The sequence below is a fragment of the Amblyraja radiata genome, chromosome 39 (genome assembly GCF_010909765.2).
Source record: "Amblyraja radiata isolate CabotCenter1 chromosome 39, sAmbRad1.1.pri, whole genome shotgun sequence".
Classification (NCBI taxonomy): Eukaryota; Metazoa; Chordata; class Chondrichthyes; order Rajiformes; family Rajidae; genus Amblyraja; species Amblyraja radiata.
In genome coordinates, this window is record NC_045994.1 from 9,669,625 (window position 1) to 9,739,548 (window position 69,924).

The 69,924-nt window shown below is 44.9% G+C and overlaps 1 protein-coding gene and 1 long non-coding RNA gene across 2 annotated transcripts; both read right to left on the reverse strand.

The window, feature by feature from the left end:
* Positions 1 to 30,899: 30,899 nt before the first annotated feature.
* On the reverse strand, positions 30,900 to 33,605 carry LOC116967277. The gene is made up of 3 exons (XR_004410191.1): positions 33,579 to 33,605; positions 32,682 to 32,768; positions 30,900 to 30,944 (listed from the first exon to the last, which is right to left on the reverse strand). It is a non-coding gene; the product is annotated as an uncharacterized LOC116967277 (long non-coding RNA).
* Positions 33,606 to 33,909: 304 nt separating this feature from the next.
* Positions 33,910 to 60,731, reverse strand: LOC116967316 (borealin-like). Its single transcript, XM_033013817.1, has 8 exons — positions 60,632 to 60,731; positions 57,876 to 58,004; positions 55,266 to 55,306; positions 50,823 to 50,910; positions 47,890 to 47,969; positions 43,486 to 43,573; positions 40,553 to 40,632; positions 33,910 to 33,951 (listed from the first exon to the last, which is right to left on the reverse strand). Exons 1-8 carry the CDS (start codon positions 60,729 to 60,731, stop codon positions 33,910 to 33,912), a joined length of 648 nt encoding a protein of 215 aa, XP_032869708.1.
* Between the last annotated feature and the right edge of the window lie 9,193 nt (positions 60,732 to 69,924).

The following is a 69,924-nucleotide window of genomic DNA, read 5'->3' on the forward strand; positions in this document are numbered from 1 at the left end:
GCAAATGCTCCACACACCGCTCCATCCGGCTCCAGCGCTCACGGTCGCTGGCCGCTCGCGGCTGCTCAAAGTCGGACTTATCTGAGTCCACGACTTTGTTGGTTTTTTGTTTTGCCTTACCGCCCGGCCGCGGAGTGGATCTGGCCGGTGCGGAGGCGACATCGGGCACAGCTGATCCCATTATAGGTGATTCAAGTGCCGCTGGCCGCTGCTGGCTGCCCGCTACTCCGCGGTCCTCCTCCACCAGCTTTGTCGCAGCCCTCGTTGCTTTCTTAGACTTGTCCATGCTCCCTACCTGTAATCAGTATGGGAAAACACAAAAAGACCGCAGAGTACTCTTACCTGCAGATTCCGGCTTTTAAACTGCCGCTGCGGGGGAACGTCGTTCCACCCCGCCTGACTGTTTCGCGATGCGTGTAGCGATATGACACGCAAGCGTCCTGGCGGGGTCCTTGACGTAGTCACTCACGTGACTCCGAAGTAAAATGTGAGGTTATCCACTTTTGTGGCAAAAACAGGAAAGTAGACTGTTATCTGAATGGTGGCCGATTAGGAAAAGGGGAGATGCAACGAGACCTGGGTGTCATGGTACACCAATCATTGAAAGTAGGCATTCAGGTGCAGCAGGCAGTGAAGAAAGCGAATGGTATGTTAGCATTCATAGCAGAAGGATTTGAGTATAGGAGCAGGAAGGTTCTACTGCAGTTGTACAGGGTCTTGGTGAGACCTCACCTGGAGTATTGCGTACAGTTTTGGTCTCCTTATCTGAGGAAAGACATTCTTGCCATAGAGGGAATACAGAGAAGGTTCACCAGACTGATTCCTGGGATGTCAGGACTCTCATATGAAGAAAGACTGGATAAACTCAGCTTGTACTTGCTAGAATTTAGAAGACTGAGGGGGGTTCTTATAGAAACTTACAAAATTCTTAAGGGGTTGGACAGGCTAGATGCAGGAAGATTGTTCCCGATGTTGCGGAAGTCCAGAACAAGGGGTTACAGTTTAAGGATAAGGGGCAAATCTTTTAGGACCGAGATGAGAAAAACTTTTTTCACACAGAGAGTGGTGAATCTCTGGAATTCTCTGCCACAGAAGGTAGTTGAGGCCAGTTCATTGGCTATATTTAAGAGGGAGTTAGATGTGGCCCTTGTGGCTAAAGGGATCAGGGGGTATGGAGAGAAGGCAGGTACAGGATACTGAGTTGGATGATCAGCCATGATCATATTGAATGGCGGTGCAGGCTCTAAGGGCCGAATGGCCTACTCCTGCACCTATTTTCTATGTTTCTATGTCCCTGAGCTCTGAATAACACTGAACACATGTCTACTCAACTATGAGTGCCCTTAATGTGGTTTGAAAATGAAAACATGGTTGGTTTGAAGTAAAAAGGCACTGCCTGCAAATGGTTGCTTGGGAGGATGGGGTTGAAGTGAAAAGGCACTGCCTGCAAATGGTTGTTTGGGGGGTTTGGGTTGAAGTGAAAAGGAACTGCCTGCAAATGGTTGTTTGTCAACTTGACAACTTCCTGTTTGCACTATATTGATTTTAGATGAAATGCTACCACTTACGGCTGTGATTTTTGGCCATCTTACTCAGTCCCCCTCTGCTCATGAGGTGCAGAGGATTCTTCCCATCAATGAAAAACAAAAGTGTTATTAGTGTTTAAAAAATGTTGCGAATCTCTCTCCTGTCAATCACGCCATGAAGGCCATACCTTTTCCGGTGGGAGGGGGAGGTATTATAAAACCCGGAAGTGTGGGTGTGGCTCAGTCTCTGCATGATGGGGGAGGGAGAGGTCACGACTCTGTCTGAGCTGTGAATCAACTGAACACACTGAATGTCTACCGAACTGTGAGTGTGGTGTTTTGTGTGGTTTTATGGTGGTTTTTATGGTGGTTTCACCCTGCTTGAAATAGTATGAAACTGCATTTGAATGTGGTGGCCTTGCACCCTGCATGAGATGGTATGAAACTGCATTTGAATGTGGTGTCGTTGCACCCTGCTTGAAGTGGTATGAAACTGCACTTGAATTTGGTGGCCTTGCACCCTGCCTGAAGTGGTTGGAAACTGCACTTGAATTCGGTGGCCTTGCACCCTGCTTGAAGTGGTAGGAAACTGAACCTGAATATGGTGGCCTTGCACCCTGCTTGAAGTGGTAGGAAACTGAACCTGAATTTGGTGGCCTTGCACCCTGCTTGAAGTGGGATGAAACTGCACTTGAATTTTGTGTCCTTGCACCTTGCTCGAAGAGTTATTAAACTGCACTTGAATTTGGTGGCCTTGCACCCTGCTTGAAATGGTAGGAAAATGGATTTGAATTTGGTGGCCTTGCACTCTGTTTGAAATGGAATTTCAAGGAATAGCCGTGAGTCAACTGCCAGCCCACCAGCCGTGAGTGAGCTGCCAGCACATCAGGCTTGAGATACTGAGCTGCCACCCCAAGAATCCATTTGGCCCACAATGTCCATACTAGCCCTCTGGAGTCCAGTAGTCCCTGCAGCCAACAACACCCATACTAGCGCTCCAGAAAGCCCCCCCCCCACTGGCCACCAATATTGGAATTGGTGGAGAGGTGGAATATTGCGTCGGGGGACCAGCCCTCCCATGTGAACATGAGACCCAACGGGTCCCACTTAGTCTAGTCATATATTAAAACTCTGACCTTGTACGTGTGTATATGTGTGTGTGTGGATATGTCTTCACAAAAACACTACGCGGTAACAATAACATTTTACATATACAGGCCTACATTTTTCCCATCGAGGCCGATCACCTAAACTGACCATTTGATGCTTTATTTCTCGACTTATTACTGATTAAAGTTTAAAAACGTCAAAAGACTTTGAATTTAAAACGACCAGTTTGCACTGATGACGTCACAATAGCTCGGCTCGCAGCCCATCTCACACACAGAATCTTCCACACGCTTTGAGTGAAGTCACTCCCATAACCCCCCCCCCCCCCGGGTTATTCACACCCCCCCCCCACAGTTTATTTACACTCGCCCCCCTGGTTTATTTACACTCACCCCCCCTGCTTATTTACACTACCCGCCCCCCCCCGTTTATTTACACCCCCCTGCTTATTTACACTCCCCCCTGGTTTATCTACACTCCCACCCATCCGGGTTATTCACACCCCCCCCCCACCAGGTTATTCACACTGTCCTCCCACAGTTATTCACACCCCGCACCCTCCCCCCTGCCAACTGCCTCTCTACCCCCTCACCAACCCTGTCTACCTCCTCCTCCCCCTATCTTCCCCTCTCTACCACCTTCCTCTCTTCCATCCCCATCTCTCACTAACCCTTCCCTCTCTACCCCCTCCCTCTCTACCTCCTCCCCCTACCTCTCTAACCCCCTCAACCCCCCCTCCCTTCCTCTCTACCCCCTTCTCTGCCCCGTCCCTCTATGCCCCCCTCACCCTCTCCCTCTCTACCCCCCTCGCTCTATGCCCCCCTCACCCTCTCCCTCTCTACCCCCCTCCCTCTATGCCCCCCTCACCCTCTCCCTCTCTACCCCCCTCCCTCTATGCCCCCCTCACCCTCTCCATCTCTACCCCCCTCCCTCTCTAGGGAGGGAGTGTCTCGAGGGTATGGGAAAGGAGAGGTGAGAGAGGGATTGGGGGGGGGGGGTTGGAAGAGGGGTGAAAGAAAAGGGAGGAAGTGAGGAGGGATAGTGGGGGGGGTGAAGTAAGGAGTGGGGAGGTGGGGGATTATGAGAATGAGGGGGGTAGGAGTTATGGGGGAAGGGATTGACTGAGGGTAGGGGAATGGAGAAGGAGGGAGAGGCGAGGGAGGGGTTGGCGAGGGGGGGGGGAGGAGAGGGGAAACAAGAGGGAGGGCAAAGAGGATGGGGAGAGAGTGTTGGGGATGAGGCGAAATGATTCGCGCCTGCGCAGTTGGGGGCTATGGGTAAGTGGTGGAATATTGCGTTGGGGGACCAGGCCTCCCATGTGACAGGAACCCAACAGGTCCCACTTAGTCTGGTATATATAAATATATAAATCCCCGAACTCTTGCATTAGTTACAAGCCTATAACCCCCACTCATGGAACTGGAATTCTATATACAAACTCCTCAGACCCCCTGTCCCAGACCCTTGGATGAGATCCCAGGCTGTGACTTACTCTACAGGGATCTGTTATTCTATATATATACCCCCCGGAGCCCTGGATGTGATCCCAGGCTCTAAATGAGAGTCATACAGACAAAAGAGTGATAGAATGATACAGCATGGAAAAAGGCCCTTCGGCCCAACTTGACCACATCGACCAACATGTCCCAGCTACTGCCCGTGTTTGGGCCATATACCACCAACCCCATCCTATCCATGTACTTGTCAAACTGTTTCTTATATGTTGTGATAGTCCCTACTCTGGGCAGGAATGTGTGCCTCTGTGACACTGGGACATTCCCCTGACGGCTGCACTATGGACCTGGATAATCACCGTTTTTGGTCACCCACCAGTCGATGATGTAGCAGGTATCCAGGAGTGATCGTCCGTCTCTGCCAGAGGCGTCAACACGGTCTCCAGGTTGGCGCTGAACCTGATGCGTGACTTGATCTGGAATCAATAGACAATAGACAATAGGTGCAGGAGTAGGCCATTCGGCTCTTCGAGCCAGCACCGCCATTCAATGTGATCATGGCTGATCATCCACAATCAGTGCCCCGTTCCTGCCTTCAGCCCATATCCCCTGACTCCGCTATCTTTAAGAGCCCTACCTAGCTCTCTCTTGAAAGTATCCAGAGAACCGGCCTCCAGAACGAGGCAGAGAATTCCACAGACTCACAACTGAAAAAGTGTTTCCTCATCTCCGTTCTAAATGGCTTACCCCTTATTCTTAAACTGTGGACCCTGGTTCCGGACTCTCCCAACAACGGGAGCACGTCTCCTTCCTCTAACGCGTCCAAACCCTTAATAATCTTATATGTTTCAATACGAACACCTCTCATCCTTCTAAATTCCAGATTATACAAGCCCAACCGCTCCATTCTCTCAGCATATGCCAGTCCCGCCATCTCGGGAATGAACCGTGTGAACCTACGCTGCACTCCCTCAATAAAAAGTCCTGGAAGGTGGTGGTGTTGAAGCCCGGGTGGCCCAGTATCTTGGACACTCTGTCTTTGTGCTTGAGGTTGTTGGTCCCCATCTCCAACGAGAGGCTGTTTGTGCTGTTCATGTGGGGGAGGGGGGGGGAGAAAACACAGACACACACTCTCATGCACACGCAAACAAATGCCTGCACACTCGCGCACACTCACACATGCACTCAAACGCAAACACATGCACATACCATCACACGCTTATGCACACACGCACATGTCCGTGCACACACTCACACACATGCACACTCGCACTCAATCACATACACACACATGCACACTCGCACTCACTCAGACACATATGCGTGCACACACTCACGCATGTACGCACACACTCTCACACACACACACACACGCGCACACACAGAGCCCTGGCAGGTTGGCACGATGGCACAGCGGTTGAGTTGCTGCCTCAGTGCCAGAGACGCGGGTTTGATCCTGACTTTGGGTGCTGTCTGTATGCGCTTGGGCAGCTTACAACACAGTGGTAGAATTTTCATTCCTCTAACTAAAAGTAAACCTTTCATCCCCATCTCTCCATCCCTCCCCCACACAAGTCGTACCAGTGAAATCATGAATTGCCTTTCTGTTGACAGGTTAGCACGTAACAAAAGCTTTTCCCTGTACCACAGTACACATGAAAAATGAACTAAACTGTAACTGAAGTCATCTTGTTGAGTCTCGTTGTTGGTAACTCATTTTCACTTAGGGCACAGCTGACAATGGCCTGTTGATCTGTGGTTTCTGCCGTCACAGAGGGACCTCTCCCCGTCATGGAAGCACAAACCCTGTTGGCAGCTCCAGTCTACAGGCCGCTCGGCCCTCCGTCTGCCTGCCAGCCCCTCCGACTCCCAGACTGAGACAAGGGGGTTGTTGGTTTGAGACCCACTCCAACCTTCTCGCGTCTGAGCTGTCACCTCTCCCTCCCTCACCTCTCTCTCTCTCACCTCTACCTTCCCTCCTCTCCCACACCTCTCTCACTCCCTCTCACCTCTCCCTCTCTGCCCCCTTATCTCCATCTACAACCTGCCTCTGCCAGTGTTGTGAGCAGAGCCTGTGTCGCCCTCCCCTGGTCTGCCGCGGTACTGTTGCTGAGACCGGTCGCTAGTTTCTACACACAGTTTGCTGAAATTATGAGACCAATGGGCAGCAGGAAAAGGAGATGTCAGCCCCTATACAAATACACTCCTTTAAATCTCCCTCCTTCTCTGTCTCTCTCTCCCTCACTGTCTCCTCGCACTACTCTCTCTGCCTTACTCACATTCTCTCATTCCCTCTCTTCCCTTCTCTCTCTCTCCACTTCCTTTTCTTCACCCTCCCCTCCCTATCTCTCTCACCTGCTGACCCCCACAACCTCCCCCTCTGAGAGGGAGTGGGATGTTCAAAGAAAACATTACTTAGTTTAGTTTATTTTAGAGATATTGTGTGGAAACAGGTCCTTCGGACAACTGAGTCCCGAGTCTGTGCTGCCCAGCGATCACCCCACACATTAACACATCCTACACACAGTAGTGACATTTTACAATCATTACCAAAGCCAATTAACTTACAAACCGGCACGTCTTTGGGGTGTGGGAGGAAACCGGAGCACCTGGAGAAAACCCATGTGGTCTCAGGGAGAACGTGTAAACTCCGTACAGACAGCACCCGTAGTCAGGATAGAACCTGGGTTTCTACCGCTGCATCACCGTGGTGAACTATACTCAGCATTCTGTATCCTCCCCTTTGCTCTATCTATTGTTCTTGAGTTTGACTTGAACATGGCCCAATACAGCAGCCGAAACAAAGTCTTAATACAGGCACATGGAACGCAACGACACGGCACGGTGGCGCAGCGGTAGAGCTACTGCCTTACTGCGCCACAGACACGGGTTCAATCCAAACATTCTCTAGTGTGCAGTCTACAAACTAAATAGTTATGTCTTAAAAGTAACGCAGCATTACTGTGTGTATTTGTGTTTGTGTGTGTGTGTGTGTGTGTGTCTGTGTGTGTGTGTGTTAGTATGTGAGTGTGTGTGTGTGTGTGTGTATGTGTTAGTATGTGAGCGTGTGTGTGTGTGTGTGTATGTGTTAGTATGTGAGTGTGTGTGTATGTGTGTGTGTGTGTGTGTGTCTGTGTGTGTATGTGTTAGTATGTGAGTGTGTGTGTGTATGTGTTAGTATGTGAGTGTGTGTGTGTGCGTGTGTGTGTGTGTGTGTGTGTGTGTGTGTGTTAGTATGTGAGTGTGTGTGACTGTGCGGGTAAGTGTCTGAAATATGTGTCGTATGTGTATATGTGTATGTAATGTATGTAGTTCTTCAGACCGAGAGTCAGGGGAGAAGGAAACGAGAGATATATACGGTGATGTAGAGAGATATAAAACAAACTAGACCAAGTGCAGACCCGTTAGGTCTGTGCCCCCAACGTGCTGTTGTGGGGGGGGAGGCGGCATGCAGCGTCACACACTAACTATCCCCCCCCCCCGCACTCACGCTAATTACCCCCCTTGATATTATATTAATATTATTAATTTGCTCCTTTTACCCCATAACCACCCTATCTACTAACGCATAGCCCCCAACTTGCAGTCACATCCAGAGAGGGGGGGGGCGGGCGGGTGTAGAGAGTGAGGGAAGAGAAGGGGCAGAGACAGAGAGAGAGACACGGAGACACAGAGAGAGGGGCAAGAGGGATAGGGGGGTGGAGAGGAGGATAAGAGGGAGGGTGGGTGAGGGGCGAAAGGTGGGGGAGGAGGGGAGGAGAGAGAGAGGGTGTGAGTGAGGGGGAGAGAGAGGGGGAGAGAGATGGGGTGCTGAGAGGTGGGGTGAGGAGGAGAGGTGGGAAGCAGGGAGGGGGAGAGGTGGGAAGCAGGGAGGGGTGGGTGGAGGGAAGAGGGGAGGGGGTTTAGGGGAGGAAGGGGATGGAGGGGAGAGAGAGGGGGGAGAGGGGGGGAGCAGGGAGGGGGAGGGAGGGTGGAGGGAAGGGGGTAGGGGTGTGTGGAGGGTTTTGGGGAGGGACGGTGGGGGAGGGGATGGAGGGGAGGAAAAAGAGGGGGGAGAGAGAGAGAGGGAAGGGGAAGGAGAGGGGGAGGGGGGAGAGTAGAGGGGGGGGGGCAGGAGAGGCGGGGACAGGAGAGGGGGGGAGAGGAGAGGGGGGGGGAGGAGAGGGGGGGAGAGGAGAGGAGAGGAGAGGAGCGGGAGAGGAGGGGGAGGGGAGAGGAGGGGGAGAGGAGGGGGAGGGGAGAGGGGAGGGGAGAGGAGAGGGGGGGAGAGGGGAGAGAGGAGAGGGGGGGAGAGAGGAGAGGGGGGAGAGAGGAGAGGGGGGGAGAGAGGAGAGGGGGGGAGAGAGGAGAGTGGGGGAGAGAGGAGAGTGGGGGGAGAGGAGAGGGGGGAGAGAGGGATAGGGAGAGAGAGAGGAGGGGAGAGTGAGAGAGAGTGCCTTTTTAATTCAACCCAAACAACCATTTGCAGGCAGTGCTTTTTTACTTCAAACTAACTATATTTTCATTTTCAAACCAAATTAAGGGTACTCACAGTGCTGTAGACATTTGTTCAGTGTCATTCAGAGTTCAGAGTGACAGAGACTAATTGACAGAGCTCCAGCATGCAGAGACTAATTGAGGCACACCACTTCCTGGTTTTATAGTCCCTTCCCCTGCCTCCAGCGGGGGCAGCAGAGAGAATGGGGAATTTTGTAAAAACATTAATATCTCTGTCACCTTTCATCGACGGGAAAAATCCTCGGCACACATACGGCGGAGGGGGGCTCTGAGCAAGGTGGCCAAAAATGACGGTCAAGAACAGCACAGATGGCCAAAACCGGTCAAGAACAAACTTTTAGTAATATAAGATGAATGAAAGATATGCAAAAGAGTAACAATGATGAAGGAAACCGGCCATTGTTAGCTGTTCGCTGGGGGAGGGGGAGAACGAAAAGCTGGTGCGACTTGGATGGGGGAGGGATGGAGAGAGTGGGAATGCAGAGGTTACTTCAAGTTAGAGAAATCAATATTCATACCATTGTGTTGTAAGCTGCCCAAGCGAAATATGAGAAGCTGTTCCTGCAATTTGAATTTAGCCTCACTCTGACAATGGAGGAGGCCTAGGACAGGAAGGTCAGTGTGGGAATGGGAAGGGGAATTAAAGTGTTTGGCAACCGGGACACCAGGCAGGTCCAGGCAGACTTTATTGGTAGGTACACAAAATTGCTGGGGAAACTCAGCGGGTGCAGCAGCATCTATGGAGCGAAGGAAATAGGCGACGTTTCGGGGCGAAACCCTTCTTCAGACTGATGGGGGGTGGGGAAAGAAAGAAGGAAAAAGGGAGGAGGAGGAGGAGGAGCCCGAGGGCGGGCGGATGGGAGGGTGGGAGGAGACAGCCCGCCAGACTTTATTGGTAATTTATTTTTGTTAGTTTAGAAAAAGGTCCCTCAGCCCAACGGGTCATAAGTGATATCACCACCGGGTGGCGTCCGTAATGGCCACCTCGCCAACAGTCTGTCTCATCCCTTCTCTGTTTTAATTTTTTTAATAAATGTTTTATGGTATGTTTTATGTGGGGGGGGGGGATTGGGGGGAACTTTTTTCAGCCACTTACCTCGATGGAAATGTGATTTTTTACCGTGTTGCGTTTCCGTCCCCCCTACAACGTGTAGTGTTGCGGCCTTTCCTGGGGACCGGTCCGGAACTTCAAGCCGCGGGCGCGGCGCGGACTTACCATTTCCATCATCCCAACGTGAGGGCTTGAAGATCGGATCGTCGGCAGCGGCGAACTGCGGAGGGTTCAAAGGCCCTGACCACCAGGGGTGAACAAAGGAGGAAGATGACTGAACTTTATTGCCTTTCATCACAGTGAGGAATGTTGATTTCATTGTGGTGGATGTTTATGTTAAATTGTATTTTATGTGGCTGTGTGTATCGTTGCTTTTCACTTAGTATGGCTGCATGACAACTCAAGTTTCACTGGACCTTAATTGGTTAAGTGACAATAAACGCAAACTTGAACTTGAAGTTGAGCAGAATTAGGCCTTTCGGCTCACTGTCTACTCTGCCATTCAATCGTGGTTGATCTATCTCTCCCTCCTAATCCCCTTCTCCTGCCTTCTCCCCAAACCCGACATCCGTACCAATCAGGAATCTATCAATCTCTGCCTTACAAATATCCATTGATTTAGCCTCCACTGTGGCAAAGAATTCCACAGATTCACCACCCGCACCAACTAGCGATCGATTGCCCCGTTACTGGACTTTAACTTGCACTAAATGTTATTCACATTATTCCCTTTATCATGTATCTGTGAACTGTGGATGGCCCGATTGTAATCATGTATTGTCTTTCCACTGACTGGTTAGCACACGACAAAAGCTTTTCTCTGTACCTTGGTACATTTGACAATAAACAAAACTAAACTATTGGTGCAACCATTGGCAGCACGGTGGAGCTGCGGTAGATTTGTTACCTTAAAGCTCCAGGAACACCAGGTTCGATCTTCCCCTTTGCTTTATCTATTGTTCTTGAGTTTGACTTGAACATGGCCCAATACAGCAGCCGAAACAAAGTCATATTACAGGCACATGGAACGCAACGACACGGCACGGTGGTGCAGCGGTAGAGCTACTGCCTTACTGCGCCACAGACACGGGTTCAATCCAAACATTCTCTAGTGTGCAGTCTACAAACTAAATAGTTATGTCTTAAAAAGGGATAACTATTGCCAAATGCGGCATAATTGAATCTCTTTGCGTGTGTGTGTATTATGTGCAGTGTTGCTTGTGTGTGTGCGTGTACGTGTATGCGTGTGTGTGTGTGTCTTAGAATATGAATGCATGACTGCGGGTAAGTGTCTGAACTATGTGTCGTATGTGTATGTGTGTATGTAATGTGTGTAGTGTATGTAGTTGTTCAGACTGAGAGTCAGGGGAGAAGGAAACGAGAGATATCGACGGTGACGTAGAGAGATATAAAACAATGAATGAAAGATATGCAAAAGAGTAACGATGAGAAAGGAACCAGGCCATTGTTAGCTGTTCGCTAGGTGAGGGTGAGAACTGCCAGCGGCAGCTCCTATTAAATCTTTTCCCCTTCACCTTTCAGTCTGAAGAAGGGTCTCGACCTTTTCTCCAGAGAAGCTGTCTGACCCACTGAGTTACTTCAGATATTTGTACAGACAGACAGAGCCCCGTTATTCCCCTCTCGTAGAGTCATAGAAGGCGGCACGATGGCGCAGCGGTACATTTGCTGCCTCACAGCACCAGAGACCCGGGTTCGATCCTGACTACATGTGCTGTCTGCACGGAGTTTGCACATTCACCCCGTGACCTGCGTGGGTTTTCTCCGAGATCTCCAGTTTCCACCCACACTCCAAAGACGTACAGGTTTGAGGGTTAATTGGCTTGGTGTAACATGTCAAATAATTGTCCCCAGTGTGTGTAGGGTAGTGTTAGTGTATGGGGATCACTGGTCGACGCGGACTCGTGCAGTCAGTGTACAGATATCCTCCTGCGAGTTCAGTTTAGTTCACTTTAGTAAACTAAACTAAACTAAACTAAACTAAACTAAACTCAACTCAACTCAACTCAACTAAACACACCAAGCAAAGGTAACTTTGCAGGTACTGTTATATGACTGGGTGAAGGAGTGGTCACTCCATATATCTTCTCTCCGGTATCGGTGATTGGGTTTGTAGGGGTTGCCCTCCCCTGTATTGTCACCAAACAGAGAAACTGTCTGAAAATCACTGAGAGAGGAGACCTTCACTTGTTCATTACGAAAATCGAACCAGATATCCAACATTTAGTTTCCCAGCATCAGGCTCAAGGATCTCATTTAATTAAAGGTCAATTAATTTAATTGTTTTATGCTGGGTATCTAACTTTGTTTTTTCAAATTAAATATTAGTGGGATGTACGGAAATTTAACCCTCACGAAAGTTACAACTAATGAATATCTCCCTGGATGATGATACTGATAATACTGACTAACATTGTATTATTGTCCTGTTAGGACAAAAGGGGGGATTGTGGGAACTGTGGGAAGAACTGAGCTGTTCTTCCATCTTGTATTTCAACATGGGCAGCATTCACTCTGTGGGAATCAAACGTTACTCCAGTGAATGGCTAAACATTCCTGGTACAGGTGTCCCATAGTGTTAAGAAAACAAGTTTGCGAAACACAAAGAAGAGCTTATGAACTCAAGGCTCCACCAACTCCCTGTCCAGCCTGTGTCTCAGGCTTCTGTATGTATCTGGGAAGATTAGGGAATGTCCAGCCTTGTCTCAGCATGCTTTGTATTGTGAGCACTGCATGCTTTGTATCGTGAGGCCAGTCTCTTGTTTGACTCTTCTCCTTGTCTGACAAGTTATTGCTAATAAAGTAGCTACAGTTTGATAGTCACTCACGAACCTCGCACACTAACACCATCCTACACACACTAGGGACAATTTACAATTTGATCAAAGCCAATTAACCCTACAAACCTGTACGTCTTTGGAATGTGGGATGAAACCGGAGCACCCGGAGAATGCTCACATGTGTCACGGGAAGAACATGCAAACTCCATACAGACAGCACCCAAGGTCAGGATTGAACTCTGGTGCTGTGAGGCAGCAACTCTACCGCTGCCCCACTTCAGTCTCCTAAGCCCTTTTGACATGCCGGGGTTTCCACAACGGAGTCTCTCCATTAACAACACTCTATCCATCCCATCCTTATAATCATCTTCATTCACCTTAATGTGGCACAGTGGCGCAGCGGCACAGTGGTAGAGATGCTGCCTCACACCGCCAGAGACCCAGGTTCGATCCTGACCGCGAGTGCTGTCTGTACGGAGTTTGCACTTTCTCCCCGTAACCCGCGTGGGCTTTCTGCGGGTGATCCGGTTTCCTCCCACACTCCAAAGGTGTACAGGTTTGTAGGTTAATCGGTAAAATTGTAAATTATCCCTAGTGTGTGTAGGATAGTGTTAATGTGCGGGGATCGCTGGTCGACGTGGACTCGGTGGGCTGAAGGGCCTGTTTCCGCGCTGTATCTCTAAACTAAACTAAACTAAACTAGTATGTAGGTTGGTGCTAGTGTATGTGATTGCTGGTCGGCACGGTCTCGATGGGCCGAAGGGTCTGTTTCTGCGCTGTATCTCTAAACTAGTATGTAGGTTAGTGCTAGTGTATAAGTGATTGCTGGTCGGTACGGTCTCGATGGGCCGAAGGGCCTGTTTCCACACTTGGTTCCACATTGGACACTTGGCTCCACATTGGGGCCAATAAAGAAACTGGCTCCACTGAGTTTCGAATTAATGTACCCAGAGACCATTCAGGGTGATGATTGAACTGGTCAAGGATTAGATAATTAGTTTGAGTTTATTGGTATAATCGATAGACAGAGAAGCATATTGGGTCAGACGGTAGACACAAAAAGCTGGAGTAAGGGCCTGTCCCACTTGGGTGACATTTCGGGCCGAGGTCCTTTCTAGAGACTGGTTAGGAATAAGGGAAACATGAGGTATTGGCAATGATGTTGCGAGATATAGAACAAATGAGTGAAAGATATGCAAAAAAGTAACGTAGATAAAGGAAACAGTTAGCTGTTTGTTAGATGAAAACGGGAAGCTAGTGTGACTTGGGTGGGGGAGGGATAGAGAGAGGGAATGCCGGGGCTACCTGAAGTTAGAGTAATGAAAATTCATACCCCTGGGCTGTCAGCTGCCCAAGCGAAATATGAGATGCTGTTCCTCCAATTTGTGTTCAGCCTCACTCTGACAATGGAGGAGACCGAGGACAGAAAGGTCTGTGTGGGAATGGGAAGGAGAATTGAAATGTTTAGCAATCGGGTCGGTTCAGGCGGACTGAACGAAGGTGTTCAGTGAAATGATGGCTCAATCTACGTTTGGCCTCGCCGATGTATAAGAGTCTACATCTTGAACAACAGATACAGTAGATGAGGTTGGAGGAGGTGCAAGTGAACCTCTGCCTAACCTGAAAGAACTGTTGGGGTCCCTGGACAGAGTCGAGGGAGGAGGTATAGGGACAGGTGTTGCAACTTCTGCAGTTGCAGGGAAAGGTACCTAAAGAGGTGGTGCATTGGGTGGGAAGGGATGAGTTAACCAGGGAGTTGCGGAGGGAATGGTCTCTGCGGAAGGCGGAAAGGGGTGGAGATGGGAAAATGTGGCTAGTGGTGGGAACCTGTTGGAGGAGGGGGACATTTCGGAGGATTATGTACTGTATGCAACGGCTGATGGGGTGAAAGGTGAGCACTAGGGGTAGGGGGAGCAAGGGCAGAGGTGCAAGGTACCAAGGAGACACGAGTGAGGGCCTCATCTATGATGGGAGAGGGGAACCCTTGTCCCCTAAAGAATGAGGACATCTCAGATGTCCTGGTATGGACAACTTCATCTTGAGCGCACATGCGGCGTAGACGGAGGAATTGGGAGAGGGGATAGAGCCTATAGAAACATAGATAATAGGTGCAGGAGTAGAGGCCATTCGACCACCACACGGTCCTTGACAGATCTGGGTCAGGATCTATTGGCATGGAGTCCAAGACGACCCGAGACCCTTTTCTGCTGCAGCCTTCATCCGCCTTCCCAGCCGTTGTGACGCTCCACTAAGGTCAGCCATCATCCTCCGCCTGTTCCACCATTGTGGTCTTATTTGGATTGCTCTTTGTCAGAGACCTCCCCCTCGACCTTACCCCCATGGGTGGCCCTACTAGGAGCATAGCTCCAGACGGCATTGCTCTCAGGATCTCAAGACCACACAAGCTTCTCCACCACGACATGGTGACAATCCACGGATAATTCACCATGTTACAGCACAGGAACAAGCCCTTCGGCCCACCGTATATGTGCTGGATAGTATGACAGCAGACGTCTGTGGAGGCCAAGTCCACGGGTGTCAGGAGTTATGGGGGGAAGGCAGGAGATTGGGTATTGAGAGGGAAAGATAGATTAGCCATGATTGAGTGGCAGAGTAGAGTTGATGGGCCGAATATCCTTATTCTTCTCATAGAACTTATGAAACTAACTGCCTGTACATAATCCATTATTCCTCCAATCCATATCTAACTAAATGCCTCTTACAAAAAACATGATTGCATCTATTTCTATCACCACCCCTAGCCGCCCGTGTGAAAAATTAACCTGCCCCGTGGTTTAAACTGGTGAAGATAGACACAAAATGGTGGAGTAACTCAGCGGATCAGGCAGCATCTCTGGAGAAAAGGAACAGGTGACTTTTCGGGTCATCTAGGGCTATGGGGAGAAGGCAGGAGAATGGGGTTGAGAGGGAGAGGTGGATCGGCCACAATTGAATGGCGGAGTAGACTTGATGGGCCGAATGGCCTAATTGTGTTCTTATCACTTTTGTACATCAATTTATGAGTCTTCGTTAGGGTCGAGGTCGGGACCCTCCAGGTCTGAAGATGGGTCTCAACCCGAAACGTCACCAGTTCCTTCTCTCCAGGGATGCTACCTGACCCACTGAGTTACTCTGGCGCTTTGTGTCTATCTTCCTTGTAAACCAGCACCTGCGGTTCCTACTTACATGTTTAATATTTAATTTGGTGATGTGTATTCACTGGAGTCGGGTCTTCAGTGAACATAGAGACAAGCTAGTTCTCTTCCAGTGTTAAATATTTAACATTCTCTAATCAGGCAAAAGGTATGGAAGTGTGAAAACACCGGCTCCAGCTTCAGGGGCAGTTTCTTCCCAGCTGTTATCAGGCAACTGAACCATCCTGAGTACAATTGAAAATAGATACATAAGTATAGAAGGAGTATATGAAAATACATTTCTTGGTGTGATCTTAGACCACAACATCTGCTGGAAACCACATATAAACCACGTCAAAGCAAAACTGGCAAAGTCTGTAGCAATATTGGGAAAATCAAGACACATTCTGGACCACAAATTATTACATACTCTGTATAGTACACTCACATTGCCATATCTGAGTTACTGTGTGGAGATATGGGGTAACACCTACAAAACCAACTTACAGCCGTTATGCACATTACAAAAAAGAGCAATAAGAATTATCAATAACGTTGGATATCTTCAACATACCAATTTATTATTCTTAAAGTCACATACACTGAAGTTCACCGATCTGGTTAAATTTAAGACTGCGCAAATCATGTACAAAGCAAGAAATAATTTACTTCCAAGAAATATACAAAAACTGTTTATGGAAAGACAGGGTGGGTATAATTTGAGAGGGGAACATAATTAAAAAAACTCAATGTCAGAACAACTCTTAAAAGTATGTGCATTGCAATCTGTGGTGTGAATTTGTGGAATGGTCTGTGACAGGAGATAAAACTTAGCACAAGCATAATTCAGTTTAAAAGTTGTACAAAAACACTTGTTTAAAAGGATATTGGGATGAGGATAGGTGATTGTGAGTGGGATATTTGTTATACTGATTGTATTGGGAAGGGTGATTATAGGGTGATGGGTTGTCTTAATAGATCTGCCTATTACCATCTAAAAAATATAGCAAGAATCAAGGGATTTCTATCCAAAGACGACACTGAAAAACTTGTTCATGCATATATTTTTAGTAGGTTAGATTATTGTAATGGCATCTTTACAGGTCTCAATAAAAAATCAATTAAACAACTGCAGCTTATCCAAAATGCCGCTGCCAGAGTCTTGACCAACACCAAGAAAATGGACCACATTACACCTGTCCTTAAATCTTTGCACTGGCTCCCTGTGTGTAAGAGGATAGATTTTAAAATTCTGTTACTGACCTACAAGGCACTGAATGGTCTAGGTCCAAAATACATCTCTGACCTACTTGTTGTATATGAGGCGCCTAGACTCCTCAGGTCTTCAGGGACAGGTTTGCTCTGTGTTCCCAGGGTCAGAACTAAAAAGGCTGAAGCAGCATTCGGTTTTTATGCTCCACACCTGTGGAACAAGCTCCCTGAACACCTGAGGTGTGCACAGACTGTAAGCGCATTTAAATCAGGCATAAAAACACTATTGTTTACTATAGCTTTTCCATAACCCGACATGCAGGTAATCTTAACCGTCTAATTTTAACCCTTTTATGTGCTTTTTAAAATCGTTTTATTGTTTCATTGACGTTGTTTTATTATTCATACATTTGTCGTATTGCTTATTTTGCAATTTTTAATTATTGACTATTTTATTTTTTCTTTCCTGTAAAGCACCTTGAATTGCAGTTTGCACGAATGGTGCTATACAAATAAATTTGCCTTGCCTTGCCTTGTATATATGACTAAGATACTGTATAGTATATGAGGGTTTTTTCTTTTATTTTTTATTTTTTTCTCTCTTTCTTGTATGGCTTTGTAAATATTTGATTAGTGTATAAATGTAAATAATTTGGTGTACATATAGCTGCTGGTGTACATATGGTGTACATATAGCTGCTAAATTTGTATAAGATCATTATAAGCAGTTGAATAAGGGGTGGGAATTAATAAGCTTTGGCTTCTTCCTGCTCCTTTTCGGACACATACGATTTCATTTATTTATAGATATTGTTTATGACACTTTAAAATATTCTTGTTTTGTTTTTTGGTGGCTGTTTCACACTTGCTTTTTATTCTTTTATTCTGTTCGAAATAAGAATTAAATAAATAAAATAAATAAATACATCCTGTGGATGTAGTGTACCTGGACTATCAGAAAGCTTTTGATAAGATCCCACACAGGAGATTAGTGTGCAAAATTGGAGCACATGGTATTGGGGTTAGGGTATTGATATGGACAGAAAATTGGTTGGCAGACAGGAAACAAAGAGTAGGGATTAACGGGTCCCTTTCAGAATGGCAGGCAGTGACTAGTGGGCTGTGTTGTGTACTACACATCAGTCCATTGGATTTTGCAGGAGTGGTCTATCTTGCTCCGCTATAGGATCTTTGCTTGTGAGGTGTCACAAGGCTTGGTGCTGGGAACGCAGATATTTACAATATAAATTATTGATTTAGATGAAGGAATTAAAAGTAACATTAGCAAATTTGCAGATGACACAAAGATGGGTGGCAGCGTGAACAGTGAAGAGGATGCTATGAGGATGCAGGGTGACTTGCACAGGTTGGGTGAGTGGGCATGGCAGATGCAGCATAATGTGGATAAATGTGAGGTTATCCACTTTGGTGGCAAGAACAAGAAGACAGATTATTATCTGAATGGTGTCAGATTAGGAAAAGGGGAGGTGCAACAACACTTGGGTGTTTATGTGCATGACACTGAAAGTAAGCATACAGGTACAGCAGGCAGTGAAGAAAGCTAATGGCATGTTGGCCTTCATAACGAGAGGATTTAAATATAGGAGCAAATATGTCCTTCTGCACTCTGGTGAGACCACACCTTGAGTATTGTGTGCAGTTTTGGTCTCCTAATTTGAGGAAGGACATTCTTGCAATTCAGGGAGTGCATCATAGGTTTGCAAGCTTAATTCCTGGGATGACGGGACTGTCATATGATGAAAGAATGGAGCAACTGAGCTTGTATTCACTTGAATTTAGAAAGGATGAGAGGGTGTCTTACAGAAACATAAAATTATTAAGGGTTTGGACACGCTAGATGCAGGAAATATGTTCCCGATGTTGGGGGAGTTCAAAACCAGGGGCCACAGTTTAAGAATAAGGGGTAGGCCATTTAGAACTGAGATGAGGAAAAACTTTTTCATCCCGAGAGTTGTGAATTTGTGGAATTCTCTGCCTCAGAAGGGAATGCAGGCCATTTTACTGGGCATTCTTAGAGCTAGCGGAATCAAGGGATATGGGGAGAGGGCAGGAATTGGGTACTGGTTGTGGGTGATACCCTGATCACATTGAATGGCAGTCTGGTTCGAAGGGCCGAATGGCCTGCTGCTGTACCTATTGTTTATGTATCTATGTATCCTCCCACAACCAGAGAGCAGTGCCGAACTATTATCTACCTCTTTGGTGGTCCTCGGACTATCCTTGATCAGACTTTACCTTGCACTAAACGTTATTCCCTTATCATGTATCTATACACTGTAAACAGCTCGATGGTAATCCTGTATTGTCTTTCAGCTGACTGGATAGCACGCTACAAAAAGCATTTCACTGTACCTCGATACACGTGACAATAAACTAAACTGAAATAAATTGAACTGAACAACAACTAACTCTTAACGTGAACAAATGGTCCTCAGTCTAACTAGTTGAACCCGCAAAGCAATGACGTTCCTTGCATTGGAAATCCAGCAGTGTGTGTATGATTGCCGATGAATACAATGTGTACTCTTTGATATGAAAATGATAACGCCCGCGTGGAGAACATGGGATTACTAGGAATGCTGCCTCACAGCATCAGAGACCCGTGTTTGATCCTGGGTGCTGTCTGTGCGGAGTTTGTACGTTCTCCCCGTGACCTGCGTGGGTTTTCTCCGAGATCTTCAGTTTCCTCACTCACTCCAAAGACGTGCAGTTTATAGGTTAATTGGCTTGGTATAAATGTCTTGTTTTAATTGTCCCTAGTGTGTGTCGGTCAGTGTTAGTGTGCGGCGATCGCTGGTCGGTGCAGACTCGGTGGGCCGAAGAGCCTGTTTCCACGCTGTAACTAAACTAAACTAAACCAGCATCAGTGGGCACGAGTGGTCCGTTTAAATGGTCACATCAAGGAGCAAGTGTTTTTTTTATGTGTATAAGTGTAACAGTGTGTCAAGTGTATAAATCTGAAGAAGGGTCTCGACCTGAAACATCACCCATTCCTTCTCTCCAGAGGCGCTGCCTTGTCCCGCTGAGTTACTCCAGCTGTTTGTGTCTATCTTCAGTTTAAACCAGCATCTGCAGTTCCTTCCTACACTATATCTCTCTCTACATCACCGTCTATATATATCTCGTTTCCCTTTTCCCTGACTCTCAGTCTGAAAAAGGGTCTTGACCCGACACCTCACCCGTTCCTTCTCTCCAGAGATGCTGCCGTAGAAACATAGAAACATAGAAAATAGGTGCAGGAGTAGGCCATTCGGCCCTTCGAGCCTGCACCTCCATTCAATATGATCATGGCTGATCATCCAACTCAGTATCCTGTACCTGCCTTCTCTCCATACCCCCTGATCCCTTTAGCTACATCTAACTCCTCTTAAATATAGCCAATGAACTGCCCTCAACTACCTTCTGTGGCAGAGAATTCCACCGATTCACCACTCTCTGTGTGAAAATTGTTTTTCTATCTCGGTCCTAAAAGACTTCCCCCTTATCTTTAAACTGTGACCCCTGTTCTGGATTAGTTAGTCCAGCTTTTTCGTCCACCAAGTGTAAGTACTTTAGTTCTTCAAATCTGCGGAGGGACTTCATGAAATCATGGCCAGCCTTGCTTGTTGAACGTTTGGCAGCTATCGAGGGGACAGTTGGAAAGCAGGGAGTTGGCACTGGGAAGTCATACACTTATGCTCGAATTTCAAACAGTTGAAACCTTTCTCTTCAATGGTGGGCTGAAGGGCCTGTTTCCATGATGTACATGTGGGCTGAAGGGCCTGTTTCCATGATGTATATGTGGGCTGAAGGGCCTGTTTCCATGATGTATATGTGGGCTGAAGGGCCTGTTTCCATGATGTACATGTGGGCTGAAGGGCCTGTTCCATGATGTATATGTGGGCTGAAGGGCCTGTTTCCATGATGTATATGTGGGCTGAAGGGCCTGTTTCCATGATGTATATCTAAACTAAATCAAACTATACTAAGCTCTCCGCCACATTAATTTGATTGTTTTACCCCCCCCCCCCCGCCTTCTCCCCATAACCCCTGACAACCGTACTAATCAAGAATCTATCTTTCCCTGCCTTAAACAATATCAATTGACGGCCTCCACAGCCTTCTGTGTCATAATTAGTCATATTTATTCCGATTTCCATTTGAACCTTTAAACGATTCTTTATCCCTGGTAATGAATGTTGGCATCAAACCCATATCACAGTGAGTTGAGGAATGAGTGTAGAGATCTTGGGAGATGGTCTGTGTGGAGAATGTTGCTGCATCTAATCCCCAGTCAGTGTTGGTTTCATTTAATGATTACAGTCAGTGCATCCCAACCGTCCAATCCCGGAGATAGCCAAATTATGCTGGAGTAACTCAGCGGGTCAGGCTGCATCTCTGGAGAGAAGGAATGGATGAGGTTTCAGGTCAAGACCCTTCTTCAGGCTGAGAATCAGGGGAGATGGAAAGGAGAGGTATAGATGGTGACATAGAGAGATATAGAAGAAAGGAAAGAAAGAAATGCAAAAAAATAGAGACGGAGAGCAGGAGAAATCACAGAGAGAGAGAGAGGATGGTGCAGAACTCTCATGGGAGACAGTCATAGAGCCATAGGGTGATACAGCATGGAAACAGGCCCTTCACCCCAACTTGCCCACACTGCCCAACATGTCCCAACTATACTAGTCCCACCTGCCCACACTTCCCCCCCATATCCCTCCAAACCTGCTCTATCCATGTATCCATCTAACTGTGTAGGAAGGAACAGCAGATGCTGTTTTAAACCAAAGATAGACACAAAAAGCTTAACTCAGCGGGACAGGCAGCATCTCTGGAGAGAAGGAAAGGGTGACATTTCGGGTCGAGACCCTTCTTCAGACTGGTTAGCGATAATGCAAACACGAGATATAGACGGTGATGTGGAGAGACAAAGACTAATGAATGAAAGATATGCAAAAACGTAACAATGATAAAGGAAACAGGCCATTGTTAGCTGTTTGTCGGGTGAAAACGAGAAGCTAGAGCAACTTGGGTGGGGGAGGGATAGAGAGAGAGTGAATGCCAGGGGCTACCTGAAGTGAGAGAAATCAGTATCATACCACTAGGCTGTAAGCTGCCCAAGCGAAATATGAGATGCATTTAGCCTCACTCTGACAATGGAGGAGACCTAGGACAGGAAGGTCTGTTTAGGAATGGTAAGGAGAATTAAAGTGTTCAGCAACCAGGAGATCAGGTAGGTTCAGGCTGGCTGAGCGAAGGTGTTCCGCGAAACGATCGCCCAGTCTGCGTTTGGTCTCGCCGATGTATAAGAGATCACATCTTGAGCAACGGATACAGTAGATGAGGTTGGATGAGGTGCAAGCGAATCTCTGTGTAGCCTGAAAGGACTGTCGGGGTCCCTGGGAAGAGTCGAGGGAGGAAGTATAGGGCATGGCCGTCCGAAGGGGGGGGGGGGGGGGGGTGCATTGGGTGTGACCGCACCCCCCTTTTTCCCCACAGAATAAGAAAAAATCCTTAGGAAAAAAATAAATTAAAAATGGTAAAAAAAAAATGGAAAAAAATAATTTACACTTTGTCGGAAAAGCTCCCGAAATGCTGGTTCCACACCACCCCCGCTGGCCCCACACCATCTCCGCTGGGCCCACACCACCCCCGCTGGGCCCACACCACCCCCGCTGAGCCCACGCCACCCTCGCTGGCCAAGCTGAAAAATATCACAATCCCTCTGCTGGACCCTCTGCAGTTTGCATATTGGGTCAATAGATCTGTGGATGACGCAGCCTGCACTTCATCCTCCAGCACCTAGACCGCCGGGGACCTATGCAAGGATTTTGTTTTGTTGATTTTAACTCTGCATTCAACACAATGGTGTTGAATGCAGAGTTAAAATCAACAAAACACAATGGTGTTGAATGCAGAGTTAAAATCAACAAAACAAAATCCTTGCATAGGTCCCCGGCGGTCTAGGTGCTGGAGGATGAAGTGCAGGCTGCGTCATCCACAGATCTATTGACCCAATATGCAAACTGCATATTGTGCCAGAGCTGCTACGCTCCAAACCTTCTGGGTTGACTATGCCTGAACCCCTCTGTCAGTGGATCACCAGCTTTCTGACAGACAGGAAGCAGCATGTGAGACAGGAAAGCATATCTCAGACCCGCAATCGTCCAGCATAGGAGCACCGCAAGATGCGTACTCTCCCCTCTCCTCTACTCTCGCCACACCAATGACTGCACATCCACAGACACCTCTGTCAATCTTCTCAAGTTTGCGGACAACACAACCCTGATTGGATTGATCCAGGATGGGGATCTTTGTACTCTCTTCAGTTTGACATCTTTCCTATAACATGGTGCCCAGAACTGAACACAATATTCTAAATGCGGTCTCACCAACGTCTTATACAACTGCAACATGACCTTCCAACTTCTATACTCAATACTCTGCCTGATGAAGGCCAGTGCCAAAATACGTTTTGACCACCTGATATACCTGCGACACAACCTTCAAGGAACCATGCAACCATCAACCATTCCTCTGCCCACCTGGCTAATTGATCCAGATCCGGCTGCAATCTTTCACAACCATCTTCACTATATGCAAAAGCACTCACTACTGTATCATCAGCAAACTTGCTAATCTTGCCCTGTTCTGTGACGTTTCACAGAGTGCTGGAGTAACTCAGCGGGCCAGGCTGAGTATAGAGGTTGGGAGGTCATGTTGCAGTTGCATAAGAAGTTGGTGAGGCCGCATTCAGAGTATTGTATTCAGTTCTGGGCACCATGTTATAGGAAAGATGTCGTCAAACTGGAAAGGGTACAGTGAAGATTTATGAGGATGTTGCCAGGACTAGAGGGCCAGCGCTATAGGGAGAGGTTGAGTAGGCAGGGACTCTATTTCATGGAGCACAGGAGGATGAGGGATGATCTAATAGAGGTGTATAAAATCATGATTTGAATATATATGGTTGAGTCTTTTGCCCAGAGTAAGTGAATCGTGGGGCAGAGGATATACGTTTAAGGTGAAGGGCAAACGATTTAATAGGAATCTGTGGAGTATGTTTTTTACACAAAGGGTGGTAGGTGTATGGAACAATCTGCCAGAGGAGGTAGTTGAGGCGGGGACTATCGCAACATTTAAGAAACAGTTAGACAGGTACATGGATAGGACAGGTTCGGAGGGATATGGATCAAACGTGGGCAGATGGGACTAGTGCAGATGAGACATGCTGGGCCGAAGGGCCTGTTTCCACACTGTATCACTCTATGACCCTATCTTTCCTTCTCAAACCCATTCTCCTGCCTTCTCCCCATTACCTCTGACACCCGTATCAATCAAGAATCTATCAATCTCCTCCTGAAAAATGTCCATTAACTTGACCACCACAACTATATGTGGCAATGAATTCCACCGTTCACCACCCTCTGACTTAAGAAATTCCTGCTCATCTCCTTCCTAAAGGAATGTCTTTTAATTTGAGGCTGTGGCCACTGTTCCTAGACTCTCCCACTAGTGGAAACATCCTCTCCACATCCACTCCATCCAGGTTTTTACCAGGCTGGGACAGACGGCAACAGCTTCACACCGTGTCCCAAAGCTTGTGTCCTGTCCTGCATCACCCAAGGCAGTAGACACGTTATAGGAGAGGGCAAGCACTGTAACAAAGTAGCAATGGTTTGGGTAACATTCAAGAATGTCTATGCATGTCACATCAGGAATATTACTGAAAAACGGTCTTGATCCGAAATACAATCTATACCTTTTTTCCAGAGATGCTGCCTGACCCACTGAGTTACTCCAGCACTTTGTGTCTATTTTCCCTTCACCCATCTGCCCAAGCCGACTCTGCCCCCTCCTGTCCTATGTTCCATTCCACCCATAAACCTCTCTCTGCCTTTACATTTCACTCCTCTTTCAAATCTGCTCTACTTATCTACATGCATTTTTCTTCTTCACTTTTTAGTCATAGAATGATGCAGTGTGGAAACAGGCCCTTCAGCCCAACTTGCCCACACTGCCCAACATGTCCCATCTAAACTAGTCCCACTCACATGGGTTTGGCCCATATCCATCTAAACGTGTCCAAATGTCTCTTAAACATTAGGATAGTCCCAGCCTTAACTGCCTCCTCTGCAGCTCGTTCCATACACCCAGCACCCTTTGTGTGAAAAAGCTACCTCTCAGATTCCTGTTAATTACTGAAATATTGGTCATAAATTTGGGGCAAAAATGCTCCAAAGTAAGGATCAGAATGCATCAGAGAGCATCTAAAACCCCAGAGCTTCCAGGGCCCGCTTGAGGGCCTGGCATCGAGTGACTTCACGCTTCGCGCTCGTGATGTGTGCAGCGCGCACATTATTTCACATTACATTTATTTTTAATCCTGTCATGCCACCCCCCTTTTTGGAAAGCTTCGTACGGGCCTGCTCACTCACTCACTCACTCACACTCACTCACTCACTCACACTCACACTCACTCACTCATTCACTCACACACTCACTCACTCACACACTTGCACACTCGCACTCACACACTCACTCACACACACACACACTCACACACTCGCACACTCACTCACTCACACACTCGCACACTCACTCACTCGCACACTCACACACTCGCACACACACTCACTCACACACTCACTCACACACTCGCACACTCACTCACACACTCACTCACTCGCACACACACACACTCACTCACACACGCACACACTCACTCACTCACTCACACACTCACGCACTCACTCACACTCGCACACTCACTCACACACTCACTTGCACACTCACTCGCACACTCACTCACTCACACACTCACTCTCACTCACTCACACTCACACACTCGCTCACACACTCACTCACTCACACACTCGCACACTCATTCACTCACACACTCGCACACATACTCACACTTGCACACTCACTCACGCACACACACACTCGCACACTCGCACACTCTCACACACTCACACACTCACACACTCATATTGTCTTCTTCCAGATAAGTTACTGGACTGGAAGCTAGTGTTCCAGAGTTTCAAATCACAACCTAGCAGTTGGAGAAGTTCAATTCAAGTAATTAAATAAATTGTCATTTAAAAAAAATGCCAGTCTGAATAGTAATGATCAGACTGAACGTAATTTTTTTCAGATTGAGTTAAGATGGTTTCCGACCCTAAACATCACCCATCCCTTTTCTCCAGACAGGCTGACTGACCCGCTGAGTTACTCTAGCACTTTGTATCTATCTTTGGTATAAAGCAGCACTTGCAGTTATTTGTTTCTACTGAACATAACTATCCACCTGCTCACTAATATCCTTGAGAGAAGGAGATTGTCCTGAACCTGTTTTGAATCCAGAAATGACACTGTAATTGCCTGTTTTTCCCTCAATATCCACACCCACAAACAAATACCTAAATGTATTTTAAAACTTGATCAGTAGATTATAAACTTATATCAGAAATAACAGAACGGAGAGATCCTGGGCGGCACTGCGGTGCAGCGGGTAGAGACCACGCCAGAGACCCAGGTTCAATCATAAATTGTACATTCTCTCCGTGTCCGAATGGGTTTGCTCCGGGTGCTCCAGTTTCTTCCCACATTTCAAAGATGTACAGGTTTGTAGGTTAATTAGCTTGGTATAAATGTAACAATGGCTCTCGTGTGTGTAGGGTAATGTTAATGTGCGGGCATCGCTGGTTGGTGCAGACTAGATAAGTGAAGAGGAAAAGATTAGTGTAGACAAATATAGATCATTTAAAGTCAGAAAAAGGTGAATTTATAATGGGAAACAAAGAAATGTTAGACCAGTACTTTGGTTTTGGTTTGGTTTGGTAAGTACTTTGGTTCTGTCTTCACTAAGGAAGACACAAAAAATCTCCCAGAAATACTAGGGGACCGAGGATGTAGTGGGAAGGAAGAACTGAAGGGAATCCACGTTAGTCAGGAAATGGTGTTAGGTAAACTGTTGGGATTGAAGTCAGATAAAACCCCTGGGCCTGATGGTTTGCATCCCAGAGTACTCATGGAGGGAGAGAGAAAGCAGGGAATTATAGAACAGTTAGCCTTACATCGGTAGTGGGGAAGTTGCTTGAGTCGATTCTTAAAGATGTAATAGCAGCGCATTTGTAAAGCCCTCCACCGCCTGGCGCCTTGACTCGTGGATGGCCAGCTTGGCCAGGCCCAGGAGCAACCCAACCAGGACATCTTCAGCCCTACCCTCTCCCCTACGCACAGGGTGTCCAAAGATGAGGATGGTGGGTGAAACATGCAGCCAGAAGGCAAGGAGCAACCCCTTTAGATATTCAAACAGTGGCTGCTGCCTCACACACTCCATGTACACGTGGTACACAAACTCTTCCAGCCCACAAAAGTAGCAGGCGGCCGGCGAGTCTGTGAACCACGGGAGAAACAGGTTGCAGGGAACACCTCGGTGCAATACCCTCCACCCCAGGTCCCCAATGTAGAGGGGGAGAATCCCTGCATAGAGGGACCAATGCATAACAAGCTTGGAGGGGATGATGTAATTGAACGCCGCACTGTAATCTACCAACAACATCCTGACATTTGTGATTTTATTGTCCAAGTGGTCAAGTGCAGAGTGGAGAACCAGTGAGATTGCATCCTCCGTTGACCTGTTGTGGTGGTAGACAAACTGTAATGAGTCAAGTTTCTTGTTGAGGTGGGAGTTGATATGCGCCATTACCAACCTCCCAAAGCACTTCATCACCACGGATGTTAGTGCCACTGGTTGATTGTCGTTGAGGCACGTTACCTTACTCTCTATACCAGAGGTCCCATTGCAGTCCTGAGTGAGTTCAGCGCTCTTGGCCATGGTGTTTGTCAGGTGAGATTTGGGGGTGGAGATTGGAGAGCCAAAGTGTCAAACAGCACGGAAACAGACCCTTCGGTCCCATATCTATGTCCACCAAGATGTCGAAAGAAGCTAGTCCCATCTGCCCGCATTTGGCCCAAATCCTTCTAAGCTTCTCCTATCCATGAACCTGGTCAAATGTATTTTAAATACTGTAATTGTAACCATCCCTACAGTTACCTCTGGCAGCTTCTTCATTCATTCATTCATTCATTCATTCATTCATTCATTCATTCATTCATTCACTCACTCACTCACTCATTCATTCATTCAATCATTCATACATTCATTCAATAATTCATTCGTTCATTCATTCATTCACCCATTCCATCATTCATTCATCATTCACTCATTCATTCATTCATTCATTGTCCCCATTTACCGCAGTAGTTTATGACACAAATTATTCCCTCCCTTCTCTTTCTGCTCCTCACTCCCCTCCTACCAGATTCCCTTCTTTCCCATCTCTATCCCTCCCCTATCTCCACCGCTCCTCTCTCCTCTCTGCCGTTCCTCCTTCCCCAGTCCTCACCAAAGATCATAGAGGAGCAAGATAGACCACTCCTCGAAAAACGCGTAGTATGACGTGTGTGATTGTCGACACCATTTTATTGAGCATTTTTTTGGGCTTCCCCCACACTGTCATGGCGTCCTCATGTAAATCTTCATCTCACTGCTCCGCTATCAATTGTTCTAATCGTAAATCTAAACGACCAGACCTGTCATTCTTTAGGTTCCCCGATAAAAAAGAAAGGTAAGAAAATATTATTATTATTTTTTGTCGATATTCTGTGGTGAAAATGTTATTTTCTGTTCTCCCATCAACGGCCATTGGGAAACTGGGTTTGTCGGTACATTAGAAAGTTAGTAGACTTATTTTTAATAGATCTTTACTTACCACTATAATAAAGACAATTTTAACACTTCTTTACGTTTTTGGTTTTGTTCTTGTAAGGGATTGGTCTCCAATATATGGCCCGCGGGACACATTAGGCCCAGTGACCACGAGATTTTTCGAGCTCAGATTCGAGTCCGAGAACGCGGCGGCTGTTACCCGTTATATCCCTCGAATTGTCGAGACATCACAAGCAAAGATCACAAGCCCACCGCGAAGAAGGGTGCAATCAAATAAATTGCATCTCAGTCGAGGTAAGCAAAATGCCCCCACAACCCCCCCCCCCCCCCCCCCCCCCCAAATAAAAACCAAAGAACACTAAAAACATACAATTAAAACACAAAGGAAAGGACAGACAGACTGTTGGCAAGGCGACCATTGCTGGTGGTTTCTAATACTGAGTTACAGTACAGTAGTCAACAAATATTTTCTGTGCTATGGATTGTTGTTGTTCTTCAATAAACACTTGCAGGCTCAGCCTTGAGTAGTTAAACAAGATGAACCCAAAACTAAAGTCCTCTGTTACAAATATCTTAGAAACAACTTATTTTTTACTGCAATTTGGTTAGATTCTTGACAGTGCATTCCTACTTTCATTCACTCTATTTGTTGACTTATATTGCCATCTTGTGGTGAAAAGGGCATTCATTTTATCCATGAATCACTCCAGCTGTATTCATTACAAGGCAGATTTATTGAAATAGTTGCACCTTTTCATAAAGCAGTACAACAGACATGGGACCAGAGGCACCTTTTTTGGAGGATAAAAGACAGTTTATAATTAGGCAAGGTTTATTTTTAAAATCTACCCCCTACCCAACTGCGAATCCTGTAGCATCAATTCCCAAGCAGGATGAATTATGCAGTTTTCTGTTTAATTGACATGGAGTTTTGAAAACTGATTATTCAGCAATTTCTCGGTATTATTATAAACGTTCCTTTCATATCTGCCCACCGAGCAGTTGGCCCAGGTTAGATTCCCAGCCACTAGTTTACAGTATCCAATTTTTTGTTTTAAATTAAGAAATTGAGGTAAAATGAATCCAGTGGACAATTATTCAGGGCAGCTGGTAGAGCTGCTGCCTCAATGCCAGACATCTGGGGTTGATCTTGACTTTATGTGCTGTCTCCCTGATGACCACTTGGATTTCCTCTGGATGCTTCAATTCCCTCCCACATCCCAAAGACGTGCGGGTTTGTAGGTTAACTGCCCCCAGCTCTGCAAATTGCCCCTTGTGTGTAGGGAGTGGATGAAAAAGTTGGATCATACTAGCTCTATGCTAATGGGCGATTGATGGTCAGCCTGGATTCAGTAGGCCAAAGGGCCCATGTCCACGCTGCATCTCTAAACTAAACATCATTCTCTGCAGAACTCTGATCACATAACGGGAAGTTGGAAAATTTGAGCAGTTAAAAATAGTCTGGAAATAAGGGAAAGCTAGATATAGTGGCGGTATGGTTGTATGTTGCTCATAAGACAGAAAAACAGCTCAATTACCCAGTGCACCTTCTTTGATTCCAGTCCCACATTTCAGATTGCACAACGCATAGCTAAAAACCTACTTTACTATGTGGACTGCAGAGATTAAAAGATGCTCTTCCATGTGAAGAACAACCTAGGATAGTCACTAAGAGGAAATAAGAGAGTGTGCAACATGAAGGTGGGCTTAGAACTCAAGGAGTTAGCAGAGGTACTATGGGAGTGATCTGCTGGAGATAGGTAGTCAAGCATTGGAGAAGAGGTCAGGGGTTGGGGCCAGACATCAGATCATAGGGCAGCAGCAATGGACTCATAAGAAAAAGGATAGTGTAGTTTGCTTTAGGACAAAGTGAAGTGGCATTGTTAGCATTAAGAGAAGGGCAGCAGGATAGAGTGGCATTGGAGGTTCTCCCATGGAAGCAGTCAGGACCTTCTTCAGTCTCAAGAAGTGTCCCGAAGATAGACACAAAGTGTTGGAGTAACTCAACAGGTCAGGCAGCATATCTGAAGAAAACGGATGGGTGACATTGTGTCAGGTCCCAACCCAAAATGTTATTTGTCTGTTTTCCACCATAGCTGCCACCTTTCAGCATTTACTTATTGCAGTCACTAAATTAATAATGCAGCTCTAATCTGATAAGAGAGGATGTTAAAGAAAGGAAACTTCTGTGCAAAAAAAATAATTACGTGAAACTCAAAGGCAGGAATAGCCTGTGTGTAGTTGTTAACTAAAACTAGCAATGCTTTATACCTTCCAGTTGCAAAATCTTTAATGTTTAATAAGTTTATTCACTTTAAAACCATATAATATCAAACTTTAAACAGTCACATGAATTAATTACTTCTGAATGAATTAGATGAATTCTTTGCTTTCATCTTGTCGTATTCAACATTTCATTGAGCTGACGCTACAAAACAAAAGAGACAAATTAGTATGCTGCACTCTAACATTTGTTACACTATTCTTACCCAACCCATCCACCCAATAAATGTCATAATTGAAGGATGTTGGATGTTCCTTTAGGAGATGAGGATGAATTTCTTTAGTCAGAAAATGACTAAAGATCTGTGGAATCTGTAGAACTCATTTGCCTCTGAAGGCTGTGAAGGCCAAGTCAATGCATATTTTTAAGGCAGAGATAGATAGATACTTAATTATTACAGGTTATGGGGAGAAGGAAGGGGGAAAAATAATGTTAGGAGGGCGAGATAGATCAGCCATGAATGAATGGTGGAGTAGACTTGATGGACCAGATGGCCTAATTGTGCTCCTATCACTTACGGACTCATTGTGTATTATGAATGGGGGGGGGGGGGGGGAATGTTTCCACCCGTGGGAGAGTCTCGAACCAGAGGCCGTAGCTTCGGAATAAATGGAAGCACCTTTAGAAATGAGAGAAGGAATTTCTAGTCAGAGGGCGGCGAATCTGTGGAATTCGTTGTCAGACTGCTTGGGAGGCCAAGTCAATGGATATTTTCAGGTGGAGAGGACAGATTCTTGATTAGTACGGGTGTCAGGGGTAACGGGGCAAAGGCAGGAGAATGGGGTTGAGAAGGAACGATAGATTAGCCATGATTGAATTGCCAGAGAAAACATGATGGGCCAAATGGGCTTAATCTGCTCCTGGAGGCGATGAGTTTATGAACTGCACGAAGGAGGTAGTTAAGGTCCTCGCTCAACTTAAAATCTGAGTTATGGCCCTGAGTAGAGTCGATGATGGTGACAGTTAATAAGAGAAAATGAGTGCAATTTATCCCAGACTAGCAGAGAGAATGGGTGATAGGAAATGAAAAGGAAATATCATTTGATTTCTATTCCAAATCATCCAAATTTCCATCTGAAAAGTGCTCCCTTTTCATGCAGATAATGTATTCTCACTAAGTGTAGCTAAATAACTGGATGCCCGCATTCACAAACTGGATCCTCACGTCTAGAAGAGATCAGATCTGTATAGCACTAGATTAACATTAGCACCTTTGAAAAAAAACAAGCAATTATCCTTTGATTTTTCAGTTATTGATATTCAAGCAAGATTCCCATAATTTATTCCACTCCCCCATAAAATTCCCGTTTCTTCCCAAAGATGCCCAACCAGCTGTGAGAAGGTGAAAAATATACATTTTCTAGATGCGCTGGGATGCATCCTCAGTGATGTGACCTGGGGTCATAGGGTGTTTCGGGTCTCACAACATCAGACACCCTCGCCCAGGCGACCCAGCTGGGGTTGATCAGGCCCCGACTTGTGCCCCAGCAGCAATCGCCCACGGATCAGCCATCTTAATAACTACTCTGCAAGGATTTGGAGACTCTGGGACTGGGCTCTGTGGGATGAGTCCTAGCCGGGCTCCTCCTGCGTCTCACCAGGTTCAAGGCCTGTGCGCTGCACCTCCAGCAGTCTGTTTTTGTCTCATAATTTAAAATTGATAACCAAGTTAGTTATTTGAATGATGAGACACCTAAAGTTATTTTCAATGTCACTAATAAATGTAGAAAATTATATTAGACATGCATGAAGACTCACGAACTGGAGCAGCCGGCCTGACAGAATATCATATTAGTAATTTGTTGCAACTACAATCATTATAGTGTGATCAAGGCATATTTGAAAAATTTAGAGCATTACATTTAAGAATGTGATACTTACAGATAGCTGTTCAATACTTTTAAATGTCTGGTCATCCAGTTCAGTTAAATCTGTGCTGCTTATCTTGCTGGCCAGAATTTGGATGTCCTACAACAGAGGGGGGGGGGGGGGGGGGGGGAAATAGAACTCCTGTAGAGATTAAAAAAAATTAAACCCGATTGTAGGATAAATTGGCAGAATAAAAGAGTAACACAGCGGTAGAGTTGCTGCCTTACAACGAATGAGACGTGGGCGCGATCCAGACTACGGGTGCTGCCTGCACGGAGTTTGTACGTTCTCCCTACGGGTTTTCTCTAGGTGCTCTGGTTTCCTCCCACACGCCAAAGATATATGTTTGTAGGTTAATTGGCTTTGGTAAAAATTGTTTATTGTCCCTTCTGTGTGGAATAGTACTTGCATACGGGGATCACTGGTCAGTGTGGACTCAGTGGGCCGAGGGGCCTGTCTCCAGGCTGTATCTCTAAACTAAACCAACCAGAACCCATAATTAAATGACCAAAGATGTTATAGATGTTCCAAACCCCTGCTGCTTCATCACCCTTTTATCCTCCATCTTCCCTCTTCTGCATGTCCCCTTCTGCCTATATCACTGCCTCCAGCTTTACATTCCACATCTCTTCTCTCCTTATCAGACCCCCCCCCCCCCCCCCCTTTTTATCTCTAGCCCTCATGCACCCATCTGTTCATCAAACCCCCCTACCCGTATCCACCTATCACTTGCCAGGCAATGTCCGGCACCCATCTTTTTCCAGATTGTCCACCCCACCAAACTACAAACAGTCTGAAGTGTGCCAACGCCAAGTTGCCTGTCCATTCCCTCTGCAGATGCTGCTTGACCCACTGAGTTTCTGCAGTACTTTTGTGTTTTGCTTGTATTAAAATCCGTCGTCAGCTCACCTGTCTATTCTCTGTTTCTGTGGCTTCGAGAGGGCTTCCCGTGAAGCTAAACACACGCTCCCCCATCTTTCGCACACGAGCCGCCGTCGCTGGCAACCTATGTTAGCAAGATACACAACAGATGACAGGTGAAACTTCTGAGGTTTCTTATGCAATCAGAAATATTGTTCATAATTCCTGAAGCATAGTACAGTAGCACGTGTTTCGGGTTTTGATCCCAATTACATAATCCCATGGAATGTAAAAAAGCTTCCAGCTCATTTGTTTCAATATTTAATAAACTGACCGTGAATCAAACGTGGGTGTTATCAGTGGTGTGGGTCCCCAAATATCAGAAGTATTTGCAGAGCTCTGCCCTTTGATCCGACTTGTCCTGTAGAATTGAAAAGACGATTAGAGCTAACCTGCACAAACATTTACAGTAAAAGGTAGAGTTGGACACAGCGGTAGAGTTACTGCCTTACAGTGCTGCAGCGCAGAGTCCCGAGTGCTGTCTGGACGGAGTTTGCACATTCTCCCCGTGAACGCGTGGGTTTTCTCCGAGATCTTCGGTTTTCTTCCACACTCCAAACACGTCCAGGATTGTAGATTAATTGACATGGTATAAATATAAAATTATCCCTAAAGTATGTCGGATAGTGTTAATGTGTGGGGATTGCTGGTCGCTGGGCCAAAGGGCCTGTTTCTGCGCTGTATCTCTACATTAAAAACAAAACATTCCCCAGGTGAGAGGGGAAGGATTAAATAGGAACCCGAGTGGCAATGTTTTTCACTGAGGATGGTAGGTATACAGAACGAGCCGCCAGAGAAGGTATTCAAGGAGGTATGATAACATTTAAAAGACGTTTGGATAGGTACATGGATAGGAAAGATTTTGAGATATGGGTCAAACACGGGCAGGTGAGACTAACAGAACTAGTGCGAACAGGTGATCAATAGTTGGCATGGACTCAGTGAGCTGAAGGACCAGTTGCATGCTACATCTTTAAACTAAAACCTACACTAAAAAATGCCAAAGAAAATGTGTCGTGTCTATGCTAAGATGTTTTTGAAATAATCCAGCCAAGCCAGTATTATCCTGGATCATATATTAATATTAATACAATAAAATCAATTGTGCAAATGAAGAGATGTCCGAGTCGTTCAGCTTTATTTACAGATGTATTGGTCCGCTTCCAGATCCAATCACCGTCTAGGCTGAACGCTCCTCTCCCCTCCACCCCCCTCATCCCTCCTCTCTCCCCCTTTTCCCCCCCCCCCCACTCACCTCCCCTTCTCACATTATCCAACCCCGCCCCCCCCCACTTTCCCCGACGCCCCCCATTTGTGGACCCAGCCTGTGACAACTAGATCCCACTAATAGTACTGCACAAAGGCCACCTCATCTGTTTTAGTAACATTGACTATGGGATAAATGCAGACTTTAGGAACAATAACCCCCCCTCCTCCGCCCCTCGCCTTGCTTCAAAATGGGTGGTGGGTATTTAGTGGCGGAGCAGGTGGATGGCACTGGTACATTGACAACATTACCTGCACCCAGTTGAAACGCCCGCTGCCTCTGGGGGTTTTGAGAGACCACTGGAAGAGAGATCTGCCTCTCGGACAACTCGTGGCCAACCGTTTAATTCCCATGCAGAATATTGGGAGTTTGGAGTCCAACCCCTGGGGCCCGTGTCCAGTGCCCTTCGGCCCACCGATTCCGCACCGACCAGTGATCGGGGGGGGGGGGAGGACAAGAATGGACCGGGGTGAAGGGAGGAATTATTGTATTAATTTAAATATATTCATATAAGGAAATATTTTACAGTCCCTAATCTTAACCGGGCATCACCCACAGAACAGCATACGTCAGCGTGTGATAGAGCGCACGACATGATGAGACACCCAGATGTCGCCCCTGGATTTTGAACATTCCAAAATCCTGGGGCGGCAGGGAGACACCGGCGGCACTACACGCGTCACGACCCGACCATCTCTTTTTTGACTGTCGCCTAAAATGTCGCCCAGGTGGGACAGGCCCTTAAGATTGAAACCTAGTATAAGTGTCTATTTAATACTTAATATTAAGAGGCAGCTGATAGGGTGGACTGGGAATAAGGGACAGTGTAAAAATGAACAAAGGTTGATAGAAGTGTGGAACCCTAGTTTGTTTTCAATTTAGTTTGGAGATATAGCTCGGAAATAGGCCGTTTGACCCACCGACTCAGCGCCGACCAGCAAACCCCGTTAACACTATCCTACACACACTTGGGATCATTTACAATTTTTACCAAGCTAATTAACCGACAAACCTGTACATCTTTGGAGTGTGGGAGGAAACTGGAGCTCCTGGAGAAAACCCACACAGGTCAAAGGTTTTTTGTCACGTGTACCAATTCAGATACTGATATGCGATTTACCCATACTGAAGAAGCAACACGACACACAACTACAAAAGAGTTAACATAAATATCCACCGCAGCGGATTCCCCACATTCCTCGCTGTGATGGAAGGCAATAAAGTCTAATCATCTTCCCTCATCTGCGACTTGGAGTTCTCTTGTCGGTCTCTAACCAGAGATCAGGAGCTCCACGATGTTAAAGTCGGCAGGCTCCCGCGATGGAGCTCAAAGTCGGTCTCCAGCAAAGGCCGCCAACTCCTCGATGTTAGGCCGCTGTGCGGACGGAGATACGATACAGAAAAAAAAAAAAAATCACAGGGAGAACGTACAAACTCCGTACAGACAGCACCCATAGTCAGGAACAACCCTGGGTCTCTGGTGCAGTAGGAACACAACTTTACCGTTGTGTCACCCTTGTTAGATCATAACTATTAGAATGGCACATTGTTTAAACAGTATCAAGAGATACATGGAAAGATTGGTACTGTAGTTAGGTCACAGATCAACCATGAACTCATTGAATGTAGGCAAAAATGCTGGAGAAACTCAGCAGGTGAGGCAGCATCTGTGGAGCGAAGGAATAGGTGGCGTTTCGGGTCATGACCCGTCTTCAGCATGATGTGGGGCGGGAAGAAGAAAGGACGAGGCGGAGACAGTGGAGAGCTGGGAAGGGGAGGGGAAGGAGGGAGAAAGCAAGGACTACCTGAAATTGGAGAAGTCAATGTTCATACCGCTGGGATGTGAACGACCCAAGCAAAATATGAGGTGCTGCTCCTCCAATTTGCAGTGGGACTCACTCTGGCCATGGAGGAGGCCCAGGACAGAAAGGTCGGTTTCGGAATGGGAGTGGAAGTGCTGAGCCACCGGGAGATCAGGTTGGTTATTGCGAACTGAGCGGAGGTGTGCGCAAAGCGATCGCCAAGCCCGCGCTTGGTCTCACCGATGTAGAGCAGTTAACACCTAGAACAGCGGATGCAATAGATGAGATTGGAGGTGGTGCAGCTGAACCTCTGCCTCACCTGTAAAGACTGCTTGGGTCCTTGGATGGAATAGAGGGGGGAAGGTAAAGCGACAAGTGTAGCATTTCCTGCGGTTGCAAAGGAAAGTACCAGGGGAGGGGGTGGTTTGATTTGGAAGGAACAAATTGACCAAGGAGTTACGGAGGGAGCGGTCTCTGCGGAAAGCCGAAAGGAGAGAAGATGTGGCCAGTAGTGGGATCCTGTTGGAGGTGGCGAAAAAGACAGAAGATTATCTGTTTTATGTGCTGGTAGGGTGGAAGGTGAGGACAAGGGGGACTCTGACCTTGTTACTAGTGGTGGGGGGGGGGGGGGGGGGGGAAGAAGGTGTGTGAGTGCAGGGCTACGGGATATAGAGGAGAACTAATTGAATGGTGGATGGGTTCTAGGGATTTATTGTGTTATTCCCATCTTCAGTTATTTATTGAGGAAAGGTGAAGCAGAATATCCCCACAGAAGCCTATAGCTGTACAGGGATAACACGAATGAAGACCCATATATAGTAGTTGCTTAAAGTGAGCAAAATGATGACAAAGCTCAGCATTGCTGCAGTAAAACTACAGCTAGGTTGTATTAATGACCAAAAATAAACCATTCTCAAACTGGTAAACTCACTAACTGTAATTATCAAAAGATAAAATATGACATTTCTCTTCTGTATGAGAAGTGCTGATGAATAATTACCTTCTAACCCGGCCATTGGTGGTAGATGATGAGGGAGGTCTACTTTTAGCCAAGGTGGTAACACCTTGCTTGGTCTATCGGAGAAGAGTTTTAAAATAATAGCTCAAATTCTTAGAACAAACTCATGAGAATAGGTTACATAGCCTAAAAATATGGCTTTTACGAGGCAAAGTTTGACATCTCCAATGAGATTACATTTCTTAAACTCAAACAAGAACCCCAGGGACCACCATTGTCCAAGTTCTATCAAAGCCTTGGGTTACAGAAGCACAGCAGAAGCTGGCTACTACAAAACCTGATCTCACCCGTGACCCTTCAAGGTCCATACTGCCAACACCCAAAAGACTTGTTAACACTTCACTGGAAAACTCACCAAGGTGAAGTTATCTCAAACAGTCAAGAAATTAATTCTATTCACAACCATGGTATCAGGAGCAAAATGTTTATTAAACTAGTAATTTCCTCAATCTACATAGTTTATGGATGCTTTCAAACGGGGCTTGCTGTCTCTCCCTGCGGGGGAATGCGACTTTTTGGTCGTATTCCCCTTCTCTGTCTCCGTCTGCGCTGAGGCCTAATGGCGGAGCTGGCGACCTCGAGGCTCAGGAGGCAGAGCCCGCCAGGACTCGCACTGAGCTCGCTCCCGTGAGGACGGCCCGGCTCGGGGCTGGACAGTGCTTTCGTGAGGGGCTGTGACGGCCGGCCCGAGGAAGGAACGGTGCTCCCGTCGGAGTAGCCGAGCTCGGGGAGGTACGGCGTTCCCAGCTTGAGGGAGGAGCGGCGCCCGGTCGGGGCGGCCCAGCTTGAGGGAGGAGCGGCGCCCGGTCGGGGCGGCCTGGCGCGAGGGAGGAGCGGCGCCCGGTCGGGGCGGCCTGGCGCGAGGGAGGAGCGGCGGCCTGGCGCGAGGCTGAGACGGTGGCAGTACTCACGTGAGGGCGATCCGGCTCGGGGCTGGAACGATGCTCCGGGGGCTGGGACGGCAGTTCTGGTGGCGGTGACCTGGGACCGGGGTTCGGCCGCGGGCCAGCGGCTGCGTCAGCAGGTCTGGTGAGCGGCAGCTTCGACTACCCCGGGCCGCGGTGTTTGAGCCGCGAGGACAGGTTTTAACATCGCCCGGGGGGTATCGCCTCAGCGCAGAAGGAGAAGAGGAGGGAAGAGACTGCAGCCCTAAGACTTTTGCCTCCATCACAGTGAGGAGATGTTGGGTGGACTCACTGTGGTGGATGTTAATATGTGTTTATTGTTGTTTTTTATTGTATTGTATTATATGTATGACTGCTTAAATTTCGTTCAGACTTCGGTCTGGATGACAAATAAAAGGCTATCTATCTATCTATCTATCAAATAGTGATCGTCAAACGGGATCAAATATTTTGGGATATATTTTTGATTTTTTCATTTCATATGCAAGGGGATAGCTGGAGTCTCCTTGCAGAGTCTCAACCCAAAATGTTGACTATCCTTCCCTTTGCTGATGTTCTTTAGCTTCCGAGTTTTTCCAGCAATCTGATTTTTGCTCCAGATTGCGGCATCTGTAGCCTCTTTTGTTTCCATTTTACTATCTACTGAAAAACTCAATGTTTCTCGATTATGGTGTCAGACATGCAAAGGGTGTGACCTGCCAAGCAGACCCTCGAGGATGGGGATATTTGTTTGGGAGAAGTTTGTCTTGCTAATGGATTCCAAGGTAATTTGGGAGATATAGATATCCTTTGAGCTGCTGTAGGTAATCTTGGAAGTGCAGGGATCACTGTTGTCTGATAGACAATGAGCTTAGTGCCCACAACTCAAAACACAGCACTCTCATTAACAAAAGATAGACACAAAAGGCTGAAGTAACTCAGTGGGTCCGGCAGCATCTCTGAAGAAAAAGAAGCGACGTTTTGGTTCGGAACTCTTCTAGTCTGAAGAAAGGTTCAGACTCAAAACATCACCTATTATTTTTCTCCAGAGATGCTGCTTGACCCACTGAGTTACTCCAGCAATGTGTCTATCTTTGGTGTAAACCAGCATCTGCAGTTCCTTCCTACTAACCCATAAACAAGTTGTAATCTGTACTCTTTGACATTTTTTTTTAAACCAGCAAGTTTGTGCAGTCTATTAACCTCTACAACAACACATTAATAAATGTAGGTGCAACTTTAGTCAATAACTCACTTGCATTGTGCAGATGCGATTACTGGCTATGAATGTACAAGCTACCTACAGAACTCAATCCCTCAAACCTGCTCAGCCGTTTAACAAAAGCACAGTCAACTGGTATGCAAAAAGGAACTGCAGATGCTGGCCTAATACTGATGATAGACAAAATACTGGAGTAACTCAGCTGGTCAGGCTAGTTTACAACTGTACCAACAGGCATGGAAAGCAGAGTAGCAGCATACCAAAAACAGACACAAATACTGCAGTAACTCTGGGTCAGACAGCATCTCTGGAGAAAAGGTATAGGCGATGTTTTGGGTCAGAACCCTTCTTCAGACTGAAAGATAGTCTGATCTGGGGGGAAGGCAATGAAAAACCAGAGGTGAGAAAAGGATGCCAGCCTTGACTTGTTCTGGCCTTTTCAGTAGCCCTCCCCCCCAAATCTTTCAGTCTGAAGGACTGTTCTGACCCAAAATGTCACCTATTCCTTTTCTCCAGAGATGCTGTCTGACCCAGAGTTACTGCAGCATTTGTGTCTGTTTTTGGTATGCTGCTACTCTGCTTTCCATGCCTGTTGGTACAGTTGTAAACTAGAAAGACTGGTTTACGCCAAGTGACCCCCAGCCAGCCAATACACGATTCCCTACATCATCATCTTTTAAGTTCCATGAGCTCTGATGCAGGACGTTAGCAAGCATATTTTGGTTAGAGTTCTCATGTATTATGACAGCACCATTATAAAGGCACTCACCTTTCGGAACATTTTACTTGATGGAGGAAGATCTTCACCATCATTTGCTGCGTCATCGACATGCTTTGTTTTCTGTTTACCTGGAGGGAATATAGCATTTAAAATGAAAACATCTACAACTATTTGTTTTATAAAAGAGAAAAGTAGTGACCTGTTCTAATCAATACAAATCAATAATCACTAACCAGCATATGACTTGGTTACTGAGATACATGTACCAATACTAATAATACAAATTCTTGGGCAGGCAGAGAAACGCATTGCAATCAATCTTGTCAGTCTTCCTAAGTGGGTACTCCAAACTGAAGCTATGGCAATACATGTACAATCTATATGATAAACCAATCTAAATATTGTTTGAGTGTTTACTTTACTACCTACAGATTTTCCCCATTTTGGATGATGCAAACCTCGACCTGTAGACAGGCCAGTTTGCCTTTGGTAAATAAATGCACATTAGAACACAAGATCAATAATAAAATAGGAATCAATCTAGAGTTTCTACAATACATACCTACATGGCCCAACCACAACATAAACATTGGGCGCCTTTCATTCAGTGAGATACTGGGTTGTGCATCTATCTCTTCTCTCCCCTATACACCTGAATGGACAGTTTTATTTTGCTGTGAATACACCAATTCATTTTCGATGCTATTCTAATTTGACCCTCAACCAACTCAAAATAAATGGGTTCAACTGCAGAATAGAAAAGGTGAATCGTCCTGTCTACAGCTCATGGTTTGCTTCATCCAAAATAGGGAAACAGAAAAGGGTGATGAAGGTAGACAAAAGTGCTGGAGAAACTCAGCGGGTGCAGCAGCATCTATGGAGCGAAGGAAATAGGCAACGTTTCGGGCCGAAACCCTTCCATAAGTAAGACTGAAACGTGGCGAATGTGGTTACAGGACTCTCAGTTGAGAAAGAATGGAAGATGGAAAATAAAGTAGAAATATTGCTTTAACATTTTGTGGTGAGAGTAATGGTGTGCTAACATGATACGATTAACCACTACAAGTTGAACTAAGAAACAAAAAGAAAAGTGGATATTGTGCTTCTAGGAGAGTATTGCAAATTTCTTGTTGAATGGAAACAAATGCAAATATTTATGCACATTTCTGAATAATGTGAATACCAAGGAACAGGAACATCAGCCTCCACATCTGGCCTAGGCACAACATTATTGCCAGGGATTACCAGGGGAGACCTTTCATAATTTTGTTTGGATTAAAATGATGTCGGAGCACCAGTTGCTGGGACATGGGAAGACCTGCAATTTGAGGCATGATATCCCGCATACAAATTTGAGCTGACTATCCCTACTCAGTCCTTGCCTATCCAAATACTAGTAGATCCTGTCCCTCAATTCTCTCCAGTTACTTACCCACGACTGACGATAGGCTCACTGGCCTATAGCATCCTGGCTTGTCCTTGCAGCCCTTCTTAAATAATCTAAATTAAATTAGTGTCCTGCCAGTCATTTGGTACCTCCCCCATAGCTGAAGATACAAATATCTCTGCCCGAGTACCAGCAATTTCTTCGCTAGCTTCCCGCGATGTTAGGGAACAGACATTGCTAGCGCTGGTAGACAAAATGCTGCAGTAACTCAGCGGGACAGGCAGCATCTCTGGAGAGAAGGAATGGGTGATGTTTTGCATCGAGACCCTTCTTCAGACTGATGTCAGGGGAGTGGGCAGGACAGAGAGAATGTAGTCGGAGACAGCAAGACTGGTGGGAGAACTGGGAAGGAGAGGGGATGGAGAGAGAGCGAAAGCAAGTGCTATTTGAAGTTAAAGAAGTCAATGATCATAGCGCTGGGGTGTAAGCTCCACAAGCAAAATATGAGGTGCTGGTCCTCCAATTTGTGCTGGGCCTCACTGGCAATGGAGGAGGGATAGGACAGAAAGGTCAGATTGGGAATGAGAGGGGGAGTTTCAGGAGTGCTGAGCAATCAGGAGATCAGATAGGTTAAGGCGGTCTGAGTGGATGTGTTCAGCAAAACGATCGCCGAGCTTGTGCTTAGTCTCGCCGAAATACAGGAGTTGACACCTGGAACAGCAGAAGAGGTTGGAGGAGGTGCAAGTGAACCTCTGCCTCACCTGGAAAAACGGTTGGGGGCCTTGGATGGAGTTGAGGGGGGACATAAAGGGACAGGTGTTGGATCTCCTGCCGTTGCAGGAGAAAGTACCTGGGGAGGAGGTGTTTTAAGTGGGAAGGGAAGAGTTTTGTGTCTACCTTCGATTTAAACCAGCATCCGCAGTTCTTTCCTACACATTGCTAGGGCTGGGTTTTTTTAATTATTAGAAAACTTTAGCTAGGCTCAGGAGAGAGTTTTTTGGAAATTGGAAAAGCTGACAGATTTAACTAAGATATCCACAATTTCAAATTCACAGATAAGTCACTAATTTCCCTTGGGAGAAAACTCAATAGCCAGGACACAAAAAAAATGGCTTATGTAATTATAGGGGACTGGAGCTTAAAACAGTGGACAATTAATTATTGAATTGCCACCCAAAAAATACAAAATGCAGAAACCTTCAGCACACCGAGGTGCTTGATATACTGTAACTTAAAAGCCATTGCCCAAGAGCTGGAAATACGTATAAATTGAACAGTATTGCCGACCTACTGAAACCATCATTTTCTACAGTTCTGCAGCGACTTTTACACAAATAATCTAGCACTGCCCGAGAGAAACATGTTCCTAATTTGCATTACAAGAGTAATTTGTAAGCAGTCAGCTTTTCACTAAAGCAGAAAATTAAATAACCATGAAAAACATGATAATATGCAGTGTATTTCATTTAAACATTTAATTTACTTCTTGGCTTTCTACTAGAAAAGATAGATTCAGGACGGCATCCATAAGCTGCTTAGCCACACTACAATGGCAGAGCTGTGACATTATTGGCAATCGTTTGATCAAGCTTACATTTTCTAGTAGTCTTCAGCTGTGTAGCATCTTTCAAAATCTCAGACTCTATAGCTTCCACTTCCAAACAGTCAGCATTAATACGTTTCTGCAGTAAACAAAGAAACAATAAAAACACAATTTCCAAAGGTGGAGTATATATTGCCCAGAAAGTTAAGATTCCATTCAGGATTAAAAAGCAAATAATGACATTAAGCAATAATATATTTGCTATTTTCAAAAAGAATAGCCAGGTAGATTTAGAATAAAGTACTTTACAATTGTTTCAAAAAGCCTCAAACTGCAATCTGTGGTTAACAAAAACACACCAATACTTTAACAAGGAAGAAATATAAATTAAAGTAGCCAAGATATTTCACCTTGTCCAGTCTACCCACAATTAATTTCCTTGTTAATATGTGATAGATGAACAGTAGTAGCACATTCAATCCCTAGTCTAGTCACAAAGGTTCAACCATGGTTAATCTGCACTTGAATCATTTACTCAGGATCTTGTCAGTTCGATAAAACCCCATTTTGACCATTTCAGTTGTTGCAGGATCTATAGTCGACAGAGGAAGGGAATCTCTTGTTGCAAGTTACCAAACTTTATTTTTAAGATTGTGTCTTTGTTCCCAATTCTGCCATGGGAAATGCTTCCACCATCCATCTCACTACTTTGAATAACCTGATAATTTGCTAAGCAAAAATCATGCAAGTTTTATTATAGAAACACATTATCCAGACCAATCGGCAGATTGTGCATATACCTGCTAAAAACAGACATAATGTAATAAACATTGCCCTTCATCATCCTCTCATATCTAATTTTTAATTACATTTTCAAAAGCAACTTCAGTCTGAAAAAGGCCTGACCTGAAACATTACCCATCAATGTTCACATTACAGATCAAGATGGCGCTCCTGAGAGGGCGACGTCGAGGAGCTCTCAGAGTCAACCTGCTTTTTTGTCTGTCTCCTGTTATTTTGTGCCATACTACAGTAACAGCATGGTCAGCAAACGGCGTCTATGACCGGGCGACCCTACTACGGCTGAGAGAGTGCAGTCCTTTTGGACATTTAGACCCGAGCACGTCTAACCCCTACCCTGAGCTAATACGCTACGGCGACTCAACGCTAGGCCGACACCCGGACAACGACAGGCCCAGGCGGAGACGCGGCAGACGGGGAGGGGCCGAACGACGACTCCGGCGCTTGGTTAGCAGTGGAAGGTTAGCCCTCCCGGTCATACTGTTTGCTAACGTCCAGTCTCTGGTAAATAAGATGGATGAGCTCCATGCTCGGATCTCCACGCAGAGGGACTTACAGGACTGCTCCATGCTGTGCTTCTGTGAAACATGGTTGGGGGAAAGGTCACCCGACGAGGCGATAACACCAGACGGCTACACGGCCTTCAGGGAGGACCGGAGCGCAGCGGACAGCGGCAAGACCCGTGGCGGAGGAACGGCCGTCCTCGTCAAACAAACCTGGTGTACCGACTGTAAGCTTATTTCTAAATCTTGCTCTGAGAATGTGGAGTATCTAACTGTGAAGCTACGGCCGTTTTATCTACCCAGAGAACTGCAATGTATTATTGTGAGTGTCGTGTATATCCCCCCTTCCGCCAAAGAAGAGGCTGCACTCAGGGAGCTACACGACATGATCAATGAGCATGAAAACAAATATCCTGATGCTGCTTTTATTATTCTGGGAGACTTTAATCATTGCAACCTCAAGAAAAACATACCAAAACTGTATCAGTTTGTGACTTTCCCAACTAGAGGAAATAAGATACTGGACCACTGCTACAGTAATATCAGAAATGCTTTTATAGCTGAACCAATACCCCACTTCGGCAAGTCTGACCACCTGGCAATTCGGCTCAAGCCCACCTACACCAAGAGGCTTAAGGCACAGCCAGTCACAGTCAGAACTGTTAACACCTGGACGGACAGTGCACAGGCTAGCCTGCAGGGATGTTTAGAGGCTACAGACTGGAACATCTTTAAGGTGGCCACAGATGACATTCATGAATACACAGAGGCTGTGAGTGACTACATCAGCTGGTGCACATCTATATGTGCCCCTCCCAGAACTGTGCGTGTGTTTCCAAACCAGAAACCTTGGTTCAATGGAAACATAAAACAGAAGATCAGGAAAAGGCAAGAAGCTTTTAAGTCAGGAGATCAAAGGGAGTACAAGAAAGCCCGGTACGAGCTACAGAAGTCCATCAGAGCTGCAAAGAGGGCTTATTCCCAAAAACTTGAAAGCTTTTACCTAAGTAACAACACACGCAGTATGTGGCAGGGAATCCAAGCAGACACAAACTACAAGAAAACAGTACCAACCACAGACCCCCAGGATGTCACCCTCCCAGACAGCCTTAATAGACAGTCGGGGCGGCCTGGCGCGAGGGAGGAGCGGCGGCCTGGCGCGAGGCTGAGACGGTGGCAGTACTCACGTGAGGGCGATCCGGCTCGGGGCTGGAACGATGCTCCGGGGGCTGGGACGGCAGTTCTGGTGGCGGTGACCTGGGACCGGGGTTCGGCCGCGGGCCAGCGGCTGCGTCAGCAGGTCTGGTGAGCGGCAGCTTCGACTACCCCGGGCCGCGGTGTTTGAGCCGCGAGGACAGGTTTTAACATCGCCCGGGGGGTATCGCCTCAGCGCAGAAGGAGAAGAGGAGGGAAGAGACTGCAGCCCTAAGACTTTTGCCTCCATCACAGTGAGGAGATGTTGGGTGGACTCACTGTGGTGGATGTTAATATGTGTTTATTGTTGTTTTTTATTGTATTGTATTATATGTATGACTGCTTAAATTTCGTTCAGACTTCGGTCTGGATGACAAATAAAAGGCTATCTATCTAACTATCTATCAAATAGTGATCGTCAAACGGGATCAAATATTTTGGGATATATTTTTGATTTTTTCATTTCATATGCAAGGGGATAGCTGGAGTCTCCTTGCAGAGTCTCAACCCAAAATGTTGACTATCCTTCCCTTTGCTGATGTTCTTTAGCTTCCGAGTTTTTCCAGCAATCTGATTTTTGCTCCAGATTGCGGCATCTGTAGCCTCTTTTGTTTCCATTTTACTATCTACTGAAAAACTCAATGTTTCTCGATTATGGTGTCAGACATGCAAAGGGTGTGACCTGCCAAGCAGACCCTCGAGGATGGGGATATTTGTTTGGGAGAAGTTTGTCTTGCTAATGGATTCCAAGGTAATTTGGGAGATATAGATATCCTTTGAGCTGCTGTAGGTAATCTTGGAAGTGCAGGGATCACTGTTGTCTGATAGACAATGAGCTTAGTGCCCACAACTCAAAACACAGCACTCTCATTAACAAAAGATAGACACAAAAGGCTGAAGTAACTCAGTGGGTCCGGCAGCATCTCTGAAGAAAAAGAAGCGACGTTTTGGTTCGGAACTCTTCTAGTCTGAAGAAAGGTTCAGACTCAAAACATCACCTATTATTTTTCTCCAGAGATGCTGCTTGACCCACTGAGTTACTCCAGCAATGTGTCTATCTTTGGTGTAAACCAGCATCTGCAGTTCCTTCCTACTAACCCATAAACAAGTTGTAATCTGTACTCTTTGACATTTTTTTTTAAACCAGCAAGTTTGTGCAGTCTATTAACCTCTACAACAACACATTAATAAATGTAGGTGCAACTTTAGTCAATAACTCACTTGCATTGTGCAGATGCGATTACTGGCTATGAATGTACAAGCTACCTACAGAACTCAATCCCTCAAACCTGCTCAGCCGTTTAACAAAAGCACAGTCAACTGGTATGCAAAAAGGAACTGCAGATGCTGGCCTAATACTGATGATAGACAAAATACTGGAGTAACTCAGCTGGTCAGGCTAGTTTACAACTGTACCAACAGGCATGGAAAGCAGAGTAGCAGCATACCAAAAACAGACACAAATGCTGCAGTAACTCTGGGTCAGACAGCATCTCTGGAGAAAAGGTATAGGCGATGTTTTGGGTCAGAACCCTTCTTCAGACTGAAAGATAGTCTGATCTGGGGGGAAGGCAATGAAAAACCAGAGGTGAGAAAAGGATGCCAGCCTTGACTTGTTCTGGCCTTTTCAGTAGCCCTCCCCCCCAAATCTTTCAGTCTGAAGGACTGTTCTGACCCAAAATGTCACCTATTCCTTTTCTCCAGAGATGCTGTCTGACCCAGAGTTACTGCAGCATTTGTGTCTGTTTTTGGTATGCTGCTACTCTGCTTTCCATGCCTGTTGGTACAGTTGTAAACTAGAAAGACTGGTTTACGCCAAGTGACCCCCAGCCAGCCAATACACGATTCCCTACATCATCATCTTTTAAGTTCCATGAGCTCTGATGCAGGACGTTAGCAAGCATATTTTGGTTAGAGTTCTCATGTATTATGACAGCACCATTATAAAGGCACTCACCTTTCGGAACATTTTACTTGATGGAGGAAGATCTTCACCATCATTTGCTGCGTCATCGACATGCTTTGTTTTCTGTTTACCTGGAGGGAATATAGCATTTAAAATGAAAACATCTACAACTATTTGTTTTATAAAAGAGAAAAGTAGTGACCTGTTCTAATCAATACAAATCAATAATCACTAACCAGCATATGACTTGGTTACTGAGATACATGTACCAATACTAATAATACAAATTCTTGGGCAGGCAGAGAAACGCATTGCAATCAATCTTGTCAGTCTTCCTAAGTGGGTACTCCAAACTGAAGCTATGGCAATACATGTACAATCTATATGATAAACCAATCTAAATATTGTTTGAGTGTTTACTTTACTACCTACAGATTTTCCCCATTTTGGATGATGCAAACCTCGACCTGTAGACAGGCCAGTTTGCCTTTGGTAAATAAATGCACATTAGAACACAAGATCAATAATAAAATAGGAATCAATCTAGAGTTTCTACAATACATACCTACATGGCCCAACCACAACATAAACATTGGGCGCCTTTCATTCAGTGAGATACTGGGTTGTGCATCTATCTCTTCTCTCCCCTATACACCTGAATGGACAGTTTTATTTTGCTGTGAATACACCAATTCATTTTCGATGCTATTCTAATTTGACCCTCAACCAACTCAAAATAAATGGGTTCAACTGCAGAATAGAAAAGGTGAATCGTCCTGTCTACAGCTCATGGTTTGCTTCATCCAAAATAGGGAAACAGAAAAGGGTGATGAAGGTAGACAAAAGTGCTGGAGAAACTCAGCGGGTGCAGCAGCATCTATGGAGCGAAGGAAATAGGCAACGTTTCGGGCCGAAACCCTTCCATAAGTAAGACTGAAACGTGGCGAATGTGGTTACAGGACTCTCAGTTGAGAAAGAATGGAAGATGGAAAATAAAGTAGAAATATTGCTTTAACATTTTGTGGTGAGAGTAATGGTGTGCTAACATGATACGATTAACCACTACAAGTTGAACTAAGAAACAAAAAGAAAAGTGGATATTGTGCTTCTAGGAGAGTATTGCAAATTTCTTGTTGAATGGAAACAAATGCAAATATTTATGCACATTTCTGAATAATGTGAATACCAAGGAACAGGAACATCAGCCTCCACATCTGGCCTAGGCACAACATTATTGCCAGGGATTACCAGGGGAGACCTTTCATAATTTTGTTTGGATTAAAATGATGTCGGAGCACCAGTTGCTGGGACATGGGAAGACCTGCAATTTGAGGCATGATATCCCGCATACAAATTTGAGCTGACTATCCCTACTCAGTCCTTGCCTATCCAAATACTAGTAGATCCTGTCCCTCAATTCTCTCCAGTTACTTACCCACGACTGACGATAGGCTCACTGGCCTATAGCATCCTGGCTTGTCCTTGCAGCCCTTCTTAAATAATCTAAATTAAATTAGTGTCCTGCCAGTCATTTGGTACCTCCCCCATAGCTGAAGATACAAATATCTCTGCCCGAGTACCAGCAATTTCTTCGCTAGCTTCCCGCGATGTTAGGGAACAGACATTGCTAGCGCTGGTAGACAAAATGCTGCAGTAACTCAGCGGGACAGGCAGCATCTCTGGAGAGAAGGAATGGGTGATGTTTTGCATCGAGACCCTTCTTCAGACTGATGTCAGGGGAGTGGGCAGGACAGAGAGAATGTAGTCGGAGACAGCAAGACTGGTGGGAGAACTGGGAAGGAGAGGGGATGGAGAGAGAGCGAAAGCAAGTGCTATTTGAAGTTAAAGAAGTCAATGATCATAGCGCTGGGGTGTAAGCTCCACAAGCAAAATATGAGGTGCTGGTCCTCCAATTTGTGCTGGGCCTCACTGGCAATGGAGGAGGGATAGGACAGAAAGGTCAGATTGGGAATGAGAGGGGGAGTTTCAGGAGTGCTGAGCAATCAGGAGATCAGATAGGTTAAGGCGGTCTGAGTGGATGTGTTCAGCAAAACGATCGCCGAGCTTGTGCTTAGTCTCGCCGAAATACAGGAGTTGACACCTGTAACAGCAGAAGAGGTTGGAGGAGGTGCAAGTGAACCTCTGCCTCACCTGGAAAAACGGTTGGGGGCCTTGGATGGAGTTGAGGGGGGACATAAAGGGACAGGTGTTGGATCTCCTGCCGTTGCAGGAGAAAGTACCTGGGGAGGAGGTGTTTTAAGTGGGAAGGGAAGAGTTTTGTGTCTACCTTCGATTTAAACCAGCATCCGCAGTTCTTTCCTACACATTGCTAGGGCTGGGTTTTTTTAATTATTAGAAAACTTTAGCTAGGCTCAGGAGAGAGTTTTTTGGAAATTGGAAAAGCTGACAGATTTAACTAAGATATCCACAATTTCAAATTCACAGATAAGTCACTAATTTCCCTTGGGAGAAAACTCAATAGCCAGGACACAAAAAAAATGGCTTATGTAATTATAGGGGACTGGAGCTTAAAACAGTGGACAATTAATTATTGAATTGCCACCCAAAAAATACAAAATGCAGAAACCTTCAGCACACCGAGGTGCTTGATATACTGTAACTTAAAAGCCATTGCCCAAGAGCTGGAAATACGTATAAATTGAACAGTATTGCCGACCTACTGAAACCATCATTTTCTACAGTTCTGCAGCGACTTTTACACAAATAATCTAGCACTGCCCGAGAGAAACATGTTCCTAATTTGCATTACAAGAGTAATTTGTAAGCAGTCAGCTTTTCACTAAAGCAGAAAATTAAATAACCATGAAAAACATGATAATATGCAGTGTATTTCATTTAAACATTTAATTTACTTCTTGGCTTTCTACTAGAAAAGATAGATTCAGGACGGCATCCATAAGCTGCTTAGCCACACTACAATGGCAGAGCTGTGACATTATTGGCAATCGTTTGATCAAGCTTACATTTTCTAGTAGTCTTCAGCTGTGTAGCATCTTTCAAAATCTCAGACTCTATAGCTTCCACTTCCAAACAGTCAGCATTAATACGTTTCTGCAGTAAACAAAGAAACAATAAAAACACAATTTCCAAAGGTGGAGTATATATTGCCCAGAAAGTTAAGATTCCATTCAGGATTAAAAAGCAAATAATGACATTAAGCAATAATATATTTGCTATTTTCAAAAAGAATAGCCAGGTAGATTTAGAATAAAGTACTTTACAATTGTTTCAAAAAGCCTCAAACTGCAATCTGTGGTTAACAAAAACACACCAATACTTTAACAAGGAAGAAATATAAATTAAAGTAGCCAAGATATTTCACCTTGTCCAGTCTACCCACAATTAATTTCCTTGTTAATATGTGATAGATGAACAGTAGTAGCACATTCAATCCCTAGTCTAGTCACAAAGGTTCAACCATGGTTAATCTGCACTTGAATCATTTACTCAGGATCTTGTCAGTTCGATAAAACCCCATTTTGACCATTTCAGTTGTTGCAGGATCTATAGTCGACAGAGGAAGGGAATCTCTTGTTGCAAGTTACCAAACTTTATTTTTAAGATTGTGTCTTTGTTCCCAATTCTGCCATGGGAAATGCTTCCACCATCCATCTCACTACTTTGAATAACCTGATAATTTGCTAAGCAAAAATCATGCAAGTTTTATTATAGAAACACATTATCCAGACCAATCGGCAGATTGTGCATATACCTGCTAAAAACAGACATAATGTAATAAACATTGCCCTTCATCATCCTCTCATATCTAATTTTTAATTACATTTTCAAAAGCAACTTCAGTCTGAAAAAGGCCTGACCTGAAACATTACCCATCAATGTTCACATTACAGATCAAGATGGCGCTCCTGAGAGGGCGACGTCGAGGAGCTCCCAGAGTCAACCTGCTTTTTTGTCTGTCTCCTGTTATTTTGTGCCATACTACGGTAACAGCATGGTCAGCAAACGGCGTCTATGACCGGGCGACCCTACTACGGCTGAGAGAGTGCAGTCCTTTTGGACATTTAGACCCGAGCACGTCTAACCCCTACCCTGAGCTAATACGCTACGGCGACTCAACGCTAGGCCGACACCCGGACAACGACAGGCCCAGGCGGAGACGCGGCATACCGGGAGGGGCCGAACGACGACTCCGGCGCTTGGTTAGCAGTGGAAGGTTAGCCCTCCCGGTCATACTGTTTGCTAACGTCCAGTCTCTGGTAAATAAGATGGATGAGCTCCATGCTCGGATCTCCACGCAGAGGGACTTACAGGACTGCTCCATGCTGTGCTTCTGTGAAACATGGCTGGGGGAAAGGTCACCCGACGAGGCGATAACACCAGACGGCTACACGGCCTTCAGGGAGGACCGGAGCGCAGCGGACAGCGGCAAGACCCGTGGCGGAGGAACGGCCGTCCTCGTCAAACAAACCTGGTGTACCGACTGTAAGCTTATTTCTAAATCTTGCTCTGAGAATGTGGAGTATCTAACTGTGAAGCTACGGCCGTTTTATCTACCCAGAGAACTGCAATGTATTATTGTGAGTGTCGTGTATATCCCCCCTTCCGCCAAAGAAGAGGCTGCACTCAGGGAGCTACACGACATGATCAATGAGCATGAAAACAAATATCCTGATGCTGCTTTTATTATTCTGGGAGACTTTAATCATTGCAACCTCAAGAAAAACATACCAAAACTGTATCAGTTTGTGACTTTCCCAACTAGAGGAAATAAGATACTGGACCACTGCTACAGTAATATCAGAAATGCTTTTATAGCTGAACCAATACCCCACTTCGGCAAGTCTGACCACCTGGCAATTCGGCTCAAGCCCACCTACACCAAGAGGCTTAAGGCACAGCCAGTCACAGTCAGAACTGTTAACACCTGGACGGACAGTGCACAGGCTAGCCTGCAGGGATGTTTAGAGGCTACAGACTGGAACATCTTTAAGGTGGCCACAGATGACATTCATGAATACACAGAGGCTGTGAGTGACTACATCAGCTGGTGCACATCTATATGTGCCCCTCCCAGAACTGTGCGTGTGTTTCCAAACCAGAAACCTTGGTTCAATGGAAACATAAAACAGAAGATCAGGAAAAGGCAAGAAGCTTTTAAGTCAGGAGATCAAAGGGAGTACAAGAAAGCCCAGTACGAGCTACAGAAGTCCATCAGAGCTGCAAAGAGGGCTTATTCCCAAAAACTTGAAAGCTTTTACCTAAGTAACAACACACGCAGTATGTGGCAGGGAATCCAAGCAGACACAAACTACAAGAAAACAGTACCAACCACAGACCCCCAGGATGTCACCCTCCCAGACAGCCTTAATACCTTCTACACCAGGTTTGACAGACTGAACACAGACACCCCCTCAAAAGCCCCCTGCAACCCCACGGACACTGTCTTTCAGGTGACACCCACACAGGTCCTGAAAGCTCTGAGGCAGGTGAACTCCCACAAGGCTGTGGGACCAGATGGCGTCCCTCCTAAAGTTCTGAAGGCCTGTGCAGAACAACTCACTGGAGTGTATGTAGACATCTTCAATCTGTCTTTAAACCAAGCAGTGATCCCCCGTATTTTTAAATTTTCCACCATTGTACCAGTTCCAAAAAAAAACAAACCCATCCACCCTGAATGACTTCAGGCCAGTGGCACTCGCGCCAGTTGCCATGAAGTGTCTAGAAAAACTGGTTCTCACACATATCAATCACATGGTCCCAGGCACGATCGACCCCCTACAGTTCGCCTACCGCCCCAACCGCTCAGTGGACGACGCAGTGGCCATTGCTTTACACCACATCCTGCAACACCTGGACAGCAGAGGAACATACGTCAGAACGCTGTTCCTGGATTACAGCTCGGCTTTTAACACCATTCGCCCGGGCAGGCTGACTGAGAAGCTGACAGACCTCGGCGTCCCGACTCCCACCTGCAACTGAATCTTGGATTTCCTGACTGAAAGACCACAGGTGGTGAGGATGGGAAGGAGGGTGTCTGCATAGCTCACCGTCAGCACAGGATCACCACAAGGCTGCTGTCTCAGTCCCAAACTTTTCACCCTGTACACACACGACTGTGTCTCCACCCAGGAAAATACCATCATTATTAAGTATGCGGATGATACCACCATCCTGGGCCTCATCAAGGGGGGGGGGACGAGTCGGGCTACAGGAGTCTGGTGAACGACATTCTTGCCTATGGTGAGGTGAACGACCTAAGCCTCAACACAGACAAGACAAGAGAAATAATAATGGACTTCAGAAAAAATCCACCCCCCCTGCAGCCCCTTATCATCAAGGGAACTGTGGTGGAGAGGGCTGACAGTTACAGATACCTGGGATTACAAGTAACATCAGATCTGAACTGGACTTTGAACACTGCTGCCACAGTGAAAAAAGCCCAGCAGAGACTGTACTTCATCAGGCTGCTCAGAAAAGCTGGTCTGCACTGTCGCCCTCTCACCCAGGTCTACAAAGGACTGATAGAGAGCATCCTCACCACACGCATTACGGTGTGGTATGGAAACACCACACAGACAGAGAGGAAGGCTCTGCAAAGAGTCATAAAGACTGCAGAGAGGATTATCAGAACGGAACTCCCCTCCATGGACACAATCTACACACAGCGCTGTCAAAAAAGAGCAGAGAGAATCATCAGAGACACACTACATCCAGCTCACTCCCTGCTCAAACACAAAAACTGCACATACAACCTCAGGCACAGACGAGCAGACAGCATCGCCACAAACAGAACACGCTTTTTTAAGAGCTTCTTCCCTGCCACAGTGAGACTCTTGGCCAAAACAAAATGAACTGATGTCCTGACCTACCTCATAGCATATCATATCATATTATATTGTCTCCTGGGCCTGTGCAATTTACAATGCAATCGACACTTTTATATAGGGTTTGTGCAATTAACAATGCTCTCACTTTCCCCTTTATATAGGGTTTTAGGCACTTTCTTTTTTATTTCTAGAGAAGTATATGTTTTTATAGATTATGTGTCTTTCTGTGTGTCTTTTTAATTTGACTTGACTCTCTGAACAACCGCACAAGAGTTCCTATGTGTAAGCACAAATGGCAAATAAAGTTTTTGACCTTTGACCTCCAGAGTTACTACCTGACCAGCTGAGTTACCCCAGCACTGTCTTTTTTTTGTAAACCAACATCCACAGTTCCTTGTAGCTCTTCACTTTTGTTGTGCAGATATTTCAAACCCCAATGCATGGCAAATAACTTGGACAATGCCAGGTTAGCGCCAAACGAGAAAGTTCTTATTTACTTAATAAACCACCAAGAAGCTTCAGATCTTGCCTTATTGTAGCGGCATTATAATGCATTGAGAATTTATTTTTCACTGGTCACACGCAGGTTCCATGCAACAAGATCAGGAAAAGTCTTACTTGTTCAATTTCAGCCACAGCATCTGCACTTCCACCCAAAGCTAAGGAGGAAAAATAGAAATAAGAACTCAGGGGTACATAAAATTAGTTCTATAAAAGAGCATTACTGACATATCCAAAAATGTAAGTGATAACATGTTCCATGAACACACCAGAGAGAATATCAAAGTTAAATTCAATTTTAAGATGCAGCGTTGCAAGTATTTTCTTTAATTTTTCTCCATCAGTCTAAATAATTCGCTAAAATAATTTCTAGCTGCACAGAACTGCTCAATGTATGAGATTTAACAAAAAAACAGGAAAGAGCAGGTTAGGCTGCATCTTTGGAAAGGGAAACAAGTAATATTTGAGGTCAAACATTATCTATTAAAGCCTGACCTGAGAAGCATTTTCTGCTTTCTTTCTAGCATATCAATTCTTCAGGTCATTTTGCCACCAATTTAATATTTAGCAACTAATTTGAACAAAGAATATGTAACAAGGCTAACATCCAATCTGACAGAAGAGTACAGTCAATTTACGCAGGACTTGAGCAGAAGCCGGAATTCAGCTCTGATTAAACTTACAAGATTGTACTTTACAAGAGTGAAGAGGACTGTAGTGAAGGGGTTGGAGGCGGTTTGAAGATCCACAGCAAATGGCATCTCCCTAGCCTTAAACTCATCTCTGGAACACCAAGCCAACAAGGATTTATTTATAGACTACAGCTCTGCCTTCAACATCATAATCCCATCCAAAGTCCTGAACCTAGGAATAAGCATCCCCTCTGCCATGAACCTCGACTTTCTGACCCAGACTTCAATTAGCGAGAATAGGGCAATAGGATGTGTGACACAAAATGCTGGAGAGAAGGAAGGAATGGGTCCGCTGAACTCTCGTCGGAGACAGGAGAACTTCTTCAAAGTAGACATACCTTGAGGAGATTTCACAGTGGAGCAGACAAAATGTGTAGGAAAGAACTGCAGATGCTGGTTTAAATCAAAGGTAGACACAAAAGGTTGTAGTAACTCACAGGCATGAGACAGGAAAAAAATGAAAAAAGAGGTGGGGGTCCATGTAGGGTTCCTAGGGGCAATGCCCCTGGCAGGGGTAAAAGGAGGCAGCGCCCCCTTTATGCTGATTTTTTTTTTAACTGCACCTTGAATTGGCGACCATTTTCATGCCTGTTTACCCTTAATTTACACTTTATTTTTTTTTTAAATTGAACCATAAAATAACACATTTTATTTGCTTGTAACTTCTTAATTTACACAGAAACTTTGTGATAATCATACCTTAAAATGACATAAACTCCTTGCTTGTTTACACTTAAGTCAACTTGAATATTTTATATTACATCTACACCTACTTGTAACACAATACCTGTTCCTTGCTTCTTTATTCTATTTAGAGAGATGCATTCTTTACACAGGAAATCTTTGACACGTTTTTTGATAATTATACCTTTAAATACCAATTTCCTTGCTTATTCACCCGTAATTTTTACCTGTACTGTAATTTTTTTAAATCATACCTTACAATAACACATTTCACCATATTGAATCGGGTAAAAAAAAACATTGGATTGTCTATGACGTACAGACTCTTGAATGCAGTGTGAGCGTTTTAACGCGTAAAATACGACAAACAAATATGCTCACTTTAGTATACCTTTTAGCATTCTCAAGTACATTAGCTAGGAACTTGCTGTCAGCCAACTCACAGAATACAAGCAGCAGTCTGCCGCATCCATCACAGGACAATGTGGTAACTAAAACATCCACATCGTAAAATAATCATAAGTCAGTGGTTTGGAAGCATTATGCCAGAATGGATAAACTGATGTATAGGCAAGCTACAATCCACAGTTTAACTGAATGTCAAACAATGTGTTTCTGGTGCTATAAACCCAAATCAAAATTAACTTAAACCCACACCCAATGTAAAACATCCGAATTATCTATTCAAACGTATAGTCCCTCGTGGTTCCATCCTCCACTGAAGCGCACGGGCAAGCAATCCTTACACACACCTTCAATCTTGCAGTGATCACAGCTCCATTTGCAGTGGCAGATTACCACAGCTCAGGGCTCCCAAGGCCTGAGGAGGAACCCAGCAGAGCACTTCCATGACAAGCAGTGGTGAATTGTTGACTGCATTGTTAGGACTTGCAAAAACCTGAATTTGTTCAGTTATATTCAGATAAACACAATTTCTCATATGATCCAGGTTGCTAGCGTAGAAATAATACTCAATTTAGAGATAAAGCATGGAAACTGTTTACAAATATATTTCAATACTGAAATCAAAACTTAGATTTTAAAATTTAGATCAATTAAAACAATAGAAAATGAACAAAATGGAAGTTTCATTTCTCGCCTCCAAACAGAAATAAAAAGCCTCAAAAACCTGGAGACATTTTCACTCAATTCTACCTACAGAGTAAATTTAGGACTCTGCTATGATTTCCAAGTTCCGGAAGGGAGAGATTAAATGTAGTTTATTTTTTAAGATCCTGCAAACTTGTGGTGAAGATTCACATCCCTAGTGGAACAGATCAGAAGGCAGCATTATTGATGTATTTGTGGATATGCCCAATACATAGCAATTATCTGGAATGCAATATCTTACCAAAGTAATCCAAGTTATTCATTTGTCTAACAGCCAGTGGGAGTTTCATAATTGCACGACTGTAATTGGCATCTATTTGAATGAGTAGACTGTTCAATGCTTTCTCCATTTCTCTTTTCCGCCGATCAACTGCGAAAGAACAGTGGATATAACATTAGTTACTAATAAATTAATTGTTTGCTATCATTCGGAATTGAATGCTGAAGAAAATTATATTATTGTTTGAGAAAGCAAGCAGTTTTCCCAGTTATTGCAGTGCATTCAGTGGAATTCCATAGTGGGAGTATTCCTGCAACATCGCCAGACACATATGCTGCAATTCTGAAACCATGGAGGTATTTTTAGAACAGCTAATGTTACAGAACAATTAACCATATACAAAGTCCTTGAAGTCTTCTTAAATAGAATAGCCATTCCTTGACTCAGCCATGCCACCAATTCTAGTTGCATGAGAAATTTTGTAGCCATGTGAAAAGATTATCATCAGAGACCAAAAAGCTTGCAGCAGAGTCTGGCAAAATGTTATGCTTGACATATAGTCAAAGAAATATCAAAAATACTGGGTTCAGATCAGTAAACAAGGCCATCAATATTATTTTTGAGAGGAAAACAAGCCACATTTGTGCTCTGAACTTGCTCCAGTTCTTTTCAAATATTTACACAGCAAACCTTTCACCCCCCAATAAGTTCAAGGAGAGCCCCGACTGCCGTATCATAACTAGTCAGCTCGGCAGGAAAGTGAGGTCGAAGAGCTCAATCACAAATCTTGCTCGGCAGCCAATTAGAATCAACAATTTTCTGCTTCCACTACCTGCAACCTCCAGCAACCATCTGCAACCTCCGGGAACCGCACGGAAACCTTGGGTGGGGCGCAAAGTCTCCAGAGGTTTCCGTTCAGGTTTCCTAAGTGGGACAGGGGCATTACTACATTGGAAACGTACTGCTGTAGTCACTGCTTTAGCTTAGTTTAGAGACAAAGCATATAAACAGCCCCTTCGGCCAACCATCTGTGCTGACCAGCAATCCCCACACACTAACACTATCCTACACAAACAAGCCAATTTACTAAATTTTAATGAAGCCAATTTACCTACAAACCTGTATGTCTTTGGGGTGTGGGAGAAGACCAGAGCACCCGAGAAAACCCATGAAGGTGACGGGGAGAAGGAACAAACCCCGTACATACAGCAGCCATGGTCAGGATCAAACCCAGGTCTCTGGTGCTGGAAGGTAGCAACTTTACCGCTGCGCCACGTCGTCACCCTTTCTTTAAGAGGTGAAAGTAACCTCTGAGAAGTTACATCCAAATTAATCTAATGCCTTAATATAGATTTTAATTTGCTGTTCTGATGCTTAAGAGAAGATTTAAAAAAAAAATATATTGCAATTATTTGAAGCTTGGTACAGAAATGCCAAATGCAACTTACCTTTGCCCCTAAACTCAAAGGAAACACTATACTAATAATTTACCCCCAAAAGGGGCAAGGTGGAATGGTGAAGACTGGTTAGGAGAGACAAAATATTGTTGGAAGTCTATCCCTAATATAAAATAAGTTATAATTGTGTGCATAACACTAATTGAAAACGTACGTGCAAAACCAAGTTATTACATAGTGGTTAAACTTCATGAAGAAATCAGCGAGCAAATTAGAAAACACTAAAACCACAGATTTAGGCTATCTGTAGAAAAACAATTAAAAGTTCAAAGGTACACAAAAAAGCTGGAGAAACTCAGTGGGTGCAGCAGCATCTATGGAGCGAAGGAAATAGGCAACGTTTCGGGCCGAAACCTTTGATGATCTTGCATCAGAATCAGAATGCTTTACTGTCATTGCATGTGTCACATACAACGAGATTACTGTGTCTCTCCATTTAAAAGAACGTCAACATTCACATACTCATACTTTTTACACTCCCTCCCTCCCCAAACCCACCCATGGATTCACATTTACATCAATTAACACTCTCTCCCACCCCCCCTCCTTCCCCATAACCCGCTCCCGAGACAGTTCAGTTCCAAGATTGCTGATGGGCAAAAGCTGTTCTTGAGTCTGGCAGTGCGTGACTTTAGCGACCTGTACCTTTTCCCTGAGGGCAGCAGTGTGAAAAGGTGGTGACAAGGATGTGTAATGTCTTTCACGATATTACAGGTCCTGCTGCGGCATCTGGAGTGGTAAATGTCCTCCAGAGGGGACAGGGGGAGTCCAATAATACCCTGGGCAGTTTTTATCACCCTCTGGAGAGCTGCTCTGTCAGCTGCTGAACAGTTCCCAAACCAGGCAGTTATGCAGTAAGTCAGTATGCTTTCTACCGAACAGCGGTAGAAAGACTCCAGCAGTTTAGCAGACAGATGGGCCTTCCTCAGTGTTCTGAGGAAGTAAAGTCTCTGTTGCGCCTTTTTTACAACTGCAGCAGAGTTCACAGACCATTTAAGATCCTCACTGATGTTGATCCCCAGAAATTTACAACTAGGCACCCTCTCCACCTCCTCGCCCCCTATCTCCAGTGGCCTGAGCTCTGCTCTATCAGAAGTGGAATCAGTTTGCTGAAAGTTATCATTCACTTTGACAAACTAAAAACAGTGACTGCAAAGTCAAACAGTTATGGCAACAATGAACATGAGTGACAGACAGACAATTGCTAGAGGAATGATCATAGGATTAACCAAGTTTAAACAAAGAAAGGCAGAGGATCAGGGTAAATTTGAAGATGTTGTCTGCACAGACTTTAGATATGATTGTTGTGAACTATAATACCTTCAAGGTCAAAATCTTTCAGAAAAGCCTGATGCTTTTCACGCTTCTTTAATTCCAGAGAATTTATTTTGCGATGGGTTACTTTCCGCTTTAAAGGCATTCTTTCCTGAAAGAGAAATTTAAAATAACCTGATACAGTAGTCATGGCAACCAATGTTCTGACTTTTACTCAAGGATTAATGAAACAGAGCTTCCCAAGAATACAAAAAAAAATTCTGATTTACTTTTATCAGCTTTAAAATTCAGATGTAAGAGCTTTGGGTCAATACTTATCAAATGTTAATCCTGTACTTTCAAAGATTAACATCAGTGAGCTTACCTCTCAAAGTCAATACCTAATACAGTTCACTAATTAATACAATTCCACCAGACATAGTATAAACCAAAGATCCGGTAGCTCGCTATAGGATCTTTGGTATAAACAATTCCCATACAGCTGTTGCAAAGTTAAAGCAGCAACATTTTTGAATGATAGAAACCTTGCTGTTTCTAGCCAAAAATCCCATTAATATCAAGAATCTTGGGTCAGTAAGCACGATGCTGAAGTGAGAGAGCCCAGGAGCTCACACAGCAACAGGCAGCACATTAAAAATATATATTCCAATATACTTGAAAGTTACAATGTCCACTTTGGTTCTGAAAAGCATATTTGGGGGCACTGTGGCACAATTGGTAGAGCTGCTCCCTCACAGCCCAGGACACACGGGTTTGATCCCGACCTCCAGGGCGTAGAGTTTGCCGTTCTCCCCACGACCACGTGGGTTTCATCGGTGTTCTCCTGTTTCCTCCCAAGTCCCAAAGACTTGCAGGTTAATTGGCCTCTGTAAAAAGCCCCTACTGTGTAGGGAGTGAATGCGAAAGTGGGATAACAGGACTAGTGGGAACAGGTGATCAATGGCCAGTATTGACTTGGTGGGCCGAAGGGCCCATTTCCATGCTCAATGTGCAAACTAAAAAAAATCATAGCTCATTCTAAATAGTGAAAATGTAGAAACAGCAGGTATAAGAATAATTAAAATAATGGAACCGACTGAAAATCGTCAAACAGCCTAATGGACACTGAATTGCACGTCAGCATGGTTTCACATGGCAGAAGAGGCTAAAGGTCTTAACTGACCAATCATTGACCCTGCAAGCCAATGCCAGATGCATGTCTCCTTAGAGGCTCATTTCCACTTGACATCAATATTGCAGACTCAGAATCCAATGTGGATCTTGCACGATAGCATGTTGCAAGCCACAAGAGGCAATTCTTCACCAATGTACATTCTCATCAATCAGTCACCCAACATCTCCCCCAGTTTACATCTTCCATATATGTCGAGATGCCAAATTCAAACTGCCTCAGGCTGACAGGTCCAATCCATTGGATTCATTTAAGAGACCAAACCAAATGTTGAATTACATAACATAAATTTATCAGTTGAATTTTACTGCAATCAATAGTCGATCAAGAGAGGTAAGATGGTTGGACTACAAGTGAGGCAAGTTTTGGAATTCAGATTGTAGCCATGCAGAAACTCCAGTCTTTGCATTTGTCCCACAAATACAACTTTTTGTAGTCTGTGATGAGAAAACCAGAGACTGCAGGACCCAAGGACAAGAGTAAATTGACCGTACTATCGTGATGCTGGATATCATTCTAGTTGGAGGATTAAAAAGGAACATGGTAGTGATCAGGGGGGTACGGTTTGGGGCTTTTCTCTGCATCGGCTTTGTTGTCTGCCCAGTGCTATAGCTACATGTGTCGGAAAAGGGCAGGGAAAAATAAGATTATAACTGCTAAATAGTCAAAGTGGAAACAAATGCTTGAAAGACCCATTACAGGAATAATAATAATAAGAATATAATATATCTTTTATTGTCATTGCACGTCAGTGCAACGAGATTTAGTGTGCAGCTCCACTGATGTACAAGAAAGGTAAATAAATACAATACATAAATAAACAAGCTGAATTGATTGACGTGACCATCTGAGGGAGACTGTCCAAAGGGGGTGGGTGGGGGGACACTCATTAGGGCCGGTTCAGAGCCGCTATAGCTCTTGGGATAAAACTGTTCCTGAGTCTGGAGGTTCGGGCGTAGAAGGCCTTGTAACGTCTGCCGGAGGGAAGTAGTTGAAACAGACCGTGGCAGGGGTGTGATGAGTCCTTATGGATGCTGAGGGCCTTCCTGAGGCACCTGAGGCACCGCGTGTGGTAGATGCCCTCCAATGTTCATTAAAAATTAATTTGCACACAATATTGTTAGGACCAGAAATATTGTTAGGATCAGCTCCCACAGATTTGAACGTTGTTGCAGTGGCAAAAGCTAAAATGCCACAGAGATCATTGCTGAGCCCCAACTGTTAACGATTAATATCAATGATTGAGATGGGAGGATGCAGTGCAATATATACAATTGTTCTGATTGAGGACAGCGAGAACCACAAAGAGAATGCAGAAAGGCCCCACTAGCATTAAGTGAATACATATGGACATGACAAATAAATAATGTGCAGAAATATGGCTATCCATTTTGGTACAAAAATAGGGAAGCAGATTCACTATTGGCATTCACAAGATATTCAAGAGCATGAATCACTGAAAATTAGTGATCAGGTACTGCAAGTTAGGAAGGCAAACAGCACATTGAGCAAAGGCTTATTAACGAATGAATGAATGAAAACTTTATTGTCATTCAGATATACACCTAGACACAGTGCACCTTGAACGAAATTTCGTTGCATTTGACTCTCCAATCAGGTAAATAGTAAAAGTAAAAGTGCTAGGTGGGTCCATAAAAAGGCCTCATGTGCATGGTTCTGTAAAATAAATATATATAAAAAGTTTTTAAAAAGTGTCGATATTTAAAAAGTTCTAGCCTCGGTTTTGTTGATTGTTCAGTAATCTTATGGCCTGGGGGATGAAGCTGTTGCAGAACCTGGTTGTCCCGCTCTTCATGCTGGAGGAAAGTCGATTAATCAAATATCAGTCCTGATCTTATTGAATAATGGAGTAGGTACAAGGTGATCCATGAACAACTTTCAATTTATCATGGTTCTACTGATTTATAGGGCATTGCCGAGATATTTCCAGTAGGGAAATATGTAGTTTTCCTTATTAGTTTAGATACATTGCAGAAACGGGCCCACCGAGCCCACAGACCAAAGAGCCCCATCCACTATCACTATCCTGCACACTAGGGACAATTTACAACTTCACCAATGCCAATTAACCTACAAATCTGTAGGAAACCAGAGCACATGGAGTAAACCCACGAGGTCACAGGAAGAATGTACAAATCCTGTCAGGATCAAACCATGGCCTTGGGCGCTGTAAGGCAGCAACTCTACCACTGCACCACAGTGCCGATATCCATTAACAGATGGATAATTTTATATACTTGTATTATCTCACCTCAACCTCCAACACTTAGAGAAAACAATCCAAGATGTGTCCAATCTCTCCTTATAGCTAATACCCTCTAATCCAGGCAGCATTCTGGCAAACCTCCTCTTCTCCATCCTCTACAAAGCCTGCATGTTATTCCTGCAATAGAATGACCAGAACTGCACACAATATTCCAAATGCAGCCGAACCAAAGTGTTATAAAGCAGCAGCGCGATTTCCTGACTATGATACAATGCCGGCAAGCATGCACTCAGTTTTATTAAAGGTTATTCCTTTACAAGACAACTGTTCTTTTTCTCCAGAGATGTTGTGTGACCCACATTTACTTCAGTACTGAGTGTCTACGTTCAGTATAAACCAGCGTCTGCAGTTTCTTCCTACAGATTTTATTAAAGGTTTTCTGTTCAAACTAAAGATTCCTGCACATATGGGGCGTGGTCACTGACTATACTTTAACTCCTTCCACTGGCAATACCACCCCATTAGGGAGCAATTACAAACCATTGTGAATCAGAGCTGCACAGCACAGAAACAGGCCCTGCTGCCCACAGATCCTATAGCCCACATTAAGGTCATGTCCTGCACTTTGGGCACAGAAGGAAATGCAGCTGGTGGAATCTTGAGTTTAGATACACAGCACAGAAACAGGCCTTTCGGCCCACTGAGTCTGCACCATTGGCGATATCCCCACATTATTCTACACACTGGGGACTATTTACACATACACCAAGTTATTTACCCTACAAGCCTGTACGTCTTTGGAGTGTGGGAGGAAACCAGAGATCCCGCAAAAAACTCAGTCACGGGGAGAATGTACAAACTCCGTACAGACAGCACTCGTAGTCAGGATCGAATCTGGGTCTCCGGCACTGCGAGAATGTAACTCCACCGCTGCGCTTGTTAGATCATAACTATCAGAGTGGCACATTATTTAAAGAGTAGCGATGTTATAATACCTACCTTCAGTGGCGCTGCAGTTCTGCCACTGGCCGTGTGCGCGACTTTGACGCCTTTTGTGGGGGGGGGAGATTAAAATGCAGGTTTGACTTGTCGATGAAGAAAAATCTATCGGCTTCCGTTCCCGGTTTTTTTTTTTTTAAACGCAGGACAATTTAATAGTTGGATTAAAGTAAAAAGCGGCTTCAAACGCCCTCAACGCCTACAACGTGACGGATCATAATATCAGGACAAAACTAAAAGTAAATCGCCTATTGCACATATAATCTTGCTTCTTGGGGTGGCTTTAATCTAATGTGATTCGGGCCCCATACGAACCAGCAGTGACTTTGCCTGCTGATATGGGGTTTAAGTTCACAGCAACGTTCCAATCGATCGCATTCTAGAAACACCCACCTCGCAAGATGATTTAAATCCTCGGGTTTTTTTGACGATCATGTCATAAGAGGATCTAAATCGTCTATTTTTTGTGTTATTGTCTATCCATAATCAATATTTTTATACTAAATATCCACAACAGTTTTAGCCACATGTATTGTGCAAAAAAATAATAATTTTGATTATATAGAGTGGATGTTTCTAGATTAATTTATGGGAATTAAACATTAAATTCCTTCCATCTGGCATGTTCATGACAGTGAGATTTAAAAATCATGCTATATTGTGAATTCTTGTGTGAATGGGATTAGTTTGTTATTTGGATACATAGGCTACTAAAAAAAATTATCCTTTTCTTAAGAAATGGATAGATGTTTAGATCTAGTAATTGAATTTAGATTGTTTAGATGAAATTATTGATTTGATGAAACTGATGAATATAAATATTTTGTTGGGTATGTTGGTTTAACTATCATTTCTACCTTTTTTCTAAAACTGCAAATAATAACTTGTTTCTGTTAATGCTGTTCAGTGTTTTTTTTCCTTTCATTTTAAACAAATGTCTCCAAAGAAGAAATGCAAAATTGTCAATCCAAATGCCCAGCAAAAGAGACTGATTTAGACAGCATTCACAGAGATTACTCCAAATGTAATGATCTACAGGACACTCTTAATGGGAAAGTAGTGGGCAGAAAGGCATGTCATGCATGGTTTGGAGAGCAAAAACTTGTAGTGCCAAAATTGAAAAGTTGAGGAAAAACAAGGTGTACAGAGTTGCTTGTTGGTGACAATCTGAGGAGTATGATGATGCTACTGATTATGATATGCCAATGTACCAGCTAGCAACTGATCTTCTCCATAAAGACTTGGTCTATTGCTAAAAATTGTAATTTATTTACCTATCTGTTATGGACTTACAGCGCATAATACAATAATATTATAGTTCTGATCTTGAGAATATCACATTTTTGAATTTTCAGTTTAAATCTTTTTATTTGAATTTTGAATTTAACAGCAATTTGCATACATACAATGATAACAGACAGTGATAATCAGGACATAATTGTACAACAGTATGTAAACGACCCTCAAAACCCTTACCCTTACCCACCCTCGCCACCCGGGAACAAACAACACTCACATACGTACACATCCACACAAATACGATAATAAAAAATAAATTTAATAAAAAAAAAAAAAAAAAAAAAAAAAAAAATAAAAAAAAAAAAAAAAAATTAAAAAAAAGAGGAAAAAATAAATAAATAAATAAATAGATAAATAAATGGATTGTGGGGAGGGAGGGGTTGAGGGGATAGCAGCTGCAATAAGACAGAGCTGTGATAGAGGACACTCAGTCCTCTTCCGAGTCCGGAAACAAGTTAAGAGAGTTAACAAGTTCCAGGAAAGGGTTCCATGTATCTAGGAATGTCTTGGTAGAGCCTTTGAGAGAGAACCTAAGTTTTTCAAGCTTTAAGTTGTAGAGCACCTCCTTGATCCAGCGGGCGTGTGTCGGGGGACAGGTAAGTCTCCAGTTAAGCAAAATCAGTCTCCGGGCTAACAGGGTTGTAAAAGCCAGGACCCGCTTCAACGCAACAGAGAGGTTGGTGTTGGGGGGAATACCAAAAATAGCTGACAGTGGGTTTGGAGGAATAGTCTGGCCATAGGCTCTGCTTAGCACGTCGAAAGCGCTCCTCCAAAAGGTTGCTAGCTTAGGGCAAGACCAAAACATATGACTATGGTTGGCAGGGGATTGATTGCATCTGTTGCAGGTGTCTTTAACAGCGGGGTATATTCTAGATAATCTTGCGTTTGTGTAGTGGACTTTGTGAAGGACTTTGCATTGGATTAGGCCATGACGGGCACATATGGAGGAAGAATGGATCAAATCCAAGGCAGAGTCCCATTGCTGGTCTGTTAGTTTCATATTCAGCTCGCCCTCCCACGCAGCTTTTAATGAGGTATGAGGTTTCAATATAACCGACCCTAATAAGTTGTACAAAAAAGAGATGCATTTCTTCCGGTTGGGATCTAGAGCTAGGATGGAATCGGTCAGGGTTTCAGGGGGACGATTTGGGAAATGGGGGAATATCTTCTTCACAAAATTCCTAATCTGGAAAAAACGAAAAAGGTGGGAGTTTGGGAGGCTATAGTTGTGCGAAAGCTCTGCAAAAGACGAAAAAATACCATCCTTGTATAGGTTTTTGATACTACTGATGCCATTACTATGCCAGGTTTTGAATGCGGAGTCTGTACTTGAAGGATTAAAGATGTGATTTTTAAGCAGTGGGGTCAAGATGGAAGGGCCTTGTAAACCAAAGTTTTTCCTAAATTGACTCCATATCTTGAGCGAGAGGGACGCAATTGGGCCTGCACCCGCAGATGTTATAGAAAGGGGGAGTTGAGAGCATAGGACAGACCGCAACGGGAGATGTGAACTCGCCTTTTCCATGTGTACCCAGGTCGGTAGGTGGTCGCAATCATCATTCATCCAGTACAGGATTTTTTGCAAGTTAGCAGCCCAGTAGTATCGCCTAAAGTCAGGAAGTGCCAAACCGCCGTCACTCTTAGGAGACTGTAGTAGCGTCTTTCGAATTCTGGCCGGTTTGCTACCCCATAAAAATTTAGATATTCTCCTTTCTAATTTATCAAAAAAAGATTTAGTGATAAATATAGGAACATGCTGGAAAAGGTACAGGAATTTGGGTAGGACGACCATCTTGACCAGATTTATCCGGGCCGCGAGGGATAACGGTAAGACTGACCAGCGGTCAAAGTCTCTTTCAGCTTTCTCAACCAGAGGCTGGAAGTTTGTGCGGAACATATCAAATATAGGTATTGTGATAAAAACGCCGAGGTAGCGAAATCCTTCCTCCGCCCATTTGAATGAGGTTAAAGAGCGAGGGAGCTGCTTAGCCAATGAGTTAATCGGTAATAATTCACTTTTTTGGTAGTTAAGTTTATAACCAGAGTACACCCCAAACCGTTCTAAAATATTCATAATCACAGGGAGAGAGCTGACTGGATTCGAGATGTACAGGAGCAGGTCATCCGCATACAATGAGACTTTATGAATTGTGTCAAACCGTGTAATACCTTTAAAGCCCTTCTCTGAGCGTAACCAGACCGCCAAGGGTTCTATCGCGACAGCAAACAGAAGTGGTGATAACGGGCAACCCTGCCTGGTACCTCTCCGAAGGGGGAAGTGGGGCGACAGTGTGTCGTTTGTTTGTACTGAGGCCACCGGGGACGAATATAATAGACTGACCCAATGAATGAAACTATTGCCAAGGCCAAACCTGTCCATCGCCTCGTATAGGTACTTCCACTCGACCCTGTCGAAAGCTTTTTCGGCGTCGAGGGAGACCACTATCTCCGGGGTCTCACTACTTGGTGAATGGATGATGTTAAGGAGACGCCTAGTATTGTGGGAGGACTGTCGGCCTGGCATAAACCCTGTTTGATCTAATGAGATAATAAAGGGCATCACTTGTTGAAGACGGAGCGCAAGAACTTTAGAGAGGATTTTGAGGTCCACATTCAAGAGTGAAATTGGTCTATAGCTACTACAAAGCAGAGGATCTTTCTCCTTTTTAAGAATTAGGGAGATAGTAGCCAACGACAAGGTGGGCGGTAGGCGGCGATGTAAAAACGCCTCATTGTACATATCTCTCAGGACTGGTGCGAGGAGAACAGAGAAAGCTTTGTAATATTCTACAGTTAAGCCGTCAGGGCCGGGCGACTTTCCGCTTTGCAGCGATGTGATGGCTGCTTGGACCTCAGTGACAGTTATGGGACCACCCAAGACTTTCGTGGCTTCATCGTCAATTCGGGGAAACATCATACTATGGAACATGTCATCTGCAGTGGGAGGACAATCGGAAGTGTATAGCTCAGCGTAAAATTTAGCAAATGCTTCATTAATTCTAAGAGGATCGGTATGAATCTCCCCTAAGCTGGATCTAATGGCTGGAATTAGCCGTGAAGTCGCCTCGGTTCTGGCCTGATGGGCCAAAAGCTTCCCAGCTTTATCCCCAGATTCAAAAAAGTGTTGCCTAGATTTAAGCAGTCGTAACTTGGCTTTATTGGTAGACATGAGGTCAAAGTCTATTTGTAACCTAAAGCGTTCTTTATAAAAATTAGGGTCTGGGTCAGATGCGTATTTATCATCAATGTCCTTTATTTTTCGTAACAGGTCTGCCATTTGGGACGTCTCGGCTCTTTTCAGGTTGGAGACAAAAGAGATAAGTTGGCCCCTAATATAGGCTTTTGAAGCTTCCCAGAGTATACCTCTTGCTATGTCCGGCGAGTCATTCAGCTCAAAATATAAGGTGATTTGGGAGTGCAGGAATTGCATGTAGTGAGCCTCTGCTAGTAATGAGGAGTTGAACCTCCACTGTTTAAAGGGGTTAGTTCGTTTACGAAAGTGAAGATCGAGGGAAGTCGCAGCGTGATCTGATATCACGATACTATGATACTCGCTGGATTTGATTTTGGAGAGCAGTCTGTTATCTAAGAGGAAGAAGTCTATACGGGTATAGGTACGGTGCACGTGGGAAAAAAATGAAA

Coding starts and splice junctions, on each gene's coding strand:
- LOC116967316 (XM_033013817.1), bottom strand. CDS start 60,731: ATGCCTTTAAAGCGGAAAGTAACCCATCGCAAAATAAATTCTCTGGAA. Junction 58,005..60,631: donor GAAAGATTTTGACCTTGAAG/GTATTATAGTTC, acceptor GTTCTTTCGCAG/TTGATCGGCGGAAAAGAGAA. Junction 40,633..43,485: donor GCTGAAGACTACTAGAAAAT/GTAAGCTTGATC, acceptor TATTCCCTCCAG/GTAAACAGAAAACAAAGCAT.